This window comes from Desmodus rotundus, chromosome 4, assembly GCF_022682495.2.
Source record: "Desmodus rotundus isolate HL8 chromosome 4, HLdesRot8A.1, whole genome shotgun sequence".
NCBI lineage: Eukaryota > Metazoa > Chordata > Mammalia > Chiroptera > Phyllostomidae > Desmodus > Desmodus rotundus.
This window is the reverse complement of record NC_071390.1, coordinates 126,085,651-126,157,739: the sequence shown is the minus strand read 5'-3', so window position 1 is coordinate 126,157,739 and position 72,089 is coordinate 126,085,651. Positions and strand designations below refer to the sequence as shown.

Sequence of the window (72,089 nt, the reverse complement as noted above, 5' to 3'; positions counted from 1 at the left end):
ACTAAAGTGTTTTTTTTCTCTGTTTGTATCTCTTTTTCCCTTCCACTCTCTCTAAAAACAATAAAAACATATTCTCTTGTGAAGATTTAAGAAGTAACAATAAATAAAAATAAGAAGTTAAAAATATTTTTCAATGTCATTAGTTGTAGCTTACCTCTATAATCCATCCTGTGCTTACTACTTTGTTCTAAATGGAGCAGGAAATGGAGGCAGCTCTGGGTTTGGTGGAAAGGGTAATCGATAGTCTCCCTGAAAAAACAATGACAGAGATGTGAGACAATGGCCGTGTAAATATTTCATAGTAATTTCAATTAGTCTGAGTTTTAAAGTTGGTAGGAATTTATAGATCATCTACATGTTTGATTTTCAAATTTTTAGTTAGATTTTCACTTGGTTTTAAGAAAAAAATGTTTAAAGAGAGAGAAAAATAGGAAGGTATTTGCAGCTATACTGTTTGTTGACAATTCTGTTCTTTTATAATGCAGGTGAATGCATCCATTATGGAGAAATACTCACACAAGTTGTAAATAATCTTTAAAACATTACCTCTGAGCTTCTACTTTGCTCCTCCTTGAATTTTCCAGGGGGAAGGAATTTGTTCATTTCAGGTTTGGTGGAATTGCTACTTCTCACTGTTGACCTATAATGACCTTACTGTCTCTTAAAACCTGCATTTTAAAATATTCACTTCTGTTATGTTTGATATCTTTCATTTACTCTTTTTCATCTTTTAATTTGGTTGCTTGTTAAAATTCATCTATTTAATATACTAGTGGATTTTTTGAGAACATAGGATATTGATTGGCATGGGAAAATAATATGATATTGAGAATACATTTTATTTTCGAAATGCTAGATAAGTGACATTATCTATCTTATTTATTAAGATCAGTTTAACTTTTCCTAATGACTTCATCATACTCCACAAGGATAAAAAGGTGAAAGGTTATCACCTCATCTGTGTTTTTTGGAGCCTAAAAGACTAATGGAATAGAACAGAAAGCCCAGAAATAAACCCAAGTCTCTATGGTCAATTAATATTTGACAAAGGAGGCAGCAGCATAAAATGGAGAAAAAATAGCCTCTTTAACAAATGGTGTTGGGAGATCTGGACAGCTATGTGCAAAAAAAATGAGACTTGACCACCAACTTACACCATACACAAAAATAAATTCAAGGTGGATAAAAGACCTAAATATAAGTTGTAACACCATAAAAGACCTAGAGGAAAACCTAGGCAGGAAAATATCAGACATTCCATGCAGCAACATCCTCACAGACACGTCCCCTAAAGCAAGGGACATAAAAGAAAGAATAAAGAAATGGGACCTCATCAAAATAAAAAGCTTCTGCATGGCTAAAGAAAACAGCATTAAAATGAAAAGAGAACCAATATTACGGGAAAACATATAAGCTAATTATACCTCAGAGAAGGGTATGATGTCCAAAATATATAAAGGACTCATACAACTCCACTCCAGGAAGACAGACAACCCAATTAAAAAATGGGCAAAAGTCTTGAACAGAGACTTCTCCAAGGAAGACATACAGAGGGCCCAGAGACATATGAAAAGATGCTCAGAATCACTAGCCACCAGAGAGATGCAAATTAAAACCACAATGAGGTACCATCTCACACCAGTCAGAGTGGCCAACATAAACAAATCCACAAAAAAATGTTGGAGAGGATGCGGAGAAAAGGGAACCCTAGTACACTGTTGGTGGGAAGGCAGACTGGTGTGGCCACTGTGGTAAACAGTATAGAATTTCCTCAGAAAACTAAAAATCGAACTTCCCTTTGACCCAGCAATTCTGCTGCTTGGATTATACCCTAAGAAACCTGAAACACCAATTCAAAGAAACCTATGCACCCCAATGTTCATAGCACCATAATTTACAATAGCCAAGTACTGGAAGCAACCTAAGTGGCCATCCGCAAATGAGTGGATCCATAAACGATGGTACATTTACACAATGGAATTCTATGCAGCAGAGAGAAAAAGGAGCTTATACCCTTTGCAACAGCATGGATGGAGCTGGAGAGCATTATGCTAAGTGAAATAAGCCAGGCGGTGAGGGACAAATACCATATGATCTCACCTTTAACTGGAACATAATCAACAGAAGAAAAAAGCAAACAAAATATAACCAGAGACATTGAAGTTAAGAACAATTTAACAATAGCCAGAGGTGAGTGGGGGAGGGATAGTGGGGAGAAGGGTTTTCAGGAACTACCATGAAGGACACATGGACAAAACCAAGGGGGAGAGTGGAAGAAGGGGAGGGAGGTGGGTTTGCTGGTGTGGGGTAGAAAGGTGGGGAGAAATTGCAGACAAGTGTAATTAAACAACAATAAATTAATTTAAATATTGAAAAAACCACAACAAACACAAAAATAAAACAAAAAAAAGAATGTATTATATTGTACAGATTTAGAATTTCATTATTCTTTTTTTAAAAGATTTTATTTTTTATTTATAGGGAGAGGTGAAGGGAAGAAGAAAGAGAGGGAGAGAAACATCAATGTGTGGTTGCCTCTCACCCACCCCTTGCTGGGGACCTGGCCCACAACCCAGGCATGTGCCCTGACTGGGAATCAAACCAGTGACCCTTTGTTTTGCAGCCTGTGCTCAATCCACTGAGATACACCAGCCAGGGCTAGAATTTCATTATTTTGGCCAAGGCAATTATTTACCAAAGATCCTTACATTTGGCTAAGTTCATTGGCTTCTTCAGGGTAGCATTATAAGTCTCTATCTAAGTCCTACCAGTATACAACCTGGGGGTCATTTACCAGTATATCATAAAACTTAATATATACTTTGGCCATTCACCATAAAGACGTTTCAGAGATCAATATTGATTCTTATAATAGAACAAATACCCAGAGAAGAAAATATGTTTCATTATACCACATTATCTGGGGAATACTTACATGGTATCTGTTTCTACAAAAATGACATCTCTGTTAATATAGAGAACAAATTAAATTTGCCACCCATGTTTAATGATCAAGTTTTCTAGAAAATGAAAGTGCTTTACCTCTTCAGATGAAGAAGAATGCGCCCCCTTGAAAAAAGAAAAGAAGAGTGGAAAGCTCAGGTTAATCATTCAATATTGTGAGAAGGCGCGTAGCTGCCACAGTTATGATCAAACATATGAAGGCAAAGTCTTAGGTCACTGAAACCTGAAGCTATTTGTTTCATGTTTGGTGACGTCTTTACCATGAACCACAACTAGGCTTTGGCTATAATTAATTTGCTACATTCTATTACCAGTTCCCTTGGGTCCAAATTTCTTCTGTGTCAGATTAGAAAAAACCTATCCCTGTGACTAGGATAGTGAGATTGGAAAGTTAACATTTGGGTGAGCTCAAGACCAATGTGTTTAGGTGGGTGTGTTTTAAGTTTCTGAAAATCTATCTCTGTTTAAATATAGATTGTACAGGTCTCTGGTGTTATGATTGTGTTTTCTCTGTTCTTTTTGGATTTTTATTGTTTCTCACATGCACTTCCGTGTGTGCTTAGTGCCTGTGTGTGGGTGCCTAAGAATTATCCTAAGTCCTTAAGGTACTGATGTAAGTTAATTCACAGAAAATGTTCACTCAAAACTTTAGAATTGACAAAGCCATGTTTAGGCAATGTATTCATGTTCTTGGCACAGCAAAGAGACATTCTCTGAATAATTACTGAGAACAGTTCTTCTTCAAAATTTCTGCTATACTCACAATCATGGCAAGCATGAGAGCCAAGATAAAGGCCAAGGCAAGGATCTTCATAGTTGGCCGAGTCCTGTGAAAGCACATGTGACAAATCAGTAACACATTCATTCCTGTGCTTTCAAATCATTTGTTGACCAGGCTATGATCTGCAGCTTCAAGAAACTGGCTGGAGGTACAGGCTATTCAAACACACTGCATGATCTCATGGGACTTAGAGACCAGGAGGGACATTGTTGTGGCAGAGAGATACTAATGTTTCATGAAAACAGAAAACAGGATATCTTAAAGAAACCAAGAGAGAGTGGAAATATGAAAGCAAATAAAAAGGCAAAGCTTCTGTGAAATTATATAGAATAGGTAAAGAAAGATTTACGGAACCTACAAAGAAACAACAATATGAGAGAAGATTGTATGTAGGAAATGAAATAGTTCACCCGGTAAGAAGAACAATAATGAGGACAGGCTGACCATTTGGATGGTTGTGAAATTGTGGGGACCTTACATAATGACATGTGGAATATTGGTTAAGGAAGAGTTTAAAAATATATTCAAAGGCAGGATTACAAGAATCAGAGACAAGTGTTATAATAGATCTTGAGAAAATAAGTCAGGTTCTGACTTGAGAACTGTGGAGTTGGTATAAGCCTAGTATTAGAAAATGAAAGATAATGGAGAGAGTCAAATCCAATTATAAAGAAGTTTTAGAGAAAATATTTGTAGATACATTCATTTTGTTAGATAATTTAATCTCCAAGTTATCTTATTCAATGAAATTACCCTAATCTGGGATTCTCTGATATGTTTTTGTAATTCAGTTTACAGAATGAACTCAGTACTCTTGCTGTTATGTAAGAAGTAAAGCAGATCATTTATTTTTCAGCTACAAACTTCCAAATAAAAACATTTTACAAAGTATAAGGTAAGTAATGGTAAAAGCTTTTATCTTCCTGATCATTTTGGCCATCAGTTTTGATAAAACAATGGAATAACATCTTTTTTCCCCCCTGATAATAAAAGAAACTGTTTTTCTGCCTGATAACTTTAAACTTTAACATATGAAGCAAAATTTGTGACCGATGGTATTTCCATTGTTCCTTACCTGCTGATTTTGCCTCATTGGTTGAATGAAATTTAGGACTTTGTCACTGGACAAATTGAGGAAATTATATGTTTTTTGACAACATTTTGAAAATCATTTAATACTCACCTGAATACTTATTCATGTTATGATACAAATAAACATTCAGCTTGTAGCATTGTTCATACACTAACTTTTATTGAAAGAAAAGGATTAAGATAATTCAGAGAAAGTGGTCTTCTACAGATAGACAGATACCCAGATGGATAATTAGCGTCTTGGAAGGAATATTATCCAAAGAGCACAATGGTGATGTTTAACAAAGCATAATAACTTGTTTAAACAAAGTCACAAATGAAATGAATATAGATCAAATAAAATAAGAAAAGTTTAGTCGGAAACTGTTTTAATGATAGAAAGGCTGAAGAAAAGGTAAGTAAAATGAGTTACTGATGGTACTGCAGTAACTTTGATGAAGGTTAATTAAACCTTTAGAGTAATACCCACATTTGGAAAAGGAGAGCTTATGCTATTCTAAAGATCATTTTCTTGTAAAATATAACCATGAGATTTAAGTTCAAGGTAAAACAAATGATCACACGGTAGACATTTTATATTTAGTCAGGAAAGTGAAAAGTCTGGGTTGTGTCACCAGCAGGGAGCAAGGCGCACAGCGCCCCTGCTCCTCGCGTCTTCTGTTCAGGTCACCGTGGTTGTCAGTGCAGAGCACTGTGGTCCCGTCCTCCCATTCGGACCCTGACATAGGATCACGGTTTCTTTAAGTGTTTCTTCATGAAAAGTTATCACTTAAAACATGGTTTACAACTCATTGTAGCAAAGAAAAATTAGAATAAGGCATCATATTAAATTGTCCATGAATATGTTACCTTTTACCCAAGATGAGACGCAGAAGTTCAAGCAGCTGGAATGGCAAAGCCAGAAGAGATGGTGTGCTTTTCTAGAGGACTGGTCTATTTATACACACTGAAACTCTGCATTGTTTTTGCTACATCATGTCAATTGTGAGATCATATTATTGAACCAAAATAATGCCCCAAATCTGTCTTGACAGATACAAAGAATGAACTTATACTTTACAATAGATGATTGTGAAGCAGAATCACAAGAAAAAAACTATACCCTTCACTTGTTAATCCCAGTGTTTGTCTAGGTATGCATGAATAAGACAGAGAAAAGTATGCTAAAGTAAGCATAGAAATGACTTGAAATGGTAGAAATGTTTCCGCAGAACACCCTCTGCCCTATTTCAACAAATGCACGTCCAAAATGGAAAATCTCTATGCCCAAAATGATGCCATCTTGTCAACATTTTACTGGTTCTCTAATATAGGGTGTCAACTGGCATAATGAAATTGAAGCCATTTATTTCAAATGTGTCTCCCTCAAGTTATTACAATGTACCTTAATTTTACCAACTTTAGAACTTTTTAAGTGTTAAAGTATATTCAAATATTTGCCAAAATACAGTAATCTGCGTTGTATAATAAAATAGTTCTTATCTTTAAAGTCCAATGACCACAGAAGCTCAGTCATCTATGTCTCACAAAGGAGCTTGATGCATATGTTTGGGTATCGATTCTACTTCCTCTGAGTCTTTAGGGGTTTGTCACTGGAAGCCATGAGTTAACTTGATTACACTAGATAGGAGTTAAAAATAGTGTTTCCTAAGTCCCTGGGCAAATTTATGTACAATTCCCCTCTTTGCTACTGGTTGGATAATGCAATATACTAAAATCTGAATACACACAAAATATCATTTTCAAAGCTTAGGTGTATTTTGTGTCCTAGTCCATTGTCACTCAAAATGTAGTACGTGTGACCATCAGAGCCAGCATCACCTGAGATTTTGTTAGAAATGCAAATTGGTAGACCCTGATTCCCGGCATTTGAATCAGAATCTAGGAGGTGCAGTAGGAATCTAATGTTATGAATATCTCCAGGTGATTCTTTGTGAACCATAAAGTTTGTGAAACCACATAATCAAATCATAAGTACATTAAGTGTCCATAAGCCTGACCCTATAAATATATTTTAAGGTATTGTTTTGTATCAATGTTTTAAGGTCATATTTATTAGATCTGTCTTGTAAAATATGTTTGAACAACTGAATTAGAAATTATTGCTATTCTCTGGATGGAAAACAAAACATTATAAATGTTTTATTAAGGCCAATAAAATACAATTCAATTAATTCATTCTGATTCTTTTTTATTGATCTCTATGCCTTTAGATGTAGCTGATCCTCAATGGAAAATAAATCCAATCTATAGCATATTTTAAATGGGAAAAAGTTATACAAGCTTCAGTAAGTATAGAAATAAACTGGGTTTTTTAAGAAAGTGAATCCTACTTTAATCATTTTGGAAATGTTAAATGGATTTCTTCTTTCCTTTCTCTTTCTTCCTCTCTCCCTTACTTACTGTAACTTCTTTCTTCATTCATTTATTTCTTCAGTGATTTCTCTTAAGCCATGTTAAAAAGCACTATTCTAATGGATCTATGATATTCATAGCCTGTGAACAATATGTGAACTAGTGATTCAAAGGCACTACTAAACAGCAATATCATTAAATAAAAGAAAAAAAAACCTGACAAGGTTATAAGAATAGACAAATGACCATCACCAAATGAGTGGTTCAAAAAATTATGGTACATTTACAGAATGGAATTCTATGTGGCAGAGAGAGAGAAGGAGCTTATACCCTTTGCAATGGCATGGATGGAACTGGAGAGCATTATGCTAAGTGAAGTAAGCCAGGCGGTGAGGGACAAATACCATATGATCTCACCTTTAACTAGAACATAATCAACAAAAGAAAAAAGCAAACAAAATATAACCAGAGACGTTGAAATTAAGAACATTGTAACAATAGCCACAGAGGAGTGGGGAGGGGATAGTGGGGAGAGGGGTCTATAGGAGCTACTATAAAGGATACAAGGACAAAATCAAGGGGGAGGGTAGAGGTGGGGTGGGAGGTAGGAGTGGCTGGGGTGGGGTGGAAATGCAGACAATTGTAACTGAAAATAAATTTATTAATTAATTAAAGAAAGAATAGACAAATGATAATATAGTGAATTAAAACCTACATTTAATTTAACTTATAAATCATTCTGGTAGGAACACAGAAGTGTAGGCATTATTCCACACATCTATTTCTGCTTCAAAATGTTAGGAAGTGCAAGGATTATGTGTGACAGAAGGAATCAAGAACGTTGGACTCTAAACACAGGAGTACCTTTGTATGTTTCTTATGGTTTTTCCCTCCAGGAACAGGTCGACTTAGAATATTGATAGACCAGAACTTGTCCTGTTATTGTATAATTACATAAAACAGGTATCACATTCTCTACAACCAAACATCACCCTGTATGAAAATGCTAGGGTCTTTCAATCAAGGGAACAATCAATAAAGAATGACTAGTACAACACAAAGGTGGTATTAAATTGGTGGCATAAAGATACAATCTCTAAATGGGTGTTTGTGAAGATATTCATGCTGCATTTCATTCTCCTTTTCCTCTTCCCTGTTGTTCTTTCTCATTTTTCTCCACTTTCTCCTTCCTTTCCTGCTCTTCCTCTTTCACTTCTCCTACAGTGAAAGTATGCTTCAAAGTATATGGCATAATCCATGACATTTATTTATTTAACTAAAAATTAATTTGTGTTATATTCCTGTAGAGTCAGAAGAGAAGCAGGCAAAAGTCCGAACCCTTTGATGACAACCAAGTAATGTGGGAGAAAAATAGAGAAGTCCTGAAAATCTCCCAGAAAAGAAAGAAGAGCAGAAGAGAACAAACTCCAGACATTAGTGAATTGTGTAAGCTGAGTGGGAAATATCAGAAAGGAAGGTTAATGTTCATGAACAAATTATGCGGTAACCTTGGAGATTGCTTAAGCTCCTTAAGCTACAATTTTCTTATTTAGAATAGATATAATAAAGTAGCACTGGATTAAATAAGAAGGTGTATTAATTTTATTGCAGATAGAAATAGTTCAAATATAAATTTAAGTATTATTTTTACATTTTTCATCATAATCTTCATTAGGAAGAACATTCTAATTTTAAAAAATATTACTCAGGATTATGCACAAAACGAAAATCAAAGCACAGTGAGAAAATATCTTTAGAAATTATGTGATACCTGAACCTTCATGACTAGAGTGAGAAAGTTACAAATCTGATCAGAAATAAACCAATTTACAGAATAGTGAGGGTGGGAATTTGAAGTCAGACATATCAAATGGATGCAATTTTCCCTACAAAATAGGTGACTGTTTTCTGTAATTCAGTAATGGTGTGATGATGTATATGTGTAAGAAATTAATGTTATTTTTGGATAGTTTATTGAAGGAAAATGATGAAATGTGTATGACCAAAAATGAGAAAAAAATGTAAGCAGTATTTCAGTCCATGTTTATGAAACATAAATGAATTTCTTCCAAGTATTGAGTGTCCTTGGTAAAACAACAGTATAAGTAAATTAAGAACTTGCCAAGATTGAGATTTCAATAAGTAGGGTTACTTAAACCCAGAATTTCACAGAATCATTTGAGTTATTGTAAGTATGCAATAAGTGGTGAACATGAAAACCTAGATTTTACAAAATGACATAAAATTTAAAATGAACGGAGAAAATAAGAGTATATGGAAAGGGCAAGGCCTGGAGTTTTCTGTAAGGTCAAGGTCAAGAAGGTATCATTGCTTCAACCTTTGCTTCCTTCTAAAATATAAATGAAGATCATATACTCTTCCAATGGCCCCCTTCTCAAACCAAAGTCTAAACTTGACCTACTAAGCTGTAATAACCTGTACACCCCTTTACCTGTGACAGTTTATTTCCATCCACTTCCTGCTTTCTTCTCTATGCAGCTGGACTCCTTGAAATTCCCCAGACCTGGAAAATTTTATGTGTGTGTGTGTGTGTGTCTGCACACACACACCTATAGTCATTAAATTCTTCTTGCTACTTTTTCTTACTTGAGATTTTGTTTCTCCATGCTCATTCCCATACTTAATTTATTTTTTCTTAAATGTCAGAGAAGATGTTGTAGACTCTCCTATTTAAAATACTGTCTGGGCCTTTGACCTGTCAGCCTTTTACTTCTTCAAAGCACTTATCAGCACTTGAGATATACATAGTATTTTGTTACTCTGGTTTGCAATTCCTAACTATAATATAAGCACAATGAGGGCATTGTTTTTGTTCTTTTGTTCTCTGCCGTGTCTTCATCCAGAGTAGTGCTTGACAGCCAGGCACTCAGCAAATTGATTACTCAATAATATTTACTGAATGAAAGTCAGGGGGCACCACTAATGGAGGGCTTTAGATCATCACATTTTTGTAACTTGCCTGTTGCTGTGGAGTGACATTAGGTGTTAATTTTAGGCTTCTATGAACTCATAGGAAATATGAGGCTCCTGGAAAGGTTGAGAATAGACATTGTAGCCAGTGGAAACAGGGACACATCAGAGTAATATTAGAATGAGTAGTTCAATAGAACCCTGCTGAGCAGGATCCAATAAGCTTCACAAGCAGCATAACAAAGGGAGATCTGTGTAGGCACTAAACTTGCCAAGGTGAATTCTGCCCATGTGATCAGTACCTGCACACCAGTTTGCACACTGTGCTTGGGGTTGATCCTCACAGAAAGCCAGCCTGAGAGTCACCTCCAGGAATGAAAAAGCCAATAACAGTCAGCACTCTATTGTGACAGGAGAGCCCACATAACCCACACAAGAAACATTCTTGGATAACTGAGCTCAGGTGATCAAGGTGACTGTACCCCTGGACCCCACAGGACATCTACTTCATAAGTCTACCCCACAAAACTGGAAGTCAGAGTAGATCTACCTTGTGCATAAAAACAAACACGAAGAACTAGGCAATGTGGGGAGACAAAGAAACAGACCCTAAATTAAAGAACAGGAGAAATCTCAAATCAGAGCTAAAGAAAATGGAGGCAAGCAATTTATCAGATATAGAGTTCAAAGTAATGTTACAAGGATGCTGCGAAGCATGAAAAAAATAGAGGCCATAAGAATGAAGAAGCCAGAAATGAAGAATACAATATATATAATGAAGAGCACACTGGAAATAAAAAACAGTAGGTTGGATGAAGCAGAGGGTCAAATCAGTGATTTGTAAGATAAAACAAACACCCAGTCAGAGCAGCAAAAAGAAAAAAGAATAAAAAATAAGGAGAGTTTAAAGGAACTTTGGGATGTAGCATAACAACCTCTATCTCCTAGGGGTACCAGAATGAGAACAGAGAGAGTAAGAGAGCAAGAAAGTATTTGAAGAAATAAGGACTTCCCTAATCTGGTGAAGGAAAAAAGACACACAAGTCCAGGAATCACAGAGAGTCCTACACAAGAAGGCCCACAGCAAGACATGTCATAATTAAAAATGACAAAGGTTCAAGATGAAAAGATATTCTTAGAAGCAGCAAGAGAAAGATAGGTATTTAACTACAAGGGGGCTTTAATAAGACTGTCAGCTGTTTTCTCAAAAGAAACCTTTCAGGCCAGAAGGAATTGGCATAAAACATTTCAAGTGATGAAAAGCAAGGACCTATAATCAATACTACTTTATTCAGCAAGACTGTCATTTAAAATTGAAGGAGAGATAAAGACCTTCCCAAACAAGAAAAGGCTAAAGGAGTTTGGTAACACCAAGCAAGCATTACAAAAAAAGGTTAAAGGGCATGTTATAGGAAGGAGGAGGAGAAGGAGAAGAAGGAAGAAAGGAGAAAGAGAAAGAGAAAGAGAAGGAGAAGAAGAGGGAGAAGAAGCAGAGGAACACAGTTAAAAGAACAAAGTAGCAATAAATATGTACCTATCATCAATCACTTAAAATGTAAATGGCTTAAAAGCTCCAATTCAAAAGCATAGGGTAACTGAATGGATAAGAAAATGAGACCCACATATATGCTGTCAATAACAGACTCACCTCAAAACTAAAGAACACACAGCCCAAAAGTCAAGGGTGGAAAAATCCCATGCAAATGGAAATTAAAAAGAGCTGGGAGAGCAAATATGATAAAGTAAATTTTAAAACCAAGGCTATAGTAAGAAACAAAGAAGGACACTGTACATATAGTTCTTGTAGATTCTATCAAAAAAAACCCCTATTAGAATTAATAAATGAATTCAGTAAAGTAACAGGATACAAATAAATATCCAGAATCAGTTGCATTTTTATACACCAATGATGAAGTATCAGAAAAGGAAACTAAGGGAACAATCACATTCACAATTGCTCAAAAAAATAAAATACCTAAGATAAATTTATCCAGTGATGTAAAAGACCTATACTTGTGAAATTATAAGACACCAAAGAAAAAAAATAAGAAAGATACAAAAGAGTAGAAGCATATACCAAGTTCATGGATAGAAAAAAAAAATCCTCACAATGTCCATACCATCCAAAGCAATCTATAGATTCAAGTCAATTCTCGTAAACATACCAGTGTTGTATTTCACAGGATTAGAACAAATATTTGGAGAATTTATATTGGAACCTCAAAGACCCCAAATAGACACCCACAATCTTGAGAAAGAAGAAAGTTGGAGGAATCACAATACCTGAAATGACTATCCTGTTCTCTAAGGCCATAGCTATCAAAACAACATGATATTAGCATAAGAACAGACATATAGATCAATAGAACAGAATAGAGAGCCCAGAAATAAACCCACACTTTTATGGTCAATTATTATTTAAACATACAGTTGGGTAAAGACAGTCAATTCAATAAACAGTGTGGGGAAAATTGGACATATGTTTGTGAAAAATGAAACTAGAATGCCAACTTATAGCATACAAAAAGAATAGACTCAAACTGCATTAAAGTCTTAAATGTTAGACTCAAAACCATAAAATCCTACAATAAAACAGGCTATTTAATTTCGGACATCTCTCATAGCAATATTTTTTTGATATACCTCTTTGGGCAAGGGAAACAAAAGAAGAAATAAACCCATGGGACTACTTGAAACTAACCAGTTTTTACACAGCAAAGAAAACTATCAACAAAAAGCAAAGACAACCCACTGAATGGGAGAACATATTCACCAATGATACATCTGATAAAGTGTTAATTCCCAAAATTCATAAAGAGCTTATACAACTAAACACCAAAAAATATCCAATTAAAAATAGACAAAGGACCTGAGTAGACACATCTACAAGGAGGACATACAAATGGCCAACAGACTTATGAATAGATGCTCAGCATCACTAATAATCAGAAATGCAAATTAAAACTACAAAGAGATATCACCTCACACCTGTCAGAGTAGCTGTCATCAATAACAAGTATTGATGAGGATGTGGAGAAAAGGGATCTCTAATGCCCTGTTGGTAGAAGTGCAGATTGGTTTAGCTGCTGTGGGAAACATTATGGAGTTCCCTCAAAAAATTAAAAATGGAACTGCCTTAAGGGCCTGCTAATTGCTAATGCACTTCTGGGAGATAAATCTGAAGAAATCTGAAACAGAGATTCAAAAGAATATATGCACCCCTATGTCCATTGCAGAATTATTAACAATAGTCAAGATTTGGAAGCAGCTAAAGTGCCCATCCCCATCTTTAACTGAGTGGATTGAAAACCAGCTGAGGTACATTTACAGAATGGAAAACTCTGCAGCCATAAAAACAAAGGAAATCCTACCTGTTGTGACAGCATGGATGAACTTGGAGAGTGTTATGGTAATTGAAATAAGCCAGTCAGAGCCAAATACCATATGATTTCACCTATACATGGAATCTAATGAATAACATAAACTCACAAAATAGAAACAGACTCATAGATACAGAGAAAAGGTTGACAGGTGTTAGAGGAAAGGGTGTTTGGGGTAGGTGAAAAATGTGAAGGGATTAAGTGAAAAAATGAAAATACAGACACGGTAAACAGTATAGTGATTACCAGAAGGAAAGGGGTAGTGGGAGTTAGAGGAGAGTAAACAGGGAATCAGTGGTGTCAGAAGGAGACTTTATGTTGGGTGGTAAACATATCATACAATATATAGATGATGTGTTATACAATTGTACACTTAAAACCTATGTAATTTTATTAATCAATATATTCAGTGGAATTTTTAAACAAAAAATTTTTTAAGAAGAAAATTTGACAGGATCATTGGAAGGACATAGATTTCCTTTTTTTTTTTGGATCCTGATTAACTTTATTAATGAATTTTAATAGCTGTATTTTAGATACAAAATGTTCTTTTATTTTATTTGATTAATCACACAGAAAGACTTAAAAAAACTCTATATAAATAATGCAAAGATATCTATCTTTATTTAATAATTTGTCAGAGTTAATCAATCATATGACATACTGTTCAAAAACCTCAATTGTTATACAAACTCACACTCTTTGTTAATCTTACTTCCTTCCACCCCCCAAATGTTTTGGAAGTTATTAAACAGTACTTCAAATATGACTCAGGAAACAGAGGATTTTAATACCAACCCTATCTATAAACAGCTGTAATATTCTCAACAAATCATGCAAATTCTTGCCTGTTCAGTTTCCTCATCTCTATAAAAATCTTCAAACTACAGGGATGATATTTAGTGTCTCTTACAGTTCTTATTTTTCAAAAATTTTGGCCACAGTGTTATACTCTTTATCCTGGTTTTCTTCAGCTATCTTTGTGTTTCGCCCAACTCTCCTTCCTGAGCATTTTAGAGCTCTCACCCAACATGGAAAAGAGCTTTGGCAGAACAAATTCTGTTTATGACACATAGTCCTAGATTATTTTGTTCTAATTATTCCTTTCTCCTCGAGGATACACCGAGGGTTGTCCTAAAATTTCAATGAATGAAATTCTTATTTTACCTTATAAAATGGCAACTCTTAATATGAGCATTGGGAAATCTTGAGTGGCCTATGTGGCCACTGGTATTCTGATGCTTACCTGGCCAGTGACATGTGGCATTAAATCTTTGGCTTTTCAATTGTTTCTTGGACAAGCCTTATTCTCTAGTGTATTGTTAGTGATTTCATTGATCTAGGTTTTACGTACTTTACTGGCCCAATAAAGTCATTAAATATACTGATTAATGTAATTTAAAGTTGATGAAAGAGTATCACAAAGAATTCCACTATGTATCCCAAAACATGTAAAGCCCTTTCTTGAGAAAATAATAATAAATGCTCAATATGTGGGGCATACCTGCTTTTGAATTTCTTTTCTTAGAAATCATATATTTTTGCCTTTCCTATTGACAACACATGGCAGCCACAACCCTTTCTAACTTGAATTTACAACATTAGGAATGTCATCATTTCTTTCATGGCTTCTGTCTTGCTCAATTTAAACAACTTTGAATAAATATTAGCTGGATAGTTCGAGAGACAATACACATTGATTTGGGTTTTCTAAGCAATATAAAATACATATGACAATTAGAAGTGTTCTCTACAACATCTAACATAATATAAATCAAGTTAGATTATAAAGGAAATGATTAATTATGTAAATACTTTACCTGCTCACTTTAAAAGGACATCTACCTATGCTTAAGTCCCGAGTGTATCTATTAAATACAGTGAACAGAAAAAAACATTGCAAAATTGAGTAGTGCCCACCATAATCAATCAATTACATTCATGAACATCAATCACTAAAGAACCTAAAACACTTGAGTGACTCTCAGTCAGGCAATTGGAGGAAGGACCCACCAAAAAATGACCCGACAACAACCAAAACTCAATTACGAGAACCCACATACAGGGAATAAACGGAAACCCAAGGGCATCCAGCACAGTAGATCTAAGAGACTGTACCACTGAATCCCACAGGCTTCCTAACACAGAGGGTCACAACATGAAGACAGGGAGTCAAGGCAGGTCAGTCAAAAGCACAGAAACACACCAGAAGAGTCATCTACAATGGGGAGACAAAAAACCCTCAAATTAAAAGGAAAGGAGGAATCCCCAGAAAAAGTACTAAATGAAATAGAGGCAAATAAACTATTAGACACTGAGTTCAAAATAAAGCTTATAACGATGCTCAAGGAGCTCATTAAGAACTACAAGGAACTCCATAAAAGCTGTAAAGAACTTCCTGGGAATGAACACCAGAATGAAAAATGACATAGAAACTATCAAAAGACAGGAGGAAATGAAGAATACAATATCTGAAATGAAGAATACATTACAATGAATTAAAAGCAGGCCAGATGAAGCAGAGGAAAGAATCAGTGAGCTGGATGACAAGGTAGGAACACAGCAACAAAACAAAAAAAGACTCACAAAGAATAAAGAAGATTTAAGGAAACTATAAGACAACATGAAACATAATAATATTTGTATCATAAGGATGCCAGAAGGAGAAGAAGAGGACCAAGAGATAGAAAACCTGTTTGAAAAAGTAATGACAGAAAACTTCCCTAACTTGATGAGGGTAAGAGTCATGCAAATCCATAAAATACATAGGGTTCGAGTCAAGATGAATCCAAAGGAGCCCATTCCAAGACACATCATAATTAAAATGGCAAATTCAAAGGCAAACAGAAAATCTTGAAGGCAGCAAGGAAGAGACAGATAGTAACATACATGTTAGGTCTGATGAGGCTATCAGCTGATTACTAAACAGAAATGGTATAAGCCAGAAGGTAATGGCTAGAAATATGCCCAGTAATCAAAAGCAAAGGTCTGAAACAAAGACTACTCTACCCAGCAAGGCTTTCATTTTAATGGAAGTCAAAATGAGCAGTTTCCCAGACAAAAAAAAAAAGTCTAAAAGAATATATCTCCATCAAAGAAGCAATGCAAGAGGTGCTAAAGGGACTGCTTTAAGAAGATGAAGAAAATGGGAGAGAGAGAGAGAGGAGCACAGGTACAAAGGGGAAAGTGGCAATGAATAATTACCTATCAATAATAACCTTAAATATAAATGGATTAAATGTTTCAATCCAAAAACATAGGGTAGCTGAAAGGGTAAGAAAATATGACCTACACATATGCTGTCTACAAGAGACCCACCTCAGAACAAAAGATCTACACAGACTGAAAGTGAAGGAATGGAAGAAAGATAATCCAAGCAAACAGACGTGAAAAGAAAGCTGGGGTAGCAGTATTTGTATCACACAAAGTAGATTTCAAAACAAGGGCCATAAAAAAGAGACAAAGAAGGAAACTACAGAATACTTACAGGAGTAATCCATCAATAAGGTATAACCCCTGTAGACATGTATGCACCCAACATAGGAGCACCTAAATAGTAAGGAAAGTCATGGAGGACTTCAGGAAAGATATTAACAGCAACACACTCATCATAGGAGATTTCCACACCCCAGGGTCAACAATGGATAGATCTTTGAAGCAAGGAAATCAAGAAGGATATTGTGACATTGAACAACATTCTAAATCAAATAGACTTAATTGATATATACAGAAATTTTCACCCCAAAGAAGGAAAATATACATTATTTTCAAATGCACATGGAATATTTTTAAAGATAGACCACATGGTAGGACACAAAACAGACCTCAACAAATTCAAGAAAATTGAAATCATATCAAGTATCTTCTTGGATCACAATGGCTTGTAACTAAAAATGAACGTCAAAGAAAAAACTCACAGACATTCAAATACATGGAGACTGAATAATATGCTATTAAACAGTGAATGGGTAAACAATGAGATCAAGGAAGAAATCAAAAACTTTCTGGAAACAAATTAAAATGAACACATCCTTCTGGCCAAGATGGAGGCATAGGTAGACACACTGTGCCTCCTCGCACAACCAAAAGAAGGACAACCTCAAATTTAAAAACAAAAATCAACCAAAATAGACAGAAAATCAAACTTTATGGAAATCCAACAACCAAGGAGTTAAAGAAGAAATATTCATCCAGGCTGGTAGGAGGGGCAGAGACTGGCAGCCAGGCACAGAGAACTTGTAGCAAGGCAGTGGCTGCCAGACCAGGTGAAGTGGTGGCTTGCAGACTGGGTGGTTCCACATTCATGTGCAGATAAACAGGGAGGAACAACTGGGGAGCAAGACAGACTGTGCAACCCAGGGTTCCACCTTGGGGAAATGAAGCCTCATAACCTCTGACTGAAAAAACCTGTGGTGGTTGAGGCAACAGTGGGAGAAACTCCCAGCCTCACAGGAGAGTTTGCTGGAGAGACCCACAAGGTCCCAGAACTTACACAAACCCACCCACTGAGAATCAGCACCAATTTGATTGTGGATAGTAGGGGAAGTGACTGAAAACCAGCAGAGAGCAGAGCAAGTGGCATTGTTCCCTCTCTGAGCCCTTCCCCACATACAGCATGGGGTTGCCCTGCCCTGGCAAACACCTAAGGCTCTGCTGCTTACTACATAACAGGTGAACCAAGACACACACACACAAAAACCCCAAATGATGAACAGGTCAAAGTTCCAGAAAAAATACAACTAAGTGACAAAGAGATAGCCAACCTATCACATGCACAGTTCAAAACACTGGTTATCAGCATGCTGCAGGAGCTCACTGGGTACTTCAACAGCATAAAAAAAAAGACCCAGGCAGCAATGAAGGTTGCACTATTTGACATAAAGAAAAATCTACAGGGAACCAACAGTGATGGGAAGGAAACCAGGAATCAAATCAATGGTTTGGAGAGAAGGAAGAAAGAAACGTTCAGCCAGAACAGAATGAAGAAACAAGAATTCAAAAAAAAATGAGGAGAGGCTTAGGAAACTCCTGGACATCTTTAAACATTCTAACATCCAAATCATAGGGGTGCCGGAAACAGAAGATGAAGAGCAATAAATGGAAAACTTGTTTGAAAAAATAATGAAGGAAAATTTCCCCAGTCTGGAGAAGGATATAGACTTTCAGGAAGTCCAGAAAGCTCAGAGAGTCCCAAGGAAGTTGGAACCAAGGAGGAACATAACAAGGCACATCATAATGACATTACCCAAGATGAAAGATAAGGAGAGAATCTTAAAAGCAGCAAGAGGAAACGAGACAGTTACCTACAGAGGAGTTCCCATTAGACTATCAGATGATTTCTCAAAAAAACCTTGCATGGAATAACAGGCATGAAAGAAGTATTTAGTGATGAAAGGCAAGGACCTACATCCAAGATTGCTCTATCCAGCAAAGCTATCATTCAGAATGGAATGGCAGATAAAGTGCTTCCCAGATAAGTTCAAGTTAAAAGAGTTCATCATCACCCAGCCCTTCTTATATGAAATGTTAAAGGGACTTATCTAAGAAAAAGAAGATAAAAAATATGAACAGTAAAATGACAGCAAACTCACAGTTATTAACGACCACACCTAAACAAAAACAAAAGCAAACTAAGCAAACAACTAGAACAGGAACAGAACCACAGAAATGGAGATCACATGGAGGATTATCAGCAGGGGAGTGGAAGAGGAGAGGTGGGGGGGAAAGGTACAGAGAATAAGTAGCATAAATGGCAGGTAGAAAATAGACAGGGGGTGGATAAGAATAGTATAAGAAATGTAGAAGCCAAAGAACTTATAAGTATGACCCATGGACATGAACTAAAGGGGGGAAATTCTGTTGGGAGGGGGTGTGCAGGGCAGAGGAGAATAAAGGGGGGAAAATGGGACAACTGTAATAGCATAATCAATGAAATATATTTTAAAAAACTAAAAAATATGTAAAATCAGTAAAACGAACACACAAGAGCCCAATACCTAAGGGGCTCAATGAAGGCAGTCCTGAGAGGGAACTTCATAGCAAGGCAGGCCTGACTAAAAAAGATAGAAAAATATCAAATAAACAACCTAAACCTACAACCACAAGAACTAGAGGAACAACAACAAAACTCAGAGTTAGTAGAAGCAAGGAAATAATCGAGATCAGAGCAGAATTAAGTGATGGAGAGACTAAAAAAAAAAAATTCAAAGGGTTGATACATCCATAAGCTGATTCTTTGAGGAGATAAATAAAATCGTCAAACCTTTAACCAGGTTCATCAAGTAAAAAGGACTGTGGATCCAAACAAGTAGTTTCAGAAATGAAAGAGAAGTGACAACCAATACCACAGAAATGAAGAAGCATTGTAAGAAATTACTACAAATAACTATATGCAAAGAAATTGGACAAAGTGGGTGAAATGAACAAATTTCTAGAAACATACAGGCCTCCAAACTGAATCAAGAAGAAGCACAAAGCCTGAACAGACTGATAACAACTAGTGAAATTGAAGCAAAAATAAAAACCTCCTGGCACACAAAAGCCCTGGACTGCATGACTTCACAGGTGAATTTTATGAAACATTTAAGAACTAATTCCTATCCTTCCCAATTATTCCAAAAAATTCAAGAAGGAAGACGCACAAACTTGTTTCATGAGGTCAGTATCATCATAATTAGAAAACCATGTAAAGACACAACGAAGAAAGAAAACTATAGGCTAATACCTCTGATGAATGTAGGTGCTAAAATCCTCAACAAAACATTGGCAATCCAGATCCAGCAATACATTAAAAAGATCATACACCATGATCAAGTGGGATTGCAAGCATGATACAACATTTACAAACCAATAAACATAATAAACCAGATAAACCAAATGAAAGATAAAAGTCACATAATCATATCAATCATTGCTAAGAAAGCATTTGATAAAGTACAGCACCCATTTACGATAAAAAAAAAAACTCAGCAAGGTTGGAATTGAGGGAGGATGGCTCAAAATAGTAAAGACCATTGATGAGAAACCGATGGCCAACATCACACCCAATAGGCAAAACTGAAAGCTTTCCTCTGTACATCAGGAAGAAGACAAGGTTATCTGCTCCCACCACCTTTATTCAAAATAGTATTTAGTTCTAGCCAGAGTAATCAGACAAGAAAAAGAAATAAAATGCATCAAAATTGGAAGTAGGAAGTAAAACTGTCATTATCACAAGAGGACATGATAGTGTACATAGAAAACCCTGTAGTCTCAACCGAGAACTATGTGACCCAATATATATAAGGTGATCTCTAAGATATATAAGTGAATTTAGCAAAATAGCAGGTTATGAAGTCAATATTCAGAAATCAAAGGCATTTTTTTGTACAACAATGAAATATCAGAAACAGAAACCTATAAAACATTCCATTTACTATAGAAACAAGAAAAAATAAAGTACCCAGTAATAAACTTAACCAAGAAGGTAAAAAACCTATACTAAGAGAACTACAGAATATTGAGGAAAGAAATTGAGGAAGATACAAATAAGTGGAAGCATATACTGTGTCCATGGACTGGAAGACTGAACATTATTAAAATCTCCACACTACCGAAAGGAATCTATAGATTCAATGAAATCCCCATTAAAATACCAGTGGCAAAGTTCACAGATTTAGAGCAAATATTTCAAAAATTTATATGTTCCTCAAGATGATCCTGAATAGCCTCAGGAATGTTGACAAAGAAGAACAAAGTAGGAGGGGTCACAATACCTGCTATCTAACTATACTACAAGGCCACTGTAATCAAAACAGTCTGGTACTGGCACAAGAACAGACACATAGATCGATGGAAACAAATAGAAAGCCCAGAAATACACCCATGTCTCTATGGTCAATTAATATTTGACAAAAGGGGCAGGAGCCTAAAGTGGAGTAAAAATAGTCTCTTCAACAAATGGCATTGGGAGATCTGGACAGCTACTTGCAAAAAAAACACCCCCCCCCCACAAAAAAACCCCTAGACTACCAACTTACACCATACATCACAATAAAATCAAGATGGCTAAAAGAATTAAATATAAACCATGACACCATAGAAGTCCTAGAGGAAAATATAGGCAGTAAAATTTCAGATACCCCACTCAGCAATATTTTTGCTAATGTATCTCCTAGGGCAAGGGAGATAAAGGAAAAAATAAACAAATGGGACTACATCAAAGTAGAAAGTTTCTGCACAGCTAAAAAAAATATCATCAAAATGAAAAGGGATCTAACTGTGTGGGAAATATTTTTGCCAATGATACCTCAGACTTGAGTTTCATCTCTAAGATATATAAAGAAGTCAAATGACTCACCCTAAGGAAGACCTATAATCTAATAAAAAATGGACAAAGGACCTGCACAGACACTTATCCAAGGGGGACATAGAAACTGCTCAGAGACATATGAAAGGGTGCTCAACATCACTAGCCATCAGAGAGATGCAAATTAAATCACGGTGAGATACCACCTCGCACTGAGCAGAACAGCCATCATTAACAAATCAACAAACAAGAAGTGCAGGAGAGGAGGTGGAGAAAAGAGAATCCCAGTGCACTGTTGGTGGGAATGAAGACTGGTACAGTCACTGTGAAAAACAGTATGGAACTTCCTCAAAAAGTGAAAATGGAACTGCCTTTTGATCCAGTGATTCCATTGCTGGGATTATATCATAAGAATCTCTGAAACACTAATTCAAAATAACTTATAAACCTCTATGTTCATAGCAGCATTATTTACAATAGCCAAGTGCTGGAAACAGCCTAAGTGCCCATTGGTAAATGAGTGGATCAAAAACTATGGTATATTTACAGAATGGAATACTACGCAGCAGAAAGAAAGAAGGAACTCCTACCTTTCGTAACAGCACGGACAGACTGGAGAGCATTATGCTAAGTGAATTAAGCCAGTCAATGAAAGACAAATACCATATGATCTCACCTATAAGATGAACCTAATGAATGAAAACAAATGAGCACAGTGGAACCAGATGCATGGGAACATGGAATAGTCTGTCAGTGGCCAGAGGGGAGGTTGAAGGGGGATAATGGTGGAAAGAATTGGAACGGACTAGTGAAAGAACATGTATGAATGACCCATGGACACAGACAACAGTGTGGGGACTGACAGTGGGAGGTGGATTGGGTGGAGGACAGCAAAGGGGGAAAATTGGGACAACAGTAATAGAACAATAAAATAGTTTTAAAAACCCTAAAACACTTGAAGACTGCTATGTAAATAGGCGCATATTATGTGCTTTTGAGGCCTGCTTTAGACTTCTTGATGGACTTTGGGCAAGTCTCTGTTTCTCTCTGGGCTTCAGTTTCCCTTCCTCTCACTAATCTTCTGTCCTTCCTTGAACATTAGCTCATGATCACTCACTGCAAAAGGCATGAGCTCAAATCTGAGAAGACTCATTTTAATAAATTGTTATCATCATCATCAATTATTTTCAAGAAGTGGTTATTTCTTCAGTGTTACTTTAGTCCTGAAACCCTTCAACAAATCCCCACTCTCTACAGAATACAACTCATGGTCTCAAGGAGCACAGCATGCTTTGCTTTTCATTATCTTACTTCCTTCTCTTTCTCTGTTCTCATCTCCATCTACTCCTTTTGTGTAATTCATGGCCCTGATTTACTACTTGACTTTGTTGTAGTTACTTGTGTCTGATATCTAAGACTCTTTTCTTCCTCACTTTTTAGCTTATAATTCTCTCCCCTGCTCAGGTCAAACCATTCATCCAGCTTCAAGATCTTAAAAGGACCCATATGTTCATGAAGATCCTCTCTGGCCCACCTATCCAACAAAAAATTAAAGTATTTCCTCTGTGCCTGTTGTGCCTGTCGCCACTTTTTTCCCTGATGTGGCTTTATTAAAATGTGTATTACAGTTGATGACAAGTAGGTTTCATATTAGTTTATAGTAAAGGCTCTGATCTATTTGGGGACAAAAATTTTGCCTTTTTATTTATTGTTGCATGATTGACAACTAGCAACATCCTGGCAAGCATAGACATTGAATATGGAGTATATTTCACTCTCGCCTCCTATAACCTTCACATTCACCTATGTTCAATATACAGTGCTGCATGTGTGACTATTCTTTGGATCTGGCCATCATCCAGGAAGGCTCTTCTTTCTGATGCTGTCATTCCCATCTCACAAAAAGCTGTAATCTGTACTTCACTGCATTGCTCACTCTCATTAGGCCTGGGTTTTGCCTTTTTTCCTATCTGTAGTCATTCAAGTCCTTTTGTGGGTACTGGTTTATTACTCAACTACTGCCACCTGCTGCTCCCTAGAACAGCCAGCACTTTATGATTCGTCATTTAGCACAAACACATTCTATTCCCTGTCCTCACCCCAACAATTCCCTTGATCTATTGATATTACACTGCAACCATCTTAACATATATCCCTTTAGGTAATGAAAGCAAGGTGATTTCTACTCTCATGTGGGTATTAATGCTGTGGATAGTCTTATTCATTTTTATTTTCACCTTAATCAAAAATGTTTCCTCTTTCAAATATCCAAAAGCCATGTCCACTTCCCTCACTGTCAGTTGAAAACCCCATCCCGCACCTAACTGGAGAAGTAGGACCATTTAATTTCAATTTTTAACCTGCCTTTCAAAGTATGTATTATATTTACTGATCTTCTCCACTTTTTCTTTATTCTCTGAGAAACTGGTAGAGTCTGTGGAGTTCTATTTGTTTTGGTTGCTACTGGATCTTGTTTTTTCAATTTAATTCCCACCCCTTTGGTATTTTTCAGCCATTTCTCGCCATTTTGCTCTTTCATTTAAGCTAAAAATTTGTGTCCTAAAATTAACTTTGTGTGATTCTGTTCCTATAAGCATAGATGCTAATCCATAGGCCCTTAGTTCAACTTCTAAAATCTCTCAAGAGGAATTTCACTTTCAACTCCTCAGAAATACTTGTAACCACTTTGAGTGTATCTCAATGGTTACAATGATAACGACCCTATATGTGCACAAATCTCTTGTTTCCACCTTCTTCTACACCTGTGTAGTATTTTCACTCTTGCCTTTACTTTCTTTTCTTTTTTTTTTAATCCAGGTATCTCTTTCCATGGCTCCAATGACCCTCTACTTCCTTCTACTCAGAACTCTCCATTATTTCCTATTTCCTTCTGCTAGAAATAGGGCAGACCTGAGTTCTATTCTTAGGCAATTTATCTTTTGACTCGCCACTTTTTTCCCTGAAGGCAGTTCATTTATTCCTTTGCCAGAAAATAGAAATTCATTTCTACACTTGTACATATGACTCCATTTAGCATCATAGTTAATTCACATCACTTCTTAGACACATTCAAACTTACCATGTAGAAGATTTAACTGAGTATCTGCTTTCTAATTTCAGCTGGATTTCCAAATTGGCTTATAACATGGATAACTTTTCAATTACCCTGGCATACTCTATGATTCATCTCCCTGACTTCTCAGATCTCTCTTCTTTTAATGTCAGTTTGCTTTCCATTGCCTAAGATGCCCTGCATCATTTCTGTAACTGAGGTCATCATAATGTTTATTATAACAACCTCTCTTTCTAGGTTGCCTCAGATATTGACATAAAGACATATATTCCAGAAAATTTTATAATCCTTTTTTCTTTGAAATCTCTAATATCTTCCTTATTTTTACTGAATTATATTACAGTGCATGTTTGAAATGTAAAAGCAGCCATGATCTGACTTCATCAAAACCCTGTAACAGCCCTGGGTGCTATGGCTCAGCAGATTGAGTGCTGGCCTGCGAATCAAAGGGCAGCCAGTTCTATTCCCAGCAAGGCACATGCCTGGGTTGTGGGCCAGTAGGGGTTTCCCCAGTAGGGAGTTTGTAAGAGGCAAGCACACATTGATGTTTCTCTCCCTCTCTTCCTGCCTCCCCCTCTTTCTAAAAATAAATGAATAAAAATCTAAAACAACAACAAAAACAACCCTGTAACAGTAACTTATATACTCTGTTCTGTTTTCTAAAATACAGAATCCAGCAAACATGGTATATCACTGTTCAAGCACCCATATTTCTGTAAGTAAAACTAATTTATTCACATTTAATTATGTTTCAAAATGATCCTCATTCTTTTAAGTTTAGACTAGAATAATAGCACCTTAAGGACCAGAACCCCTGCTTACATTCAGCAAAGGTGCCCATTACTCCAGTGTGGGCATAACAAATATGCATGTTTAAGCCCAAATGCTACAGTGGTAGATAAATTTTATAACAACATCTCAGGGAGTTAATACATGGGCATTGCATGTAATCAAATAGAAACACATGTACTCAGATATGACTTTAAATGGCACCTTTGCAATGAACAAAATATATGGATTTTGCAAGTTATGTAACTTATTTGTGTCTCAGTATCTTCATAGAAAATATGAAGAGGAAAGCTCATGAAGCTCATAACATCCCCCACAAGTGAGATCTTGAGGACCCACCAAGTGCTAGAGACCTAATTAAGTCTGAACTTGGGGACTGAGCCAGAGGGTCACTGTCCTTCAATGATTGTCTTCAGTTACTAGACAACTGCATTTCCTGGACAGATTTCCTTTGCCAGATGTGAATTGCTTCCTTGTCAGAATGCTTCCCAGAATTTCTGGGGACAGATATTGGGCAGAAATCATTTTCTATTAATGCAGACTTCTTGGAATTGAAGCTACTCTTGATTTTATTTCAAACCACAAAATTAACATGCCATCGAATACAGTATATAAACAGCCACAAAAACACACGGACCATCATCCACTTAGCTCCTCCTTCACTTCTTGTCCTCCACCTTGGAAAGAAGGTAAGAATTTCCTATTTAAATTTGATGTTTCTTTTCTGTAGCTTTATTTCAACTTAATTGAGATATATGAAGAAAATAATTTTTTAAAAATAGACTTTGAAGTAAAGGTATTTAAAGTAGTACTGACATTATTCTCAACAATTAGGTTATAAAAAGTAGAAGTATCTATGAAGATTTGGTGAAAGTTATAAGTCCAGGTTTTATGAGCCAAAGAAAATGCGGTTGTATATTTTTTAGTTTAGGGTAGTTATTAGGCTATATGAAAGGCCCAATTCTGAATTATATGTTTTCCAATTTAATTAAGCATATTAATTTCATCAAACCAAATATATTTAAGGTATTTTAAGGAAATTATTGTGAAAGCTTTATTCAACAGAGGTCATGAAGGTAGCATATTGAGTGAAGATATTATGGGAGTTATTTAGAAACATGCACTACTTGAAATGCTTTTAAATAATATTTTTAGAAGGAGCATTCATTGCAAGCTTCTAGTTTACAACGTGTAACATCCCACACTATTGTTTGATTCAAGAGATTTAAAAATGTTAAAATAGACAGGAAAAAGAGAATTCACTTAAAAATGAATGTTTTACTTTGTAAGATACATTCTAGAAGAGGTAAAAATAACTTGAAAAGACAAACAAAAAGATTTTAAAGAAAAAGTACATTAGACTATTTATTTTAATAATAATGTTTGTCTAAGAATTAGTATATAAAATGCTAACTATAAAAGGTAGAAAATCAATGAAATCTTCCATACTCATAATAATCTCTAATATTAGAGGTCTTGAGCAAAATAAAATTAGTAAGAATTATATAATACCCATGAGGAAAACCTAGAAAACACATTTGCTTAGTAAAGAGAAATATTTCAGCTTTAAATTTTGCAAGGTATATTTTTCACATGAATTAGGATCTTTTCATGAAATATTTGTAACAGAAATTTAATTTATAAATCTAGGATTGTAGATTGTGTGTCAAAGTATATTGGTCACCCCAAACTATTTTTTACTAGAAATTATAGAGATGGAAGAAAATGAAGCCTTTAGTACATTTTGGTCAAAAGTGTTAACCTACATTTTATATTATGCTACAATAATAAGTAGCCTGCTTTAGGGACTGGGCAAAACAACCTGATCCTTTGGTAAATCATCAAGAAATCCAGAAAAAGGAAGTGTGTTTTATGATGTGTAAGGTTATGCAGCACAAAGGAAAAGAGGTGTCATTAGGTGTGTGGGGATGGAGACTGAGGGGTGGCTACGCATAGGAAAACAACAACGCATCAGTCCTATAAAAACATCTGGATAAACGGAGCAAATAAGTGAAATGTTCAAGTAAAATCTCAGTCTTATTAGAAATAAGGAGATATGATTGAACCATTTATTCATGAAAACAGTTGCATTGAGAAAATGAAAGGTAAAATAAACTATGATCTTCCATGCATACATTTTCTTTAATTAGTCTGTTCCCAATGGATACGAGGATTCATCAGGGCTGAAACCTTAACATTTTGTTCACTGCTTTAAACGCAGATGCTAGACAACGTGAGTAATAAATGTTACTCATTTTAAATAAATGAATCAATTGATCAAACTTTATCTATTTTCAACTTTTTCCTGCCTTTCAAAACTACACATTGTACTGTCAATGAGATAAAAAAAGAGTGAGGTGGGGTAGAGCTGAGCTGAAAATGCAGAATGGCTTTCACTGAAGTACAAAGTTGATAAGTAAGCCTAAGGAGCCACAGAAGGTTTTGACTTTGGTTATATAATAAAACTTCCATTAGTAATTTTTCTAACATACAGTCACTTTGCTTTTTTAAAAGAGAGATAAGCCTACTTAATTAAGAAAATATGTCACATTGACAACCACAGTACTTTTCCCTCTCACAGGCCTTGAGCACCATGAGGGTCCTCATCCTTGCCTGCCTGGCGGCCCTTGCCCTTGCAACGGAGGTAAGAAAACCTCTAGATAATTAACACGAAGTGAAATGTCTTCCCATGTGAAGAGAACAATATCATCAATTTCATAAATGTACAAATAAAGCAGAATTTCAGCAGAATTTATAAAAATTCTTTAAAGAAAATCATGTACATTCACTCACTATTTCAACAGTGTCCTTTAGGGCCACAAACCTGAGTTAAATTTCACCAGTCCCTAAAATAAAAACAAATTAGCAAATAAGCAACAGACAAAACAAAAGAAACAAACATTGAAGAGAGTAATACTGCACAAGTACAATGGCGTGCGTGTCCAGCCTACATGGATATACCATATCCAGTGATGAAACTCATGCACCTCTTACCCTGGGACGTGTGGGGGCAAATCCTACCTGTCTGTCCAAAGACATCCAGAGGGTGAAGTATCAGGCAGTAATAATAATTACAGATATATGTGTAATCATAATGAAAAGTGCTTGATACATATTACAATAACTCCCTCTCTGTTACCCATCAAATATGTTCTTCCTTCAGGTAAAATAAAAACATGCCATTTAAAGTTACCAAATATAAAACACATAAAACACAATTACCTTTCGAGGCTCTCAGAAGACATACAACATTTTTATTACTTAAATTTGTGAGGGAGATAGCTCTGCATTATTAAGGTGAAAAGTAATTAGGGAATTTTTATTACTTAAATTTGTGAGGGAGATAGCTCTGCATTACTAAGGTGAAAAGTAAGTAGGAAAAATGAGTTAGTTATGGAAACTAAATGGTGTTTTCTTTTTTTTCCCCCCATAAGGAAGAACTCAGTGTATCCAGAGCGGTAAGATATTTTTTATTCCGAGAAAATTTCACCATAAAATAGTAACATTATTTGCTGACCCAGTTGTTGATTGTGCTTTTTTGTTTTTTTGTTTTTTTTTCCGTATAGACTGTAGAAAGCCTTCCAAACACAGAGGTAAGATAAGTTCATTCTGAGGCACTTCCCAGTTTGGGAACAGTAAAATGCTGTAGACTAACTGTGAACATCTTTTGCATCTACTAATGTTTATGAAAATTTTTAAATATTGTGAAGAAAGTACTTTTCTCTTTGCTGTTTGTCTTTTGTATTGTGTTACTTAGGGCATTAATCAATGCACTAGTTCTATATATAAGTTCGGATGTAAACTTCCATTATATACGGTTAAGGGCAAAATAAATGTCAGCAGAATTCAGTATTCAAGCAGTTCTGTGCTGGCTTGCTGATTGAACTTGTGTCACTGTGCCCCACCCCCTTCTTTACATGAACTGCACAGTCTTTTTATCTGCCTTGAGCTGTGTCCATGGTGACCTCACTCACTGTTTTGACATTTATTGGTTGCCTTCTGTGGATCAGACATTGACTAGGAGCCACAGTACGAACTGAAGAGAGGCTGCCCATAGGAAAGAACAGGGATATAGGAGGTGGGCGGACATGCAAAGGGACATACTGTGTAATTACAGTAGTCACTTTAGTGACTAAGAGGCAGTGAGACTTGGTTTCAGTCTTAAATCTGCTTGTGGGAGGCAGGCGGATACTCACGCTTGCACCACTTTTGGGTCTGTCAACACCTGTTAAAGGTTACACGGGTAAACTTCATCACAAATGTTATCAGGTTCTTGGGGAAAGTATTCAGTTCTTACAATTCACTTGAAGCTTAAACATAACAAATAAACTAAGAATGATTCAAAGAATGTATCGAGGGTTATTATAGTTGCTGATTAATGAGTTACATTCTTATAGAATCAGATGGTACATTAGAGATTGATTGTTGTCACAGAGAGGGAACATAGTGAGAGAGAAAAACAGCACCTACTAAATGCCTTTTTCTGTACTATGTTCATTAATTTTCTGTTCCTTTTTTCTATTATAAAAATGTTTAATTTGTAATTGAATTTATTGCGGTGACATTGGTTTGCAAACCAACACTCCGTTTTTCTTGACTGCATTCATCTGTCTTGTATAGAACTCTCTGATGTAGAAGAGGGCAATGTATGAGTTTTACTAAGAGTCCTGAGTTTTTAATGATGTTGTCAAGCAAGGTGTCCTCATTAACCTATTAAAGCCTTATTTTCTGATTTATATGGGCAAATAAAATTTTTTTGAAGTGTAACCTAATTTTATTTTATTTTTCTGAAGGAATCCATTACACACATTAACAAAGTAGACCTATTTATTTATTTATAGTAAATTTATTGAGGTGATATTGGTTAATAAGACCATATAGGTTTCAGGTGTACATTTCTATGACACACAATCTGTACATTGCATTGTGGGCCCACCACCCAAATTCAATCCTCTTCCATCAGCGTGTATGTGCTCCCTTTACTTTCTCCAATCCTGCCAACCCCCTGAGCTCTGGGAACCGCCATACTGTGTGTGTGTATAAGTCTCAGTTTGATATCCCACACAAGGGGGGTATCGAACCTAGTATTTCAATGCGCCTATTTTCATAATTTCCTACATTCAATTTTTACAGATTATACCATTTCTTTTCATGTGGTTTGTTTTCTAGCAGAAACCCGAGAAGTTTGAAAATGACAAAGAGCATCAAAGACAGGTAATTTGTTCATGTCATTTCTAAAATTTTAAAAACATAATAGATACAAAAGATGTTCATGATTAGTCTAAAGAATTGTAATAAAATAAATGCCAGTGAAAGAAATGACTTTGTCAATATATTTTAAGACATAAGTTCATTATTATGATCTCTTTGCAGAAAATAAATACTTAAGAATTATTATACATCTGCTCACTTTACTAATGGTATATCAGTTTTTCATAAATGCATGCTGGCATATACATTTCCAGGCTGGGAACAAGATTCCCCTTATTCTCACAATAGATAGGCTAATGAAAGAAATAAGAAAGCAATATGGCACAAATCTTAATTTGATCATTGATTAGCTCGACAACCTTGGCCCCAAGTTTCTCTGTACTTCAATTGCTTCATCTGAAACCTGAAAATGTTCATAATCCCTTAGGGTTGATGAGCTGACACAATAAATATTCAATGGTATACATTAAACTTGTACATGCTTTATACCAACATTTATGAGCACCTGCAGTTAAAGAATTTCCATTATGCAGATGAGAGCAGTGAGTGAGATACAGGACAATCGAGTACACAATTGTGTGCCAACATCACACAGGATTTTAGTAGCTGAGCTCTTTAAAGTGAAAGACTTTCTCAGAAAACATGAAGTTCTTCATTTGAGTAAATTACACGTGTGGTAACATATTTATCTAACTGTAATATTTTAGTGTCCTGTTCTATCAGTGGAGTGTGTTTGTTTGGAAATTACAACAAGTATTTTTCTAAATCAAAATAAATGTAACAATTGATGCTTCTTAAAGACTTACGGTAACTACCATCTGCCAAGGGAAGTAGTGCTAGAAGTTAGCTGGTGTAGAGTAAATCCTTCAATTAAACCACAAATTAAGATTTACTTTTCATTAAAACACACAAAAGTAATCCTGAAGTCATTTCTCCGATTATTTTTAAAATAAATCTTCCTTATGAAAACAAATTTGGTCAATTATTGCCACATTATGTTGAAAATCCCATGCTGTCTCAGTACCAAACTGTACAGCTAGCCAATAGTTACCTAGCTATTGAAGGCAACTGGGAAAAGGAGAAACGAGTTTGAATTCCCCAAACATTGATTTCAGTTTGATCTTTGTTCACTTATAAAGGAAGTGGGCTAATGAGAAATCCTTCAATGAGGATTTAAGTCATTAGTCTTTGTGTGACCCCAAATAATTTCTCGCCGGCATAAGTAAAAGATTTTTTTACTTTCCTTTCAGTCCATCATGATTGTTCAAAAGAGAGGATGTTAATTCATCATGAATGGCTATTATAGGTGAATCATGGACTCAAAGATTCTTTCTCCTTCTCTCCAGGATGAACACCAGGACCAATTCCAGTCCCTTGTCCAGCCACAGCCTTTTGTCTATCCTTTTGCTGGGCTCAACCCTTACACTGCCCTTCCACAAAATGTCCTGCCTCTTGCTCAGCCTGCTGTGGTGCTGCCTGTCTTTCAGCCTGAAGTGATTCAAGGCCCCAATACTAAGGCAACCGTCTTTCCTAAGCGCCATGTGATGCCATTTCTTCAGTCTCCAGTGGTGCCATTTTTCCAACGCCAAGTCCAAAATCTCCCACAGCTTTCTCTGCCTCTGCTCCAGCCCTTGATGCACCAGGTCTCCCAGCCTCTTCTTCAGACTGCCAGGCTTCCTACTCAGCCCCTCCTGTCCCTTTCTCAGCCCAAAGCCCTGCCTCTTTCCCAGCAAGTGATCACCTACCCCCAGAGAGATATGCCCATCCCAGCCCTTGTGCTTTACCAAGAGCCTCTGCTTGACCCTACCCAGGGGTCCTACCCTGTGACTCAACCTACTGCCACAGTTTACAATTTACAACAAGTAAGTCCTAATTTACCAACTCTGCTGTCTTATTCATGGTGTTTATATGATGTTAGAAGGAGTGAGAAATACAGAATAAATGAATAAGTGAATAATGCATGGAGCTAAATGCACAACATTGAAATCAGGGATTCTCAACACTAGTTACACAATAAAATAACCTAGGAGTTTTCCCCCTAAATCCCAATGTCTACTATTACTCACAGAGATTTAGATGTAATTTTTCTGATTTTCTATATAGAAGATCCTGAGCATTGGAAAGAAATTATTTCAGAGATTCTGAAACAATTGAGCTGTTGAGAATATTGATAAATAAGTACTAAAGGCAGAATTAAAGTTGGTAATCTGAATGTGAAATAAAGAAGTTTTATTATTTTCTACAGTTTGAAGTTTTCTTTTTTTTCCATATCTGTTCTCTGTATGCTTTAATTCACATCTTGTTTTTGTGATACGCCCATGGGAAGGCAAATGATATAGATGGTTATTTCATTAATCATACCATTTAAAATTTTTTTTATTTTTTATTTGCTCTTTTAGAGAGAGGGTAAGAGAGGGAGAAAGAGAGGGACAGAAACATAGATGTGAGAAACATCAGTAGGTTGCCTGTAATACACACCCCTATTAGGCAGTGAGCCTGCAATAAGGCGGATGCCCTGACCAGAAAGTGAGTCAGCAAACTTTTGTTTTGAGGGATGACACTCAACCAGTGGAGCCACAATGGTCCTGGCTCACAGAATTTTTAGAAGTGTATTTGTCAAAAAGTGAATTGTTTTATTTATTGATTGATTGATTATCTATTTACTTATTTTTTAAGGTTTAAGAAGATTTCAAAGTTGTTTGTCCCTCAGATTTGGTAAGCTTTGGGAATTTGAAGATTAGACTAATTATGTTTATTGCTAATGTATTTTTACATTTCATTGACTGAATAAGCCCAAGTAGTGAGAAACTCCATTACTAAAGAAGTTCAATAAATATGAACTATTTATTAATGATCAGTGTGTCAGGGACATCTGATTAGTTGACTATTATGTACTCACCTGAAATTATGTATTTACACTTTAAATAATTTTAAATTTAATAGTGTTCTTGACACATTTGTTGTTTGTTTTAAGTGCCTATGTCCTCAAGCTCGATTTTCATCATTTTTAGGGCAAACTAACTGAAAGCAGTTTCTTCTACTTTCATGTAAATATGTTTGAACCTTTAAAAAAATCAACTTGTAGCCTCATTTCTACTTTAAGTCGCATAAAATTTTATTGTTTCCATTTCATTTAAAATGTACATGTTGTCTTTAATTCATGGGTCAAAATAAAATGAATTACACTCTGAGGAATGAAAAGGGTAGAGAATATAACTTTGAGATTCTTAAGGTACACAATTTTTAGTGATTATGTTAGAGTAGATATTTCATTAAAACAATTCGAAGTGAGAGGTTATTTGGTTTGGAGACTTTTCTATGCAAGATAGGGCACAAGTTGGTACCGTAGTAATAAAATGTTTCTAAAGGGTTAGTTAAACTAAAATTACAAATGGAGAGAGAGTGAGAGAGAGAGATGTATGATTATATAACAAAACAACTAATTCTATATTTGTTCTCTATTCCCTAGAATTGACTGCGACTGGCAATGTGACATGTTTTCAATGTTCGTATCAAGCCATCAGAAAATTAACAATTTTTAATAATTCTACATGGATAACATGAAAATGTATTTCTTTATTTACTTTATTGTATTATATAGCATTCATCTGAATTTGTATTCAACTCGTAACCTCTATTTTCTGAATTTTAATTCAAATGGTACCATAGGATGCTGATTTTGAGTTGGAAGTACCATAACCATATGAAAAGTATGTCTAAAACTAGTTTCTGGAATTGTACTTGTTATCATCGTTTCCTAGGCAGTCATTTCAATAAATTAATCCTTTATGCATATTTCAGTTTTCCTGTGCTTATTACAATTCCTGAAACCTAATTGGCCTCTTTAATGTTAACTTCAGATTCTTACTGTTGTTAAAAGTAGCTGTGGAAAAACACGGACAACAGTGCAGTGACTGATGGGGAGAGGGGCATGGTTGGAGGTGGAAGAAGATATGGGGGGACAAATGGTGAGGGGAAAATATAAATAAACAGATACATAAAATATTCATGGGAGAATTGAAATAAAGTGGAATGCTTTGAATTGAATATTAAGAGGTATCAAAGAGTTAGGAAGAAAGATGATCACATGCTGTTTTTGCTCTAGAAAGTCTTGGTTCACACCCCTAGTTCCAGTTAAAACATTACACCTTCAAAAGTACCCAGCATCAGATGTCAGGTTTTGTGGTCACCCTGGAGAAAAAAGAGTTTCAGTTGTGAAATCTGATGCACAGCTCTGTAGAATAACAGTTAAGATGAATGTTAAAAGTTACTTGATTTTTGGAACTTCAATGTGCACATCTATATTACAGCCAATGCACAGGGTTTTATTGAAGTTTTAATGTGGTAAGTGTTCCATTGCCCCATATTACTGACAACTTCTATCAGAGCTGCAAGAGCCAGGACCACAGTCAGAATGAGCTGGGATCCTTGCCTTTAGCGAGTAAGGCCCCCAAACCAAAGGCTAAGAGGAAGCTCTGATGCATTGAAGTTGATCCACCTGAGTTGACTCAGTGATTCATCTCTAGCAATTATTCCATATTTCCTGCATCCTCAATGTTTTCCTCACATCAGGATCAAGTGCAAACCACATTTATGCTATGCTATCTTCCATCTTTAATCAAAAAATTTCCATCTTAACAGCATACTCCATATCCCCCACTGTTCTTCAGGTTAATCAATGGCAATTATTATGGAAGTATCCTTACATCCTCTTCAATTATCTCATATGTAATTCTCTCGTCAACCTGCCTCCATGAAGCTTTTGTTTCTACTTTTGTTCCTTGAATAAATAAACCACTTTTTTCAAGGTCACCGGCAACTTTCTTCTGGCTATATTGTGTTCATGTTACCCTTCCTCTTGCTATTTGATAGAGTTGATCATCCTTCCAGTTCAAAACTTACTTCTCTTCATTTGAAACCCTAAACCTGTTATACCCTCACTATCTCTCTTAACTCACTAGAGATTTCTTTGCAATCTCCTTAGATATTTCCTTTTCCTAGACTTTCAGAGTTGGAGTGCCCTTTGAGTCAGCCTTACTCAGTGGTGGTGTTTTTTTCAATGGCTTTAGGTCCATCCACAGTCTATGAGCATCTAAATGTATATCTTCAAAGTTGTTTCTATCCTTGTCTCCAAACTCTTACATTTCATTTGACTTCTTAGCCTTCACACCTGAGTATCTATTTAATATCTCCAATCTGGCCTGGTGAAGCATAACTCTTCATCTGGATCCAGTGTCTAACTTCCTTAAATTCAATTGAGCATCTTTCAATGAGAAAGGCAACTGATACAATACTATGTAGGCAATAGACTTGAATGGGCATTTCGCTAAAAGAGGAAATCTTAATGGCCAATAAACATCTGAAAAGGTACTTAACAACATTAGTCCTCAGAATAATGCAAATTAAAGCTCCCATACAATACCATGAAACAACCATCAAAATGACTAAAATTAAAAATACATGCCATACCAAGTGTTTGCAAAAAGAAGCAAAAGGAATGCTAAGCAATGCTGATGTAAATGTAAACTGGCACAAGGACCTTGGAAACCAGTGTCCGTCTCATTCAAAGACAAACACTTGCATATCTCATGACTAGGTGTTTCACTCAAGTATGTAGAAAACAGAAATAAAATATATGTAGACTAAACAGATGTACCCAATGTTATTAGTGGTATTATTCTGAAGATTATTAAACTGAATCAACACTAATGTGAATCAACAGTATTTTGTACAAATAAATTGTGATATGCAATGGAATGGAATATTATATTGTGGTTGGTGTGAATGAGTGACTGCCACACAAACCAACTTGGATGATTCCATATAACTACCATTGAGTGACAGTAACCAGACAGAAAATAGAACAGGGATTACACCCCAATAAATAGACTCTATTAGAAACTATAAAAATTAATTTCTGATGAGATAAGTTAGACTAGTAGTTATCTGAGGGGAGGTAGGTCTTGACAGGGAATATCAGGGTGCCCTCAGGTACTAGTGGTATTTCTTTCCATTAACCTGGATGATGGATGTTTTGTAATGATTCATTTTGATATGTGAGCTTTCCTAAGTGCATGCTTGTGGCTTCAAAAATTTAAATGTATATTAAATTTAAAATCATGTGTTTTATTCCAGTGTCTTGCCCACTTGCTTTTTCTTCCCTATGTGAGGGGCCCCGCCAATGCAGCATAACCTCTTTGCCTTTGGGCTTGAATGCCTTTTAACAATAGGGCATAGGACCTGGATTCCTCAGTAGCTGTGGAGTGGCTGGATAATACTATTGTGAGCTGCATGGATTTAGCCTTACTGGAGTGAAATTTGAGAAAGAAGAAGTAGGATATGGGGGGAAACTTGCAACTTACTCCCTGTTTCATTCTCTTCTCTGTGTATTATTCAGAGGTCCAGTTCTTCTGTGCAGCCTGTGTTAGTTACACAATCATTGACTAAGTTTTTGATGGCTGAAAGGATTCCCAGGGTTTGAACAGTTTACCTGACAGAACAGCTTTATTATGGACAATGAACGAGGCACAGCAACATCAGGACAGGGATATGTGTTAAAAGAGGTGCTGAGAGCTCACAAACAAACTTATTTGTCCTCACAGTGCTTGGTAGCACAGGATACGTTTTTCTCCAGGTCTTAAACCACGAATGGAGGGCCTGCAAAGCACCTCTTTCCAGAAAGTTTAAAACTACTTATTGTGAGGGTCCCTTACAATAGTCCTCCAGGCATATTTTATGCACATGAGCAGTCTTAATGATTACTGAAAATCACCCCCATTTCAGTCCCTTACTCTTGGATTCTACTGAGCCTGGTGCAAACCATATGCAGTTATTACTAAAGAATTCCGACAGACTGATGATATCCTTCCCTAAGAAACTTACAGATATAGGCTTGGATAATAGCATTTACCTTTAGTTATTAAGAAACCCCAGTGTTGGCCAAGGGCTAGTAACTGGAAATATGCACGTAGTCAATATGGACAAGCTGAGATTAACAAATATTTTGCTTTGACCTTCTGGAGAAATCTTGTATGCTAATAAAACATACCTGCTGAAAATCCTTCAACTTGTAGGGAAGTGGCTTCTGCAATGCTTTGCATCTTTCCTTCCCTCAATTTACTTAAGGTGTAGACATCTACATAAGTCATAATTGCTTCCAAACATGCTTCAATAAACAAATAGAAGCTGAATAGAAGCTGAAGTTGTAGAAATTTACAAATATTTCTAAATATACAACATAAGTGAACTGCAACATATTGTGACAACGTTGATATTAAATTTAATGAAATACTTCAACATGACAGAATGTGTTTTCTCTCAACAATTATCTAAACGATCTAAGAACCAAACTGAAAATCAGTCTATTATACCACAGAAATATTGAATTTCTGTATAAATGAATGTAGTAGGTGGAATTTTGTTTCCTCAAAAGTTCTGTTTAAGTCATAACCCCTGGTACCTTTATATGTGACCTCATCTGAAAACAAGGAGTTTGTAGATATAATCAAGTTTAGAGGAGGTCATCCTGGATTAGAGTGGGCCCCAAATCCGATGACTGTTCTCTTTACAAGAAAGAAAAACTTGGACACAGATATACACAGAGGAAGGATTGTCCTATGAAGACAGAAGCAGGCATTGGAGGTGTGCATGACAAGATGCAGCTGCAAATCGAGCAATGCTGCCAGTGAGGAGAAGCTAGGAAGAGGCAAGGAAAGATATCTAGGGCCTTTGGAGGAAACTGGTCTACTCCCTATATTTCCTCCTTCTTGTGTGGAGTAGGGAGGTCGAATATGCTGAATAAGAAACAATGTTGCATCTCCTGCTATAATTAAATGCTAATTTCATATATCTGAAGGAATTTCAGTGACAATCAAAAACCAAAAGATGCAAAGACAGTGAATTATATCATTATCTTTTTCTTCATTTGGATTTTGCAATAGCTTCCTAGAGAACAACAATAAATTATTGCAAATTTAATAAAGTGGTAATATCTGTTACAGTTGGTATTTCAAATATGCTGTCAGGTAAATTCTTAGTATTTGCATTATTGATAGTAACATGATAAATACAGTTTTCTCCATTCTGTTTTGAAAGCTAAAGAAAAAGAAGAAAATGATAAAAGAAAAGGTTTACTTCTACCTTACAAAATAGTGGTTTGTACTTTATGGGACTGTTTTAAAAACTAGTCTACTCTAATCCATATTAGTCTGCAGAAAACATGATTGTCTTATCACCCTATGGTTCACGTGCATTCATTAACTTGATGCCTTTACTCCCATAGGATTTGAGTACCCTCGGAACCTTGGGAAGTGACACAATGACAGAAGCTAAGAGATACATAAGGACACACAGACAATATGCAGATGATGTGTTATAGAATTACACACCTGAAACTTATATGATTTTATTAGCCATTATCACCCCAAGAAATGCAATAAAAAATTTAAAACGTAAAGATAGTACAAAGAAAAAATATATTGACATTGCCCTCATGTTACTTATATATGATTCTGGATGACCAACAAATATTTAGAGGTGTCCAGGAGATAGCTGAATGTGTTTGTGAGTCATAAGATATAGAAGGTAATTAATGTGGGTAAGTTGCCACAGGGAGCATGTAGTCAGATATGAAGTAGGCTGAGGTCAGAACCTTAAAGAAAATTGATATTATATATTGGAGAAAGAAGGGAAGCCTGTGAAAATACCTGGGAGAAATAATCAAATAAAGAGACTTCTACCAAGAAGAAGAAAGAACAAAGAGAACCGAATTAAAATAGGTACTTTCATAGTAGCTCCTATAGACCCCTCTCCCCTCTATCTCCTCCCCACTCCCCTCTGGTTATTGTTAAAATGTTCTTAATTTCAATTTCTCTGGGACTGCCTGGGATGGGGTGGAGGGATGGGGAGAAAATGGAGACAAGTGTAACTGAACAAAAATAAATTAATTAATTTTAAAAAGTAAAAAATAAAGAAAGAAAGGCTATAAAAAATAGGTACTTTCAGGGGCAAGTTACTTAATCTTTTTAGATGTAATTCTCTCATTTGCAAGATGTTATAGTAACAGTTTTAGGAAGAAATTGTGAAAATGCATATAAACACACTGCATATTAAAGTTGGTAAGTAAATTTTAGGATATAAAATTGTAATTGTTATTTTTCTCACCATTATGACCATTCAGGAAATAGATGGAATAGGAAACAAAGGACAGAGAAGAGTGCTTTGAGAACCAAGTTGTCATTTAAGACTAGAGGAAACTTACTGTTCAGATTGATGTTGAGCTACATAACGGTCTGAGTGGGAGGTGGATGGTCTTATGGTCTTAATATTTTGCACAAAGTAGGGCAAAAAGGAAAACATTATTATGAATGAAGCAAGTGTAGAAATAAATTTAAATGAGATATATGTTTCTGTAGACTGCAATCAGCTATATTTTAAAAACATCAGGTCCAAATGCACATTCTAGTATCAAAGGCAGCACCCACAATATTATTAACTCACCCTATTTGCTCTTGCATGGAGATAAATGTCAAAATAAAATTAGGGTCTTATGACTGATTTTGACTATGTTTTATTAAAATTCATATTCATATTTTGCTATTTCATTTTCTCTAAGTTCTTTACAAAAATAAAACAGATAGAGCTTCTGCCAAAATCAAATGTCTCACTAGGTTTCATTTGATAAATTTATCCTATAAAATGTGTGTGTGTGTGTGTGTGTGTGTATATTCTTTGCAGTCAAACTCTATATGTCTCAATTAACAAGTTCAACCCTTCTGCACAAAATTTAAGCCGGACATGGAGGACTCATGTCCTTCAAGTAAGGCTATAAGGTGACATTTACATGTGATAGAAAAATAACTCTTTTCACTAACTCTCTCCACAAATTGCCTTAACATTATTTCTTTTGGTTAGATAATTTAGTCAAACCAGAGTATTCTTGTTAATTTCCTTTTGCTTAAATTTCCTAGATTCAATAACTTATTATTTGTTTATGGGTTGGAGCTCAAAATTAAATTTAAAGCTTGATTTTGTATCATTTGTTTAAAAAATATTTCTAGAGCATATTAATAGAGTCCCACTGGAAAGCATCTCCCTTAGCTGCTTTCTGGGTAATCTAGAGAAGAAAGTGTATATTTGACAGAGGCAGATAAATAACTCAAATCGATTATTTAAGCGAGAGAGTTCTAAATATTGTACTGCATAGGCTCTTTCCTCAATGTGCATAATTTCTATTATACCCTTTGTACTTGTTGGGATAATTTATAAAGAAAAATATACCCAGAGCTATTGAAATGGATTGCAGGATGTTTAACATCCTATTTTCCTACTTATTTGTCCTTACTCCTGTCTTTCTTTTTCCTTTGTTCATTTCCATATTCATATAAACAATACTTTCTGAGCACTACTCCACAATCAGAAAATATGAGTTCTGTGGCCCTTTGGAAAGAACTCACTGTGACTATCAAGGGACTACAAGGCATTTGGAAATTGAAGCTCAAAAAACTACTGTCATTTAAATGAGAAGTTTGCAAAACAATTAAACTGAAACTAGACCTCTGTTTTAGTTTGTAACATTGAAATAGACACAATATTGCTCATTCTTCTTAACTCAGCTTTACAGGAAGTATGCAGATCATGCCTGACGGTCAGAAATAAGAACAGGCAGTAAATACAAAGTGGCACTTTATGGTATCTACAATCTCACACTTCACGAAGACATGATTGTTTTAGAAGACTGGTGGGCAATAACACGTCCTTTAATTTTTCAGTTAAAAGAGGAAAATGCACTTTTAACCCCATAACTCATTTCCATGTCCTTTAAAAGGAAAAAGAACTCATTTAAATAGAAATACTTAAGGAAATGATAATGCAATGTTACAAGACTAGTGCCATGGTTTCACACTACCTTTTCCTGTTTTAATTTTTTCTTTTTTTATCCATTTTACTTAGAAGTATGATATTTTAAGTGATTTTATTTTTTATTTTTAAAATTGTTTTATTGTTGTTCAAGTACAATTGTCTTCATTTTCCCACCACCATTTTCCCCAACCCCACCCACACTAACTCCCACACTCAATCCTACCTCCCTTTGGCATTGTTAATGGGTCCTTCATACATGTTCCTTGATGACCATTCTTCTTCTTTCCCCAGTTATCCGCATCCCCAACACTCTGGTTACTGTCAGTTTGTTCTATATTTAATGTCTCTGGTTATGTTTTGTTCACTTGTTTTTTTTGTTGATTAGGTACCTCTTATAGGTGAGATCATATAGTATTTGTCTTCCAGTATCTGGCTTACTTCACTTAGCATAATATTCTCTAGTTCCATCCATGCTGTTGCAAAGGGTAGCAGTTCTTGCTTCTTTCTGCTGCGTAGTATTCCATTGTATAAATGTACCATAGTTTTTTGATCCACTCATTTACTGATGGGCACTTAGGTTGCCTCAAGCACTTGGCTATTGTAAATCATGCTGCTATGAACACTGAGGTGCATAGGTTCTTTTGAATTTTGTTTCAGGGTTCTTAGGGTATAATCCCAGCAGTGGAATTGCCAGGTCAAAAGGCAGTTCCATTTTTAGTTTTGTGAGGAAATTCCATACTGTTTTCCACAGTGGCCTCACCAGTCTGCATTCAAACCAAGAATGAACTAGGGTTCTCTTTTCTCCACAATCTTGCCAGCATTTATTGTTTGTTGATTTGGTTATGATGGCCATTCAGACTTGTGTGAAATGGTAAATCACTGTGGTTTTAATTTGTATCTCTCTGATGGCTAGTGATGTTGAACATCCTTTCATATGTCTATGGGACCTCTGTACGTCCTCCTTGGAGAAGTATCTGTTCAAGCCCTTTGCCCATTTTTTAATTGAATTCTTTGTCTTCCTTGAGTGGAGTCATTTATATGTTTTGGAGACCAAACTCTTGTCCAAGGTATCATTGGCAAATATATTTTCCCATGTGGTTGGTTCTCTTTTCATTTTGCTGATGTTTTCTTTAGCTGTGCAGAAGCTTTTTAATTTGATGAAGTCCCATTTGTTTATTCTTTCCTTTATGTCCATTGCTCTAAGGGACATGTTGGTGGAAATATTGCCGTGTGGAATATCTGAGATTTTCCTGCCTATGTTCTCCTCTAGGACTTTTATGGTGTTATGACTTACATTTAAGTCCTTTATCCATGTTGAGTCTATTTTTGTGTATGGTGTAAGTTGGTGGTTGAGTTTCATTTTTTTTGCCTGTGGCTCTCCAGATCTCCCAATACCATTTGTTGAAGTGGCTATTTTTACTCCATTTCATGCTTCTGTCCCCTTGGTCGAATATTAATTGACCATAGAGAATTGGGTTTATTTCTGGGCTTTCTATTCTGTTCCATTTGTCTATGTGTCTGTTCTTACGCAAATACGAGATTGTTTTGATTACAGTGGCCTTGTAATATAGTGTGATGTCAGGTATTGTGATTCCTCCCACTTTGTTCTCCTTTCTCAAAATTGCTGTGGCTATTCGGGATCATTTACTGTTCAGTAAAGTTTTTTGAAATGTTTATTCTATATCTGTGAAATATGTCTTGGCATTTTAATAGGGATTGTATTTAATCTATAAATTTCTTTGGGTAGTATGGACATTTTGATGATGTTAATTCTTCCAATCCATGAGCATAATACATGCTTCTATTTATTTGTGTCTTCCTTAATTTCTTTCTTTAGTTTTCTGAGTAGAGGTCTTTTATCACCTTGGTTAGCTTTATTCCTAGGTACTTAATTTTACTTTGTGCTAAAATACAGAATATTTCTCAATTAAAAGGTGATTGCCTAGATGATTACATTACCTTTTGAGTAGTCATCTAGTGATGTCATGACGTGCTTCCTTCCTTAATCATTATCCATATGATGACAAAATTCAGATTATAACAACATGGAGGCATAGAAAAACATAGCTTTCTTCCTGTCTCGCATCTTCACTCAGCCACAGAAAAATTTACAAGTAAATGACAAAACTACTATTACCCAGAATGAAAAGCAAATTGAGCTGTATGGGAACTCTGATAACCAAGGAATTAAAAAAATCACATCCATCCAGATGGGTAGGAGGGGTGGAGAGGCAGAGATGAGGAACTTGTGGTCCCACACCTATGTGTGGTTGATAAATACCAGGAGGGATACCTCAGGGCAAGGGATCCTAGCACCACACCAGACCACCTAGCCCAGGGTTGCCGTGCCAGGAAGATAAGGTCCTACACCTTCTGGCTGTAAAAACCAGTGAAGGTTGTAGCATTGGAAGAAACTTTGGGATTCTCAGGCATCTCCTCTTAAAGGGTCTAAAACAGACGTAGGACCTATGAAGACTATTCCCTCTGGGCTCTAGCCCCAGGGCAGCAGCTATAAGGGCACCAGTGGCCTATGGGGAGAAAATGAAGTATCTGGCATCAGGGTGAGGGCAAGGGGACAGCTTCCTCCTGGACAAACTCAGAGGCCAGGCTGCAGCAATTGTACCTTTTTTAGCCCTCCACCACACAGAGCCACAGAATAGTGTCACCATATCTGATACTCCATCAACCTGGTTCACACGGGTTGCCCAGCCCTGGTGTTTACCTAAGGCCCTGTCCCATCCAACTATGTGTACACTGTTCAGCAATAGCCTATGCTAGTAAGACAAGAAATCAAATCAGCTATGCCTAATACATAGAAACAAACACAGGGGGGTTGTCAAATTGAGGAGACAAAGAAATGTGGCCTAAATGAAAGAACAAAACAAAACTCCAGAAGAAGAATAAACAAAATGGAGATAAGAAATCTATCAGATGCAGAGTTAAAACACTGGTCATTAGGATGCTCAAGGTACTCATTGGTTACTTTAATAGCATAAAAAACCAAGGCATAAATGAAGTTTACACTAAGTGAAATAAAGAAAAAATTACAGTGAAACAATAGTGGAGTTGATGAAGCAGAGAATCAGATCAATTATTTGGAATATAAGGAAGAGAGAAATATTCAATCAGAACAACAAGAAGAAAGAGTACAAAATAACTGAGGATAGGATAAAGAGCCTCTGGAACAAATTCAAATGTATCAGCACTCGATTCATAGGGGTACCAGAAAGAGAAGAGAAAGAACAACAAATTGAAAACTTATTTGAAAAAAAATGATCAATGAAAACTTCCTTAACATACAAGTCTAGGAATCACAGACAGTCCCAAACAAGATGGACACAAAAAGGACCACACCAAGACCCCTCATAGTTAAAATGCCACAGGTTAAAGATAAAGAGAGAATCTTAAAAGCAGCAATAGAGAAGCAGATAGTTACCTACAAAGGAGTTCCCAAGAGACTGTCAGCTGATTTCTCAAAAGAAACTTTGCGGGGAGAACCAAGATGGCAGCGTAGGTAGACACACTGCGCCTCCTCGCACAATCAGAACTGACAGAAAATCGAATGGCAAGGAAGTCGGACACCAAGGAAATAAAAAATAAACATTCATCCAGACCAGTAGGAGGGGTGGAGACGGGCACCGGGGGGCGGAGAGGACTCGAGTGGCTGTGGCAGGACTGAGACTGGTGGAGTGTGGGACAAATGGCGCAGGCAGTCTGACCACTGGCAGACCCTGTGGCCCCACATTCGCACACAGATAAACCGAGAGGGCCGGGCTCAGAGTTGACACATCCTCGGCCCGCAAGATCTGCTGTTGAGGTTTCAGTATTCCAATACACATACACACGGACTACAGACGTCCTGTGGGGGAAAAGGGATGGCACGGCCACACGCTCAAGAGGAGAGCACCTCTCAGTGCCTCGGCACTCCCTCAAGGGGGGAGCGCCAAGAGCCTTGGGGTGACCAGCCTTTATAGGTTTTTGAGGCCCTTAACATCAAAGGTCCTCTTTACTATACAAAGGTTTGTTTTGGGTGGTTATCTTTGCAGACACAGGAGAGGAAGTCACTGAATACAACAAAGGAGGATATTTGCAATGTAAAAGGAGAAATGGTCGAAAAGGCTTTGTCCCATACCTGGAGGGTCTAGTCCAGATTCTGGGAAGATAAAGATACTCAGTACACATTTGCTTCCTTAATTCAGGGTGAGGGAGTTTTTTAGCAAGAGCAAGTCTCATAGCAGTCTAAGTACAATGCAGGCCTGATTTCCCACTGGAGAACTTATCCATGGATGTGGGTCCTGCCCGCCAACCTCGCTCCCCACTGGTTTTCCAAGTGGGGGCTGAGCCACATTTCCCACACTTGGAACGGTTCCCCGCACGAGTGGCAGAGAATGGGGCAAGCAGAGCGCTGGGTAGCACCCCGCGGTCCCACATTTGCGCACAGATAAACCGGACAAACAGCGGGGAGCGAAGCAGACCATGCAACCCAGGGCTCCAGCGCGGGGAAATAAAGCCTCAAACTTCTGATTGAAAACGCCTATGGGAGTTGGGGCAGCAGCAGGAGAGACTCCCAGACTCACAGGAGAGGTCATTGGAGAGACCCACAGGGGTCTAGGGCGTGCAGAAGTCCACCCACTTGGGAACCAGCACCAGAGGGGCCCAGTTTGATTGTGGGTAGCAGAGTGATAGATTGAGGTCCTGTGGAGAGTGGAGCAGGTGCCATTACTTTCTCTCAGCCCCTCCCCCCATGTACAGCATCACAGCACAGTGACCAGCGTTACCCCGCCCCCTGTGAACACCTAAGGCTCCACCCCTTAAAGTAACAGACATGCCAAGACAAAAAAAAAAAAAAAGGCCCAAATGACAGAACACTTCAAAGCTCCAGAAAAAATACAACTAAGCGAGGAAGAGATAGCCAACCTATCGGATGCACAGTTCAAAACACTGGTTATCAAGACGCTCACAGAATTGATTGAATTTGTTCGAAAACCAGATGAAAAAAATGAAGCCTATGCTAAGAGAAACAAAGGAAAATGTACAGGGAACCAATAGTGATGCGAAGGAAACTGGGACTCAAATCAATGGTGTGGACCAGAAAGAAGAAAGAAACATCCAACCAGAAAAGAATGAAGAAACAAGAATTCGGAAAAATGAGGAGAGGCTTAGGAACCTCCAGGACATCTTGAAACGTTCCAACATCCGAATTATAGGGGTGCCAGAAGGAGAAGAGGAAGAACAAAAACTTGAAAACTTATTTGAACAAATAATGAAGGAGAACTTCCCCAGTCTGGCAAAGGAAATAGACTTCCGGGAAGTCCAGGAAGCTCAGAGAGTCCCAAAGAAGCTGGACCCAAGGAGGAACACACCAAGGCACATCATAATTACATTACCTAAGATTAAACAGGAGAGAATCTTAGAAGCAGCAAGAGAAAAGAAGACAGTTACCTACAATGGACTTCCCATAAGACTGTCAGCTGATTTCTCCAAAGAGACCTTACAGGCAAGAAGGGGCTGGCAAGAAGTATTCCATGTCATGAAAGGCAAGGACCTACATCCAAGATTGCTGTATCCAGCAAAGTTATCGTTTAGAATGGAAGGGAAGATAAAGTGCTTCTCAGATAAGGTCAAGTTAAAGAAGTTCATCATCACCAAGCCCTTATTATATGAAATGTTAAAGGGACTTACCTAAGAAAAAGAAGATCAAAAATATGAACAGTAAAAATGACAGCAAACTCACAGTTATTAACGACACCTAAACGAACAAAAACAAGAGCAAACTAGGCAAACAACTAGAACAGGAACAGAACCATAGAGATGGAGATCACATGGAGGGTTGTCAAAAGGGGAGTGGGAGGGGGAGAGGGGGGGAAAGGTACAGAGAATAAGTAGCATAGATGATAGGTGGAAAATAGACAGGAGGAGGGTAAGAATAGTGTAGGAAATGTAGGAGCCAAAGAACTTATAACTATGACCCATGGACATGAACTATAGGGGGGAATGTGGGAGGGAGGAGGTGGGCAGGATGGAGTGGAGTGAGGGGGGTGGGAAATGGGACAACTGTAATAGCACAATCAATAAATAAATTTTTAAAAAAAGAAAAAAAAGAAACTTTGCAAGCTACAAGGACTGGCGATAAGTATTCAAAGTGATGAAAAGCAGGGACCTACAACCGAAATTACTATAACCAGCAAAGCTAACATTTAGAATAGAAGGGCAGTTAAGTGTTTCCTAACAAGGTAATGCTGAAGGAGTACATACATCATCAGCTAGGCATTATTATATGAAATGTTAAAAAGAATTATTTGAGAAAAAGAAGAAGATCAAACTATAAACATTAAAATGACAATTAATTCACCACTATCAATTGAATCTAAAAAGCAAACTAAGCAAACAATCAGAATAGAAATAATCATAGATATAGAGATCATTTGGAGGATCATTAGTTAGGAGGGGGAAGGAGGAGAATGGGAGAAAAGGTGCAGGGATTAAGAAGTACAGGTTGGTAGGTACAGAATAGACAGGGGTTTGTTAAGAACAGTATAGGAAATGGCAAATATGTTTTCCCATACTGTTGGTTCTCTGCATTTTAGTGCTGTTTTCTTTAGCCATTCAGAAGCTTTTTATTTTTATGAGGTTCCATTTGTTTATTCTTTCCGTTATGTCCCTTGCTTTAGGGGATGTGTCTGTGAGGATGTTGCTGCGTGGAATGTCTGAGATTTTCCTGCCAATGTTTTCCTCCAGGACGTTTATGGTGTTATGACTTATATTTAAGTCTTTTATCCATCTTGAGTTTATTTTAGTGTATGGCGTAAGTTGGTGATCGAGTTTCACTTTTTTGCATGTAGCTGTCCAGATATCCCAACACCATTTGTTGAAGAGGCTATTTTTGCTCCATTTTATGCTCCTGCCTCCTTTGTCAAATATTAATTGACCTTAAAGACTTGAGTTTACTTCTGGGCTCTCTGCTCTGTTCCATTGGTCTATGTGCCTGTTTTTATGCCAGTACCAGGCTGTTTTGATTACAGTGGCCTTGTAATACAGTTTGATATCAGGTAATGTGATTCCTCCTGCTTTGTTCTTCTTTCTCAAAATTGCTGCAGCTATTCGGGGTCGTTTATGGTTCCATATATATTTCTGCAATGTTTGTTCTTTATCTGTGAAATATGTCATGGGTACTATAATAGGAATTGCATTGAATCTATAAATTGCTTTGGGTAATATGGCCATTTTTATAATGTGAATTCTTCCAATCCATGAGCATGGTACATGCTTCCATTTGTTTGTGTCTTCCTTAATTTCTTTCTTTAGTGTTGTGTAGTTTTCTGAGTACAGGTCTTTTACCTCCTTCGTTAGGTTTATTCCTAGGTACTTTATTTTTCTTGTTGCTATATCAAATGGGATTTTTTTTCCTGATTTCTGTTTCTGTAGATTCGTTGTTGGTGTACAGGAATGCCTTTGATTTCTGAGTATTGACTTTGTATCCAGCTGTTTTGCCGAATTCATTTATTAGGTCGAGTAGTATTTTCGTGGAGTCTATAGGAGGGCTTCATCTCCAAAATATATAAAGAACTCACACATCAAGAAGAAAAGAGAGAGGATCCAAATAAACAGAATTAGAAATGAAAGAGGAGAATTACAACTGATACCACAGAAATACAAAGGATTGTAAGAAATTACTATGAAGAACTGTATGCTAAGAAATTTGAAAACCTAGATGAAATGGACACATTTCTAGAAAAATATAATCTTCCAAAACTGAATGAAGAAGAAGCAGAAAACCTGAACAGACCAATAACAGCAGAGGAAATTGAAGCAGTCATCAAAAAACTCCCATCACACAAAAGCCCTGGACCAGATGGTTTCACAGGAGATTTCTACAAAGCATTTAAGGAAGAACTAACCCCTATCCTTCACAGACTATTTGAAAAAATCCAAACTGATGGAAGACTCCCAAACTCTTTTTATGAAGCCAGCATCATCCTAATCCCAAAACCAGATAAAGACACAACGAAGAAAGAAAACTTCAGGCCAATATCGCTGATGAACATAGACGCTAAAATTCTCAGCAAAATATTAGCAAACTGCATCCAGCAATACATTAAAAAGATCATCCACCATGACCAAGTGGGATTCATCCCAGGGATGCAAGGATGGTACAATATTCGCAAATGAATAAACATAATACATCACATCAACAACAGCAAAGACAAAAATCACATGACATATCAATAGATGTGGAAAAAGCATTCGATAAGATACAGCACCCATTTCTGATAAAAACACTCAGCAAAGAGGGAATACAGGGAGCAGTCCTCAACATAATAAAGGCCATATATGAGACACCTACATCACACTCAATGGACAAAACATCACACTCAATGGACAAAAACTTAGAGCTTTTGCACTAAGATCAGGAACAAGACAAGGATGCCCTCTCTCACCACTCCTATTCAACATAGTATTGGAAGTCCTAGACACAGCAGTCAGACAAGAAAAAGCAATAAAAGGCATCCAAATTGGAAAGGAGGAAATGAAACTGTCACTGTTTGCAGACGACATGATAGTGTACATGGAAAACCCTATAGACTCCACCAAAAAACTACTCGACCTAATAAATGAATTTGGCAAAACAGCTGGATACAAAGTCAATACTCAGAAATCAAAGGCATTCCTGTACACCAACAATGAAACTGCAGAAACAGAAATCAGGAAAAAAATCCCATTTGATATAGCAACAAGAAAAATAAAGTACCTAGGAATCAACCTAACCAAGGAGGTAAAAGACCTGTACTCAGAAAACTACACAACACTGAAGAAAGAAATTAAGGAAGACACAAACAAATGGAAGCATGTACCATGCTCATGGATTGGAAGAATTAACATTATCAAAATGGCCATACTACCCAAAGCAATTTATAGATTCAATGCAATTCCTATTAGAGTACCCATGACATATATCACAGATATAGAACAAACATTGCAGAAATTCATATGGAACCATAAACGACCCCGAATAGCTGCAGCAATTTTGAGAAAGAAGAACAAAGCAGGAGGAATCACAATACCTGATATCAAACTGTATTACAAGGCCACTGTAATCAAAGCAGCCTGGTACTGGCATAAAAACAGGCACGTAGACCAATGGAACAGAACAGAGAGCCCAGAAATAAACTCAAGTCTATATGATCAATTAATATTTGACAAAGGAGGCAGAAGCATAAAATGGAGCAAAAACAGCCTCTTCAACAGATGGTGTTGGGATATCTGGACAGCTACGTGCAAAAAAATGAAACTCGATCAACAACTTATGCCGTACACGAAAATAAACTCAAGATGGATAAAAGACTTAAATATAAGTCGTAACACCATAAAAGTCCTTGAGGAAAACATTGGCAGGAAAATCTCAGACATTCCACGCAGCAACAGCCTCATAGAAACATCCCCTAAAGCAAGGGACATAAAGGAAAGAATAAACAAATGGGACCTCATAAAAATAAAAAGCTTCTGCATGGCTAAAGAAAACAGCACCAAATTACAAAGAGAACCAACAGTATGGGAAAACATATTTGCTAATGATACCTCAGACAAGGGCCTGATCTCCAAAATATATAAAGAACTCACACGACTCCACTCCAGGAAGACAAACAACCCAATTAAAAAATGGGCAAAGGACTTGAACAGACACTTCTCCAAGGAAGACATACAGAGGGCCCAGAGACATATGAAAAGATGCTCAGCATCACTAGCCATCAGACAGATGCAAATTAAAACCACAATGAGGTATCATCTCACACCAGTCAGAGTGGCCAACATAAACAAATCCACAAACAAATGTTGGAGAGGATGCGGAGAAAAGGGAACCCTAGTGCACTATTGGTGAGAATGCAGACTGGGGAGGCCACTGTGGAAAACAATATGGAATTTCCTCAGAAAACGAAAAATGGAACTGCCCTTTGACCCAGTAATTCCGCTGCTGGGATTATACCCTAAGAACCCTGAAACACCAATCCAAAAGAACCTGTGTACCCCAATGTTCATAGCAGCACAATTTCCAATAGCCAAGTACTGGAAGCAACTGAAGTGCCCATCAGCAAACGAGTGGATCTAAAACTATGGTATATTTACACAATGGAATTCTACACAGCAGAGAGAAAGAAGGAGCTTATACCCTTTGCAACAGCATGGATGAAACTGGAGAGCATTATGCTAAGTGAAATAAGCCAGGCGGTGAGGGACAAATACCATATGATCTCACCTTTAACTGGAATATAATCAATAGAAGAAAAAAGGAAACAAAATATAACCAGAGACATTGAAGTTAAGAACAATCTAACAATAGCCAGGGCGTGGGGTGGGGGGGGCGGGGACAGTGGGAAGAGGGGATTACAGGAACTACTATAAAGGACACATGGACAAAACCAAGGGGGAGGGTGGAGGTGGGGGAGGGAGGTGGTTTCAGCTGGGGCGAGGTGGAGGGATGGGGAGAAAAGGCATACAACTGTAATTGCATAACAATAAAAAAAAAAAAAAAAAAAAAAAAAAAGCACTCACACGACTGCACTCCAGGAAGACAAATAACCCAATAAAACATGGGCAAAGGACTTGAACAGACACTTCTCCGAGGAAGACATACAGAGGACCCAGAGACATATGAAAAGATGCTCAGCATCACTAGCCATCAGACAGATGCAAATTAAAACCACAATGAAGTATCATCTCACACCAGTCAGAGTGGCCAACAAACACAAATCAACAAGCAAATGTTGGAGAGGATGCGGAGAGAAGGGAACCCTAGTGCACTGTTGGTGGGAATGCAGACTGGGGAGGCCACTGTGGAAAACAATATGGAATTTCCTCAGAAAACGAAAAATGGAACTGCCCTTTGACCCAGCAATTCCCCTGCTGGGATTATACCCTAAGAACACTGAAACACCAATCCAAGAGAATCTGTGCACCCCAAAGTTCATAGCAGCACAATTTACAATAGCCAAGTACTGGAAGCAACCTAAGTGCCCATCAGCAAATGAATGGATCAAAAACTATAGTATATTTACACAATGGAATTCTACGCAACAGAGAGAAAGAAGGAGCTTATACCCTTTGCAACAGCCTGGATGGAACTGGAGAGCATTATGCTAAGTGAAATAAGCCAGGAGGTGAGGGACAAATACCATATGATCTCACCTTTAACTGGAACATAATCAACAGAAGAAAAAAGGAAACAAAATATAACCAGAGACCTTAAAGTTAAGAACTATCTAACAATAGTCAGGGGGGAGTGGGGAGGGGACAGTGAGGAGAGGGGATTACAGGAACTACTATAAAGGACACATGGACAAAATCAAGGGGGAGGGTGGAGGAGGGGGAGGGAGTTGGCTTTTTCTGTGGTGGGGTGGAGGGATGGGGAAAAAGGCATACATCTGTAACTGAATAACAATAAAATTTTTTTTAAAAAGAACAGTATAGGAAATGGAGAAGCCAAAGAACTTATATGAATGACCCATAGACATGAACTAGGGGAGAATTGGTGAAGACAAAGGGTGGTACCTGATGGAGGGAGCCAAAGAAGGAAAATTTGGGACAACTGTAATAGCATAATCAATAAAATATATTCATGTTAATAAGACTCAAGAGAAACACAGGTGCCATGCATTCAGCTGTGTCCTTACCCAAAGATAAGTTCAAGTCCTAACTCTCTATAGTTTAGAATGTGATGCCACTTGGAAATATGGGTAATTGCAGATATAATTAGTTACGACCTGGTTACCCAGGAGTAAGGTGTGTGTCCTTAATTAAATATGACTGTTGTTTATTAGAAGAGACACAGAGGGAGAAGGTGGCTCTGTGACAACAGAGACAGAGATTGCAATGATGCACTTACAAACCAAGAATTGTCAAGGACTGCCGATAATGCCAGAGAAAAAGAAAAAGGAAAGTTGAATTGTACCGTAGACCTATCACAAAATGCTGTATTTCTCTGCTGTTCTTTCTTTGCCCCTAAATTTTGTACTTTGTTTCAGCAGTGCTAACAAATTAAAACAATATATGTCCAGTATATGCTTAATAGATCGATTTATTGTGATGGGAAAGATTTTTTTGTTTAATTTTATTATACTTCAATATAGAGGACAAAATAGAAAACAATCAAATAGTGAAGAGAAAATCATTACCACTGCGTTAGAACTATTGATCGTTGATCTCAGGTGTGTGTTTTTCATCTAACATGATTCGAGTGACTTTTTTGTCACAGCTCGAATTTGTACACAGAAACCTTACTGACGGGTTAAATTTTTTAAGTTCCAATCTAACACATGAGAGAATATAAATAATGCTCTACTTTAGAATTGTTTTATAAAATATGCTTTCGAAGGCACTTTGGATGCATTTATTGTATGCGGGCTGATAATATGTTGTTAGGAGAGGAAATCATTCTTGAGTAAGAAGAATGGTCATGAGGAGAGAGCAAAGAAGACTTCTGACCAAGGCTGTGGAGAAAGAAAACATTCCTTTCGTTAAACTCCAGACTGTCATTGCTAACACCATTATGCTTTCCTGTTTTTCAGTTGTGTCCAGATCAGCTCCTTTGTGTGTGACCATGTGTTCATAATTGCCATTTTGTTACCCTTTATTTGGTCTCCACCAAATGATAGGCCCTATCAATTCTGCTTGTTGCAAAGCTTGAAAAAGAACTAAAAAGTGGAACATGCCCTTTTTATCAGCTTATCCTCAGAATTCGTTGACCACAGTGGACACTATTTTTTATTGGTCATTTACGTTCTTGCCCACCTTCCCCTTAAAGCTAGTGCTAATCTTTGCATACTTCTGTGTACCCTTTTTAAAAAGGCTTTTCCTGTTAGATTTTGAGATGATTAAAGATTTCTGAGATTTGAGCACTCTACCCATGGCCATGGCCTTTTTTCTAAATAAAGTCTTCCCTTGTCTGTGTTTGTATAAGTATTTCCTTGACATGACAGAGGATCCTTGACCCAAACGATGCCTTGGTTAAAATCATCCACATGGAAAAGCTTTACTAAAATTATCTAAAGTAGTTATGAAATCAGACTTTGCTTTAGAATAAATTCCTGGTACCTCTACTATTTCTTTCTCAGCACAAGGGATTTTCATCTTAAATAACTGATAGTTTCCTAATGAACTTCTTGATGTTCTGTCAGTGCTCCCCATCACTCACTTGCCACACTCCTGCCTGTGTAATAGGCCTCAAGAACACATGCAATCACATCGCTGCTTTGTCAAATGATATTCTGACTGCTGATGGGCAGCTTTGATATCCATCTTTATAAGTAGGTAATAAGCTGTCTACTGCAGAGACTCAGGCTTAATGGTATTTATGTCCCAGTGCTATCTCAGTGATTGCTCACAATGAGGTATCTCATGACTGGATAAATACATATTTCAGCTGGACCTCTATTTCCTAAAATAATATCACAAGTAACTGCATTTATATACAATTGTTTCTTTCCCATTATGTAAAGAACTCTTTATGTCCATGTCTTTAAATCTCATCACCAAACTAACTATATAATGAGCTATGACTTTTCCTTGTACCTATTTCAGGGTCTTAGGAAACATTGAATAAATAATGAAAATTTATTAAATAAATTTCTATCATTTTTGTTTTCACTTGTCACATCTCACATGAGGTTCAGTTCTGCATGTTTGACCATTTGGCTTTTGGATTTGAATGCTATTCAATTTCAAAATAAACATATTTTTAACATTCCCTAATTTAAACCTAGCCAGAGAGGCACAAGGTAAAATTCCCTAAAAATCAAAACAGAACAAAAAAACCCTCACCACCTCATCAAAACAGATAGAGACAACAGGATAACATTGGTTCTTTTCTGAGAGGCATATTTGCTAAGCACTTTTATGTGCTAGTCCAGTTCTGAGAAATGACATCCATTTCTTTTTCTTTCCCTTCCCTGGTTTCATCTTTCATTCAATCCATCTTCAGACCTGTTAATTCCTTTACATAGGTTTCTTTCTCCTATTAATTTTAAGTCTTTCTATAATGAGCCTATCTCAGGTCTCCTGCCCCTTTCCTTAAATACAGTGTACACATTTCATCTATATTTGTGTCTCCCAAATGATATTTTAAATATTTTCTTTTTGATCAATTATATTCACCTATTACCTAATGCCTAGGGAGTAAGTTCAGACTCTTCACCTTGTCAATAATGTGAATTCTTTAGAATATATTAACCATGTGCATTCAAAAGTAATTGAAATCTGTTAGAAGTATTTCAACTCTGAATTATAGAACTGCTTTATTCTGTAGTGATATTTAATCTTTCCTGAATATTATTGGAGCAGTGTCCCCATCCTTAATGCTCACCACAGTGCCACAGCAAAGCGGCTCACACTCTCCTGTGGTCTGAATCAATTAGGGGCCTTATTAAAACACAGATTCTGATTGAATAGCCCTGGGTGGGGCTTCAGACTCTAAATTTTGGACAAGTTCCCAGATGGCATGTGTGCCGCTACTCCAGAGGTTCCATTTTGGAAAGCTATCCAGGTACAGACTTAGTGGCAGGGCATCATGGAGTCACAATTACATGCAACTCTAATCACAGGCATTGATGGAATATGTCTGTCAATAGTCTCCCCAATCGTATGGAGAGGTCACATATTGTTATAATACCTGTTTGTCCATGAGAAAAACGCAGTTTAGACAAGATTAGGAATAATTTAAGGTCCTGAAACTGGTAGTTGTTGACCAGGATAAAAAAACACCAGAGCTCCCACTTGAAAATCCCACCTCTAACCACACCAAGACAGATGTCTTCTTTTAGAAGCTTTTAGGTGAATAAATGCACTTTAGGAGAGCTACACCTGCTTATGTTGCTTCAGCTGTTCTGCTTTTGGTTTGATGGCTTGGTTTTGTTTATTCTTGTTTTAACCATCACCACTGAAATTTCTGGAGAACAGAAAATGTCACTAGATTCTAGGCCAGGTGGTTCAGTTGGTGGAGCATCGTCCTTTACAGCAAAATGGTTAGAGGTTCCATCTCCCGTCAGGGGACATACCTAGGTTGCAGGTTAGATCCCTGGTGGGGACACTTATGAGAGGAAACTATACTATGTTTCCCTGTCACACACTAAAGTGTTTTTCTCTCAGTCTTCATCTCTTTTTCCCTTCCACTCTCTCTAAAATCAATAAAAACATATATTCTAGTGAGGATTTAAAAAGTAACAGTAAATAAAAATAAGAAGATAGAAATATTTCTCAATGTCATTAGTTGTAGCTTACCTCTGTAATCCATCCTGTGCTTACTACTTCCTTACATTTGGAGGAGGGTATGGATATGGCTCTGGATATGGTTCATAGGGGATTGGATAATATCTCTGAAAAAACAATGACAGAGAATTGAGACAATGGCAGCGTAAATATTTCATAGTAATTTCAATTAGAGTCTGAGTTTTAAAGTTGGTAGAAATTCATAGATCATCTACATGTTTGATTTTTCAAATTTTTAGTTAGATTTTCACTTGGTTTTAAGAAAAAAAGTTTAAAGGGATACAAAATAGGAAGCAATTTGCAGCTATACTGTTTGTTGAAAATTCTGTTCTTTTATAATGCAGGTGAATCCATCCATTATAGAGAAATACTCACACAAGTTTTAAATAATCTAAAAACATTACATCTGAGCTCCTACTTTGTTTATCCTTGAATTTTCCAGGAGAAGGAATTTGTTAATTTCAGGTTTGGTGGAATTGCTACTTCTCACTGTTGACCTATAATGACCTTACTGTCTCTTAAAACTCCTGCATTTTAAAATATTCACTTCTGTTAATTTCAATATCTTTCATTTATTCTTCTTCACCTTTTAATTTGGTTCCTTGTTAAAATTCATCTATTTAATGTACTAGTGGAATTTTTGAGAACATAGGATATTGATTGGCATGGGAAAATAATATGATATTGAGAATACTTTTTATTTTCAAAATGCTAGGCAAGTGACATTTTCCATCTTATTTATCAAGATCAGTTTAACTTTTCCTAATGACTTCATCATCCTCCACAAGGATAAAAAGATGAAAAGTTATCACATCATCTGTGTTTTTTGGAGCCTCTAAGACCAATGGAACAGAACAGAAAACCCAGAAATAAACCCAAGTCTCTATGGTCAATTAATATTTGACAAAGGAGGCAGCAGCATAAAATGGAGCAAAAATAGCCTCTTCAACAAATGGTGTTTGAAATCTGGACAGCTAGCAATGTGCCAAAAAATGAAACTCGATCACCAACTTACACCATACACAAAAATAAATTCAAGGTGGATAAAATATTTAAATATATGTTGTAACACCATAAAAGTCCTAGAGGAAAACATTGGCAGGAAAATCTTAGACATTCTACACAGAAACATCCTCAGAGACACATCCCCTAAAGCAAGGGACATAAGGAAAGAATAAAGAAATGGGACCTCATCAAAATAAAAAGCTTTTGCATGGATAAAGAAAACAGCATTAAAACAAAAAGAGAACCAAGAGTAAGGGAAAACATATTTGCCAATGATACCTCAGACAAGGGTCTGATAGTCAAAATATATAAAGAACTCACATGACTCCACTCCAGGAAGACAAACAACCCAATTAAAAAAATGGGCAAAGGACTTGAACAGACACTTCTCCAAGGAAGACATACAGAGGGCCCAGAGACATATGAAAAGATGCTCAGCAATGCTAGCCATCAGAGAGATGCAAATTAAAACCCCAATGAGGTACCACTCACACCAGTCAGAGTGGCCAACATAAACAAATCAACAAACAAATGTTGGAGAGGATGTGGAGAAAAGGGAACCCTAGTGCATTGTTGATGGGAATGCAGACTGGGGAGGCCACTGTGGAAAACACTCTGGAATTTCCTCAGAAAACTAAAAATGGAACTACCTTTTGACCCTTTTGATTCCGCTGCTGGGATTATACCCTAAGAACCCTGAAACACCAATCCAAAAGAACCTATGCACCCCAATGTTCATAGCAGCACAATTTACAATAGCCAAGTACTGGAATCATCCTGAGTGCCCATCAGGAAATGAGTGGATCAAAAAACTATGGTACATTTATACAATGGAATTCTATTCAGCGGAGAGAAAGAAGGAGCTTATACCCTTTGCAACAGCCTGGATGGAACTGGAGAGCATTATGCTAAGTGAAATAAGCCAGGTGGTGAGGGACAAATACCATATGATCTCACCTTTAACTGGAACATAATCAACAGAAGAAAAAAGGAAACAAAATATAACCAGAGACATTGAAGTTGAAAACAACCTAACAAAAGGCAGAGGCGAGGAGGGAATGGATAGTGGGGAGAAGGGTTTTCAGGAACTACTATAAAGGACACATGGACAAAACCAAGGGGGAGGGTGGAAGCAGGGGAGTGGTGTGGAGTTGGCTGGAGTGGGGTAGAAGGGTGGGGAGAAAATGCAGACAAGTGTAATAGAACAACAATAACATAATTTAAAAATTGAAAAAACAACAAAAACAAAAAGAAAAAAAGAATGTATTATAATGTATAGATTTAGAATGTCATTATTCTTTTTGTAATTAATTAATTTATTTTTATTCAGTTATAATAATCTGCATTTTCTCCCCATCCTTCCACCCCACCCCAGCCAGTCCCACCTTAAAAAATATTTTATTTATTTCTTTTTAGGGAGAGGGGAAGGGAAGAAGAAAGAGAGGGAGAGAAACATCAATGTGAGGTTGCCTCTCACGCGCCCCTTGTTGCGCATTACCTGGCCCACAACCCAGGCATGTGCCCTGACTGGGAATAAAACCAGTGACCCTTTGTTTCACAGCCTGTGCTTAATCCACTGAGATATACCAGCCAGGGCTAGAATTTCATTATTTAGGCCAAGGCAATTATTTACCAAAGATACTTACATTTTGCTAAATTCATTGGCTTCTTCAGGGTAGCATTATAAGTCTCTACCTAAGTCCTACCAGTATACAACCTGGGGGTCATTTACCAGTATATTATAAAACTTAATATATACTTCAGCCATTCACCATAAAGATATTTTAGAGATCAATATAGATTCTTATAATAGAACAAATACTCAGAGAAGAAAATGTGTTTCATTATACCACATTACTTAGGAAATAAAACACAGTATCTGTTTCTACAAACATGACATCTCTGTTAATATAGAGAACAAATTAAATTTGCCATCCATGTTTAATGATCAAGTTTTCTAGAAAATGAACATGCTTTACCTCTTCAGATGAAGAAGAAAGGGCCCCCTTGAAAAAGGAAAAGAAGAAAAGAGTGAACAGCTGAAATTTATCATTCGATATTGTCAAAAGGCACTTAGCTGCACAGTTACAATCAAACATATGGAGGCAAAGTCTTAGGTCACTGAAACCCGAACCTACTTGTTTCATGTTTAGTGACATCTTTAACATGAACAAGGACTAGGCTTTGGCCATTCACCATAAAGACATTTCAGAGATCAATATTGATTCTTATAATAGAATAAATACTCAGAGAAGAAAATGTGCTTCATTATACCACATTATCTGGGGAATACCTACATAGTATCTGTTTCTATAAAAATGACATGTCTGTTAATATAGAGAACAAATTAAATTTGCCACCCATGTTTAATGATCAAGTTTTCTAGAAAATAAAAGTGCTTTACCTCTTCAGATGAAAAAGAACGTGCCCCCTTGAAAAAAGAAAAGAAGAAAAGAGTGGAAAGCTCAGATTTATCATTCAATATTGTGAGAAGGCGCGTAGCTGCCACAGTTATGATCAAACATATGAAGGCAAAGTCTTAGGTCACTGAAACCTGAAGCTACTTGTTTCATGTTTGGTGACGTCTTTACCATGAACCACAACTAGGCTTTGGCTATGGTTAATTTGCAACATTCTATTGCCAGTTCCCTTGGGTCCAAATTTCTTCTGTGTCGGATTAGAAAAAACCTATCCCTGTGACTAGGATAGTGAGATTGGAAAGTTAACATTTGGGTGAGCTCAAGACCAATGTTTTTAGGTGGGTGTGTTTTAAGTTTCTGAAAATCTATCTCCGTTTAAATATAGATTGTACAGGTCTCTGGTGTTATGATTGTGTTTTCTCTGTTCTTCTTGGATTTTTATTGTTTCTCACACGCACTTCCATGTGTGCTTAGTGCCTGTGTGTGGGTGCCTAAGAATTATCCTAAGTCCTTAAGGTACTGATGTAAGTTAATTCACAGAAAATGTTCACTCAAAACTTTAGAATGACAAAGCCATGTTCAGGCAATGTATTCATGTTCTTGGCACAGCAAAGAGACATTCTCTGAATAATTACTGAGAACAGTTCTTCTTCAAAATTTCTGCTATACTCACAATCATGGCAAGCATGAGAGCCAAGATAAAGGCCAAGGCAAGGATCTTCATAGTTGGCCGAGTCCTGTGAAAGCACATGTGACAAATCAGTAACACATTCATTCCTGTGCTTTCAAATCATTTGTTGACCAGGCTATGATCTGCAGCTTCAAGAAACTGGCTGGAGGTACAGGGTATTCAAACACACTGCATGATCTCATGGGACTTAGAGACCAGGAGGGGACATTGTTGTGGCAGAGAGATACTAAAGTTTCATGAAAACAGAAAAACAGGACATCCTAACCTGACCAACAGAGGGTAGAAATATGAAAGCAAAGAAAAAGGCAAAGCTTGTGTGGAATTATATAGAATAGGTAAAGACAGATTTAGGGAACCTGCAAAGAAACAACTATGTGAGAGAAGATCGTATGTAGGAAATGAAATAGTTCACCCGGTAAGAAGAACAATAATGAGGACAGGCTGACCATTTGGATGGTTGTGAAATTGTGGGGACCTTACATAATGACATGTGGAATATTGGTTAAGGAAGAGTTTAAAAATATATTCAAAGGTAGGATTACAAGAATCAGAGACAAGTGTTATAATAGATCTTGAGAAAATAAGTCAGGTTCTGACTTGAGAACTGTGGAGTTGGTATAAGCCTAGTATTAGAAAATGAAAGATAATGGAGAGAGTCAAATCCAATTATAAAGAAGTTTTAGAGAAAATATTTGTAGATACATTCATTTTGTTAGATAATTTAATCTCCAAGTTATCTTATTCAACAAAATTACCCTAATCTGGAACTCTTTGATATGTTGTTGTAATTCAGTTTATACAATGAACTCAGTACTCTTGCTGTTATGTAAGAAGTAAAGCAGATCATTTATTTTTCAGTTACAAACTTCTAAATAAAAACATTTTACAAAATATAAGGTAAGTAATGGTAAAAGCTTTTATCTTCTTGTTCATTTTGGCCATCAGTTTTGATAAAACAATAGAGTAACATCTTTTTTCCCCCTGATAATAAAAGAAACTGTTTTTCTGCCTGATAACTTTAAACTTTAACATATGAAGCAAAATTTGTGACTTATGGTATTTCCATTGTTCCTTACCTGCTGACTTTGACTCATTGGTTGAATGAAACTCAGGATTTTGTCACTGGACAAAATGAGGAAATAATATGTTTTTTGACAACATTTTGAAAATCATTTAATACTTACCTGAATATTATTCATGTTATGATACAAATAAAGATTCAGCTTTTGGTGTTGTTCATACATCAAATTTTATTGAAAGTAGAGGATTAAGAATAATTCACAGAAAGTGGTCTTGTACAGATAGACAGATACCCAGATGGATAATTAGCATCTTGGAAAGAATATTATCCAAAAAACACAATGGTGATGTTTAACAAAGCATAATAACTTGTTTAAACAAAGTCACAAATGAAATGAATATAGATCAAATAAAATAAGAAAAGTTTGTTGCACAGTGCTAATAATGCAGAAAGTCGGAAACTGTTTTAATGATAGAAAGGCTAAAGAAAAGGTAAGTAAAATGAGTTAGTGATGGTACTGCAGTAACTTTGATGAAGGTTAATTAAACCTTTAAAATAATACCCACATTTGCAAAAGGAGAGCTTATGCTATTCTAAAGATCATTTTCTTATAAAATATAACCATGAGATTTAAGTTCAAGGTAAAACAAATGATCACACGGTAGACATTTTATATTTAGTCAGGAAAATGAAAAGATGTCTAGGTTGTGTCACCAGCAGGGAGCAAGGCGCACAGCGCCCCTGCTCCTCGCGTCTTCTGTTCAGGTCACCGTGGCTGTCAGTACAGAGCACTGTGGTCCCGTCCTCCCCTTCGGACCCTGACATAGGATCACGGTTTCTTTAAGTGTTTCTTCATGAAGAGTTATCAATAAATTATATACACTTAAAACATGGTTTACAACTCATTTTAGCAAAGAAAAATTAGAATAAGACATCATATTAGGTTGTCCATGAATATATTACCTTTTACCCAAGATGAGACGCAGAAGTTCAAGCAGCTGAAATGGCAAAGCCAGAAGAGATGGTGTGCTTTTCTAGAGGACTGGTGTATTTATACACACTGAAATTCTGCATTGTTTTTTCTACATCATGTCAATTGTGAGATTATATCATTGAACTAAAATAATGCCCAAAATCTGTCTTGACAGATACAAAGAGTAAAGTTACCTTTAACAATAGATGATTGTGAAACAGAGTCACAAGAAAAAAAAACTATACCCTTCACTTGTTAATCCCAGTGTTTGTCTAGGTATGCATGAATAAGACAGAGAAAAGTATGCTAAAGTAAGCATAGAAATGACTTGAAATGGTAGAAATGTTTCCGTAGAACACCCTCTGCCCTATTTCAACAAATGCACGTCCAAAATGGAAAATCTCTATGCCCAAAATGATGCCATCTTGTCAACATTTTACTGGTTCTCTAATATAGGGTATCAACTGGCATAATGAAATTGAAGCCATTTATTTCAAATGTGTCTCCCTCAAGTTATTACAATGTACCTTAATTTTACCAACTTTAGAACTTTTTAAGTGTTAAAGTATATTCAAATATTTGCCAAAATACAGTAATCTGCCTTGTATAATAAAGCAGTTCTTATCTTTAAAGTCCAATGACCACAGAAGCTCAGTCATCTATGTCTCACAAAGGAGCTTGATGCATATGTTTGGGTATCGATTCTACTTCCTCTGAGTCTTTAGGGGTTTGTCCACCCACCCCACTGACCTCACTGGACTCAGTTGTGATGCCCGCAACAGCTGGGGCGACCCACGGGAAGGGTCCGGAGGGTGTCCAGAGCCACCCATGCCACCATCCCGTAGGTCCCTTCCCTTTTTGTCTAAGCCTTCCTGATTATGAGAGCTTCTCTGCTGTGCTTTTTCCCATATTTCCAAATCTAAAAATTCCTTATCTAGGAGACATCCAGCAGCCTTAAAAAGTTGCTAAATTAGCCTAAAACATTGCTACTATACCTTAGAGAGCCCATTCCCCATCATTGAAGATTTTTAGAAACTTTTAAAGAAATTCCTTAACAAATACAACAACCTTTTCTGAAATTCCTCCCACCACAAGTGTGGCGATTACGAAACCAGTTCCAGTTTTGTTTTCACTCCATCTGCACCCTCAGATCCTGTTTCTTGCTAATGAGGAGAGTGTACTGGGTCAAAGTGTGCTGCTGGTGGAAGACAGTCAGGGACGGCTACTGGATATTTCGGGTACCCTAACCTTGCTTATGGGTCTTGGTTTCTCTTCCCAGTCAACTAGACCAGCTGGGAGGGCTTAGAGCATTGGGTGACCAACCCTTAAATCGCGCTTCACCAGATGAGCCAAAAGTTAAATTACGTGAAATGGAATTCCCTGTGAGGCCCCTGCACGTCTCAGGGATTTGACCCCAGACACTTCCATTTGACCCCAGACACCTCCGCGAGGCCCCCACTCACGTAGGGACACCCGAAATCTCGAGCCAGAGGGAGGAAGTGCCTCTTTTCTTCGGTGCTCAGCAAGAAGCTGAAACACTCATAAATACCTCACTACAAAAGCTGATAAAAGGGAAAGTCTTTGCTTTCTCCTTCCCAAGCCTAAACGTAGGCGGGGATCGTGCTGCAGGGTACGGGACCGTGAATGTTTTTACAGTGTGCCTCTCATTGCGTGGACTTTTGCTTGCAGCTGGCGGGAGACCTAACGTTCTGTCCCGGTCCACGTCCAGCTTCTCCTCTCATGGGAGTCTTCTAGTGGTGCGTGCCCTAGTGGCCTTTAAATACTCGACCCCTGCCCGCAAAATGCAGCAAATGCTTGGGAGAGAGAAAGCAAGACTCTTATTCACGGAAGAGGGTGCAGGGGGGAGAAATGAGAAGAAAACCACTCCAGGGGCGGCAGGACAGAAACCTTTCCTGTTATCTGTAACACGCCTGGGGCCTTACTGAGAGATGCCCCTGCCCCTGGGGGGATGAAAGCGCTAATTTCCATCCTCTGAGGTGTGCCGTCCAGGAGGATGGCTTGTAGCCTCTGGTTGAAGCAGGTCCCAAATTCTCAGGTCCCTGTTCGGGAGCCAGATGTGGGGGAGCTTTGCCCGCAGAGCCCCCAGTCCACCGTGGATGAAAATAAATCTGCCAAGACATGATCTTCTTGGAGAGGAAAGATGGCCAATCTCTCAAAGGAGAAGGACCAGGAGCCTTTTCCTCATTGGGCTTTAATTGGGTTCAATTTGCACAGGAATACAGGTAAAGCTCATCAATCATTGTCAGGCAGTAAGGATCAAACAATAGATAACATACAAAGAACTCTGAGGGCTTATTCTGAGTCAGGGTCAGTTAGCTAAAGGGCTATAAAACTTTGGGAAACAAACTCATTTCAGGCTTGAACCCTTATCAGAAAATTGAGGATATTCTTAGCAATGCAGGTTTCATGGGATTTTATTCATTCTTTCTTAGGCCTGATCACCCAGGGGAACCTGCCCTTTCCAGCACAGGGTTGCACTGCCCTCTGTCATTGTTTTAGGCTTAAGTCAGGCAGGGGAAGTAAGGCAGCCAGGAGATTAGGAGACTTCATGCAGACAGAATGAGGACTCAGGCTATGTCAAAGCTGAGGGGTGAGGGTCCATCACCCCCTTTTTCTATAGCCTCTCAAGTGCTTCCCATGGTCCTCATGACCATGCCTGTCTTAGGTCATCCCTCCCTTGAGGAATCTTACCCATCATTGGCTAACTGGTCAGGCTCAGGGCCAAGCAGGGTAAAGTAAAGTGTGCACAGGTGGCGCCCCTGCCAGGGAGATAAGCTTTGTCTCCTTAATGGCTCATAGTCCCAAAGTCTCTGACTCAGCCTTAGCCATGGGGGATTATAGCTTCTGAAACCAGGAAGGGCGGACTCCAACACACAAAGGCTTCCAAACTGAATCAAGAAAAAGCAAAAAGCCTGAATAGACTGATAACAACTAGTAAAATTGAAGCAAAATAAAAACCTCATGGCACACAAAAGCCCTGGATTGGATAACTTCACAGGTGAATTTTACGAAACATTTAAAGAAGAATTAATTCCTATCCTTCTCCAATTATTCCAAAAAATTCAAGAAGGAAGACTCGCAACCTCATTTCATGAGGACAGTATTATCATAATTAGAAAACCATGTAAAGACACAACAGAAAAAGAAAACTATAGGCTAATATCTCTGATGAATGTAGATGCTAAAATCCTCAACAAAACATTGGCAATCCAGATCCAGCAATACATTAAAAAGATTGTACACCGCGATCAAGTGGGATTCACCCCAGGGATGCAAGCATGATACAACATTTACATACAAATAAACATAATAAACCAGTTAAACCAAATGAAAGACAAAAACAACATAATCATATCAATAATTGCTGAGAAAGCATTTGATAAAGTACAGCACCCATTTGTGATAAAAAAAAAAAAAACTCAGCAAGGTTGGTTTTGAGGGAGGATGACTCAATATAATAAAGGCCATAGATGAGAAACCTACGGCCAACATCATATCCAATGGCCTAAACCCAAAAGCTTTCCTCTGTACATTAGGAACAAGACAAGGGTGTCTGCTCCCATCACCTTTATTCAAAATAGTATTTAGTTCTAACCAGAGTAATCGGACAAGAAAAAGAAATAAAAAGCATTCAAATTGGAAATAGGAAATAAAACTGTCATTATTGCAAGAGGACATGATAGTGTACATAAAAAACCCTATAGTCTCCAACAAGAACTACTCGACCTAATAAGTGAATTTGGCAAAATAGCAGGTTATGAAGTCAATATTCAGAAATCAAAGGCATTTTTTTTGTACAACAATGAAATATCAGAAACAGAATCCTGTAAAACATTCCATTCACTATAGCAACAAGAAAAAAAAAATAAAGTACCCAGGAATAAACTTAACCAAGAAGGTAAAAAACCTATACTAAGAGAACTATAGAATATTGAAGAAAGAAATTGAGGAAGATACAAATAAATGGAAGTATATACTGTGTCCATGGACTGGAAGACTGAACATCATTAAAATCTCCATACTACCGAAAGGAATCTATAGATTCAGTGAAATCCCCATTAAAATACCAATGGCATAGTTCACAGATCTAGAATAAATATTTCAAAAATTTATATGTTCCTCAAAATGATCCCGAATAGCCTCAGGAAAGTTGACAAAGAAGAACAAAGTAGGAGGGGTCACAATACCTGCTATCTAACTATACTACAAGGCCACTGTAATCAAAAGAGTCTGGTACTGGCACAAGAACAGACACATAGATCGATGGAAACAAATAGAAAGCCCAGAAATACACCCGTGTCTCTATGGTCAATTAATATTTGACAAAAGGGGCAGGAGCCTAAAGTGGAGTAAAAATAGTCTCTTCAACAAAGGGCATTGGGAGATCTGGACAGCTACTCACAAAAAAATAAAACTAGACTACCAACTTACACCATACACCACAATAAAATCAAGATGGATAAAAGAATTAAATATAAACCATGACACCATAGAAGTCGTAGAGGAAAATATAGGCAGTAAAATTTCAGATACCCCACTCAGCAATATTTTTGCTAATGTATCTCCTAGGGCAAGGGAGATAAAAGAAAAAAACAGATGGGACTACATCAAAGTAGAAAGTTTCTGCACAGCTAAAGAAAATATCATCAAAATGAAAAGGGATCCATCTGTGTGGGAAATATTTTTGCCAATGATGCCTGAGACTTGAGTTTGATCTCTAAGCTATATAAAGAAGTCAAATGACTCACCCTGGGGAAGACCTATAATCTAATAAAAATGGGCAAAGGATCTGTACAGACACTAATCCAAGGAGGACATAGAAACTGCTCAGAGACATATGAAAGGATGCTCAACATCACTAGCCATCAGAAGGATGCAAATTTTTTTTTGAGAGATGCAAATTAAAACCACAGTGAGATACCACCTCACACTGAGCAGAACAGCCATCATTAAGAAATCAACAAACAAGAAGTGCAGGAGAGGAAGTGGAGAAAAGGGAATCCCAGTACACTGTTGGTGGAAATGCAGACTGGTACAGTCACTGTGAAAAGCAGTATGGAACTTTCTCAAAAAATGAAAATGTAACTGCCTTTTGTTCCAGTGATTCCATTGCTGGGATTATATCATAAGAATCTCTGAAACACTAATTCAAAAAACTTATACACCTCTATGTTCATAGCAGCATTATTTACAATAGCCAAGTGCTGGAAACAGCCTAAGTGCCCATTGGTAAATGAGTGGATCAAAAACTATGGTATATTTACAGAATGGAATACTACGCAGCAGAAAGAAAGAAGGAACTCCTACCTTTCGTAACAGCATGGATAGACTTGAGAGCATTATGCTAAGTGAATTAAGCCAGTCAATGAAAGACAAATACCATATGATCTCACCTATAAGATGAACCTAATGAATGAAAACAAATGAGCACAGTAGAATCAGATGCACGGGAACAGGGAAAAGTCTTTCAGTCGCCAGGGGGGAAGCTGGAGGGGGACAATGGTGGAAAGAAGTGGAAGGGACTAATGAAAGAACATGTATGAATGACCCATTGACATAGACAACAGTGTGGGGACTGACAGTGGGAGTGGGAGGTGGATTGGGTGGAGGACGGCAAAGGGGGAAAATTGGGACAACTGTAACAGAACAATAAAATAGTTTTAAAAACCCTAAAACACTTGAAGACTGCTATGTAAATAGGCACATATTATGTGCTTTTGAGGCCTGCTTTAGACTTCTTGGTGAACTTTGGGCAAGTCTCTGTTTCTCTCTGGGCTTCAGTTTCCCTTCCTCTCACTAATCTTCTGTTTTTCCTTGAACATTAGCTCATGATCACTCACTGCAAAAGGCATGAGCTCAAATCTGAGAAGACTCATTTTAATAAATTGTTATCATCATCAATTATTTTCAAGAAGTGGTTATTTCTTCAGTGTTACTTTAGTCCTGAAACCCTTCAACAAATCCCCACTCTCTACAGAATACAACTCATGGTCTCAAGGAGCACAGCATGCTTTGCTTTTCATTATCTTACTTCCTTCTCTTTCTCTGTTCTCATCTCCATCTACTCCTTTTGTGTAATTCATGGCCTTGATTCACTACTTGACTTTGTTGTAGTTACTTGTGTCTGCTATCTAAGACCCTTTTCTTCCTCACTTTTTAGCCTATAATTCTCTCCCCTATTGAGGTCAAACTATTTGTCTAGCTTCAAGATCTTAAAAGGACCCATATGTTCATGAAGATCCTCTCTGGCCCACCTATCCAACAAAAAATTAAAGTATTTGTGAGTTCTATTTCTTTTGGTTGTAACTCTGTCCTACTGGATCTTGACTTATCAAGTTAATCCCCACCCCCTCCATATGTTTCAGCCATTTCTCACCATTTGCTTCTTTCTTTTAAGCTAAAAATCTCTGTCCTAAAATTACTTTCATATGATTCTGGTTGTTCCTTTAGTTATAGATGCTGTTCCATAGGTGGCCTTAGTTCTACTTCTAAAATCTTTAAAGAGTTGTGTTGCCTTTCATTCTTTAGACATTACTTACTTCTTAACCACTTTGAGTGTATCTCAATGGTTACAATGATGATGACCCTATATGTCCACAAATCGCTTCTGTTTCCACATTCTTCCAAGTCTGTGTAGTATTTTCACTCTTGCCTTTACTTTTTTTTTTTTTTAATCCAGGTATCTCTTTCCATGGCTCCAATGACCCTCTACTTCCTTCTACTCAGAACTCTCCATTATTTCCTATTTCCTTCTGCTAGAAATAGGGCAGACCTGAGTTCTATTCTTAGGCAATTTATCTTTTGACTCGCCACTTTTTTCCCTGAAGGCAGTTCATTTATTCCTTTGCCAGAAAATAGAAATTCATTTCTACACTTGTACATATGACTCCATTTAGCATCATAGTTAATTCACATCACTTCTTAGACACATTCAAACTTACCATGTAGAAGATTTAACTGAGTATCTGCTTTCTAATTTCAGCTGGATTTCCAAATTGGCTTATAACATGGATAACTTTTCAATTACCCTGGCATACTCTATGATTCATCTCCCTGACTTCTCAGATCTCTCTTCTTTTAATGTCAGTTTGCTTTCCATTGCCTAAGATGCCCTGCATCATTTCTGTAACTGAGGTCATCATAATGTTTATTATAACAACCTCTCTTTCTAGGTTGCCTCAGATATTGACATAAAGACATATATTCCAGAAAATTTTATAATCCTTTTTTCTTTGAAATCTCTAATATCTTCCTTATTTTTACTGAATTATATTACAGTGCATGTTTGAAATGTAAAAGCAGCCATGATCTGACTTCATCAAAACCCTGTAACAGCCCTGGGTGCTATGGCTCAGCAGATTGAGTGCTGGCCTGCGAATCAAAGGGCAGCCAGTTCTATTCCCAGCAAGGCACATGCCTGGGTTGTGGGCCAGTAGGGGTTTCCCCAGTAGGGAGTTTGTAAGAGGCAAGCACACATTGATGTTTCTCTCCCTCTCTTCCTGCCTCCCCCTCTTTCTAAAAATAAATGAATAAAAATCTAAAACAACAACAAAAACAACCCTGTAACAGTAACTTACATACTCTGTTCTGTTTTCTAAAATACAGAATCCAGCAAACATGGTATATCACTGTTCAAGCACCCATATTTCTGTAAGTAAAACTAATTTATTCACATTTAATTATGTTTCAAAATGATCCTCATTCTTTTAAGTTTAGACTAGAATAATAGCACCTTAAGGACCAGAACCCCTGCTTACACTCAGCAAAAGTGCCCATTACTCCAGTGTGGGCATAACAAATATGCATGTTTAAGCCCAAATGCTACAGTGGTAGATACATTTTATAACAACATCTCAGGGAGTTAATACATGGGCATTGCATGTAATCAAATAGAAACATATGTACTCAGATGTGACTTTAAATGGCACCTTTGCAATGAACAAAATATATGGATTTTGCAAGTTATGTAACTTATTTGTGGCTCAGTATCTTCATAGAAAATATGAAGAGGAAAGCTCATGAAGCTCATAATGTCCCCCACAAGTGAGATCTTGAGGACCCACCAAGTGCTAGAGTCCTAATTAAGTCTGAACTTGGGGATTGAGCCAGAGGGTCACTGTCCTCCAATGATTGTCTTCAGTTACTAGACAACTACATTTCCTGGACAGATTTCCTTTGCCAGATGTGAATTGCTTCCTTGTTAAAATGCTTCCCAACATTTCTGAGGACAGATATTAGGCAGAAATCATTTTCTACTAATGCAGACTTCTTGGAATTGAAGCTACTCTTGATTTTATTTCAAACCACAAAATTAACATGCCATCGAATACAGTATATAAAAAGCCACAAAAACACACAGACCATCATCCACTTAGCTCCTCCTTCACTTCTTGTCCTCCACCTTGGAAAAGAGGTAAATATTTCACAAATAAATTTGATGTTTCTTCTCTGTAGTTTTATTTCAACTAGGTTGAGATATATGAAGAATTTGATTTGTAAAATATATGTTTTGAAATAAAGGTATTTAAACTATACTGACATTATTCTCAACAATTAGGTTTAAAAAAGTATCTATGAGGATTTGGTGAAAATTACAAAGCCAAATAAGCTTTATGAGCCCAAGAAAATGTAGCAATATTTTTAAATTATGGTTATATATTTTTTTAGTTTAGGGTAGTTAACAGGTTATATTAAATATCTTATTTGTGAATTATATGTGTCCCAATTTGATTAAGTAATTAAAGTTATAACCAAATATATTTAAATTATTTTTGGAAATTATTCTGAAAGTTTTATTCAATAGGTTGTCATAAAGGTAACATATTTTGAATAAAGAGATTATGGGAGTTCTTAGAAACATATACTATTTGAAATGCTTATAAATAATATTTTTAGGAGAGGTATGCATTGAACTAGTTTACAACATATAAAATCCCATGTTATTGTTCAATTTAAGAAATTTAAAAAATAATAAAATACA

The 72,089-nt window shown here is 36.9% G+C and overlaps 2 protein-coding genes and 2 long non-coding RNA genes across 6 annotated transcripts in view; 2 read left to right on the top strand and 2 right to left on the bottom strand.

Annotated features, from left to right (window-relative positions):
• Nucleotides 1-5,794, bottom strand: part of LOC112322138 (uncharacterized) — an 8,868-nt gene extending 3,074 nt beyond the window's left edge. Inside the window, exons 1-4 of the long non-coding RNA XR_002976614.3 lie at nucleotides 5,687-5,794; nucleotides 3,728-3,791; nucleotides 3,043-3,069; nucleotides 155-249 (exon numbers count right to left, since the gene is read on the bottom strand). This is a non-coding gene — a long non-coding RNA (uncharacterized lncRNA). The remainder of the gene's footprint in view (nucleotides 1-154; nucleotides 250-3,042; nucleotides 3,070-3,727; nucleotides 3,792-5,686) is intronic.
• A 20,498-nt stretch (nucleotides 5,795-26,292) lies between these two features.
• On the top strand, nucleotides 26,293-34,658 carry LOC128780691 (beta-casein). 2 transcript variants are annotated; one of them, XM_053922781.1, is made up of 8 exons: nucleotides 26,293-26,341; nucleotides 28,234-28,296; nucleotides 29,087-29,110; nucleotides 29,219-29,245; nucleotides 30,825-30,866; nucleotides 32,210-32,725; nucleotides 33,540-33,578; nucleotides 34,333-34,658. In XM_053922781.1, exons 2-7 carry the CDS (start codon nucleotides 28,246-28,248, stop codon nucleotides 33,543-33,545), a joined length of 666 nt encoding a protein of 221 aa, XP_053778756.1. In that variant the 5' UTR covers nucleotides 26,293-26,341; nucleotides 28,234-28,245; the 3' UTR covers nucleotides 33,546-33,578; nucleotides 34,333-34,658. The 2 variants fall into 2 exon arrangements, with proteins under 2 accessions (XP_053778756.1, XP_053778755.1); XM_053922780.1 differs by having other exon boundaries at nucleotides 30,822-30,866.
• Nucleotides 34,659-53,775: 19,117 nt separating this feature from the next.
• Nucleotides 53,776-63,188, bottom strand: LOC128780692 (uncharacterized). Its single transcript, XR_008426685.1, has 6 exons — nucleotides 63,079-63,188; nucleotides 61,077-61,140; nucleotides 60,388-60,414; nucleotides 59,963-59,989; nucleotides 56,991-57,085; nucleotides 53,776-54,205 (listed from the first exon to the last, which is right to left on the bottom strand). It is a non-coding gene; the product is annotated as an uncharacterized lncRNA (long non-coding RNA).
• An 8,302-nt stretch (nucleotides 63,189-71,490) lies between these two features.
• Nucleotides 71,491-72,089, top strand: part of LOC112320643 (beta-casein) — an 8,726-nt gene continuing 8,127 nt past the window's right edge. For both annotated transcript variants that reach the window (XM_053922783.1, XM_053922782.1), the window contains exon 1: nucleotides 71,491-71,522. The gene's annotated coding sequence lies outside the window, so the exon portion shown is untranslated. The remainder of the gene's footprint in view (nucleotides 71,523-72,089) is intronic.

What these genes read in the sequence shown, in the direction of transcription:
- LOC128780691 (XM_053922780.1), top strand. Translation starts at nt 28,246, where the DNA reads ATGAGGGTCCTCATCCTTGCCTGCCTGGCGGCCCTTGCCCTTGCAACG. An exon ending in AACTCAGTGTATCCAGAGCG is followed by an intron (nt 29,111 to 29,218) that starts GTAAGATATTTT and finishes TTTTCCGTATAG; the next exon opens with ACTGTAGAAAGCCTTCCAAA. An exon ending in ACAAAGAGCATCAAAGACAG is followed by an intron (nt 30,867 to 32,209) that starts GTAATTTGTTCA and finishes CCTTCTCTCCAG; the next exon opens with GATGAACACCAGGACCAATT.